Source organism: Ovis aries, chromosome 6 (genome assembly GCF_016772045.2).
Source record: "Ovis aries strain OAR_USU_Benz2616 breed Rambouillet chromosome 6, ARS-UI_Ramb_v3.0, whole genome shotgun sequence".
Classification (NCBI taxonomy): Eukaryota; Metazoa; Chordata; class Mammalia; order Artiodactyla; family Bovidae; genus Ovis; species Ovis aries.
Window position 1 is genome coordinate 4,327,183 of NC_056059.1, and position 72,089 is coordinate 4,399,271.

The 72,089-nt window shown below is 40.7% G+C and overlaps 1 protein-coding gene and 1 long non-coding RNA gene across 2 annotated transcripts; both read left to right on the plus strand.

Moving 5' to 3' along the window:
• The first annotated feature begins 1,117 nt into the window (after positions 1-1,117).
• On the plus strand, positions 1,118-57,013 carry QRFPR (pyroglutamylated RFamide peptide receptor). Its single transcript, XM_027970781.3, has 6 exons — positions 1,118-1,819; positions 40,607-40,765; positions 46,460-46,521; positions 51,756-51,991; positions 54,093-54,190; positions 54,934-57,013. Exons 1-6 carry the CDS (start codon positions 1,480-1,482, stop codon positions 55,332-55,334), a joined length of 1,296 nt encoding a protein of 431 aa, XP_027826582.2. The 5' UTR covers positions 1,118-1,479; the 3' UTR covers positions 55,335-57,013.
• LOC132659994 (uncharacterized) lies at positions 14,995-24,669 on the plus strand. Its single transcript, XR_009601121.1, has 2 exons — positions 14,995-15,131; positions 20,250-24,669. It is a non-coding gene; the product is annotated as an uncharacterized LOC132659994 (long non-coding RNA).
• Positions 57,014-72,089: the final 15,076 nt, after the last annotated feature.

Here is a 72,089-nt window from a genome sequence, read left to right on the forward strand (position 1 = left end):
CTGGAGAATAATTAGTGATCAGCAGGGGTTAGAGGGAGGGGGAGTACTGGGTGTGACTGTAAAGGGATAGCTTTATGGAAATCTTTGTGGTGAGAGAACAGTTTTCTATCTTGGTTTTGGTGGTGGTTACAGGCATCTACACTTGCTATAAAATGGCACAGACCTACACACACAATATATCACACACATATCAGATTCCTGGTTTTGTATTGTCCTATAGGAAGAAAAGTTATGAGCAACCTAGATAGCATATTCAAAAGCAGAGACTAAAGTCTGTCTAGTCAAGGCTATGGTTTTTCCAGTAGTCATGTATGGATGTGAGAGTTGGACTGCGAAGAAGGCTGAGCACGGAAGAATTGATGCTTTTGAACTGTGGTGTTGGAGAAGACTCTTGAGAGTCCCTTGGACTGCAAGGAGATCCAACCAGTCCATTCTGAAGGAGATCAGCCCTGGGATTTCTTTGGAAGTAATGATGCTAAAGCTGAAACTCCAGTACTTTGGCCACCTCATGCGAAGAGTTGACTCATTGGAAAAGACTTTGATGCTGGGAGGGATTGGGGGCAGGAGGAGAAGGGGACGACAGAGGATGAGATGGCTGGATGGCATCACTGACTTGATGGACGCGAGTCTGAGTGAACTCCGGGAGCTGGTGATGGACAGGGAGGCCTGGCCTGCTGCAATTCATGGGGTCGCAGAGTCGGACACGACTGAGCGACTGAACTGAACTGAACTGATAGTTAAACAAGATGTAATCAATTGGAGAAACCAGGTGCAGGATACAGGAGACCTCTCTGTACTATCTGTGTGATTTCCTAGGAGCTTGTAATTATTTTTTAACACAGGAGAATAATTAAAAATAAATCTCATTTTGCCTTGGCTGGCTATAGCCCTATTATAAGAGGAGAAACCGTGAGACTGTGGAAAACCACAGTACTCACTTTTTCCCAGACGCAGGACCTGGGGCACCAGACAGGATCTGCGTGCCAGAGACTGGAGAGCAGGGAGGAGTTTCCCACTCCCGCCTGGAGGGTGCGGAGGCGGGGTCCCCGAGCTGAAGCTGGGAGTAAGCGGCGCGCAGCCGAGCTCCCGCCCTGCCCTCCGCCGCTCCGGAGCCGGTGCAGAGTCCTCACCGCGTGGCCGGGGAGTGAAAGGCGCGGGGACTGCCTCTCCGGCATTCCGGACGGCCACAGCGCCTGGCCTCAGAGAAGAGCAGAATTTTGAACTAGGAACATTTTTGGTCAATGGGATAATCTCCCTCGCTTTGGCTCTCGATTATGAGTTAAAGCCCTGCACTGTTTTCCCTCCCCCGAACCTCTCGAGCTGCTGGCGGGAGCCCTCCCGCGCGCCGGAGCGCAGAGCAGAGGCTGCCGAGGCCTCCAGGGGCGGGAGGCGGCCGCCGGGCCGGTCCTCCAGGAGCCCGCGCCCCGCTGCGCGGAAGTCCGTGCCCCGGAGGTGGATGGCGCTAGGGGCGCACGCAGCATGCAATCGCTCAACATCACTCCGGAGCAGTTCTCCCGGCTGCTGCGGGACCACAACCTGACGCGGGAGCAGTTCATCTCGCTCTATGGGCTGAGGCCGCTCGTCTACACCCCAGAGCTGCCCGGGCGCGCCAAGCTGGCCTTCGTGCTCACCGGCGTGCTCATCTTCGCCCTGGCACTCTTTGGCAACGCGTTGGTGGTCTACGTGGTGACCCGCAGCAAGGCCATGCGCACTGTCACCAACATCTTCATCTGCTCCCTGGCGCTCAGCGACCTGCTCATCGCCTTCTTCTGCATCCCGGTCACTATGCTCCAGAACATCTCCGACAACTGGCTGGGGGGTGAGTTCTCTCCCTTTCCTTTTCCCCTAATCCCCAGCCTTCCAGGGAATTCCCACCACAACACACACTCTGTGCTTTTGACTTTCTTACTTTTTTTCCCCCCTCTACCAAATGAATCCAGCGCCCTTTCTCGGAACTTTCTTACCTTCTCTCACTTGGAGATAAGTTTTGGCTGCTTTTGTTTCCGTTCCACCGTTTTTCTTCCTGTTGCTTAGAAACTCAAGTTAGGAAGCACTTAGGAGAGGCTCAGGGCAGTGGGGTGGGAAGTCCCATCAGTTATTTCAGCTTCCTTTTCCTTAGTTCCCTGGGTGAGTAAGAGCCCCTGGAGAAGGGAATGGCAACCCACTTCAATATTCTTGCCTGGAGAATTCCATGGACAGAGGAGCCATGGGGTCTCAAAGAGTCGGACAGAACTGAGCAACAAACACACACTTTCCATAATTATCAGAACTTTTCCCTATTTTTTTTTAATAAAAGTGAGATACTTTCAAATAATAAAAGCCCCAACATCTCATTCCTCTATCTCCAGCCTCACTCCCCAGTTTGCCTATACAGGTATTTGTAGTGCCAGTATATTTATGGACTTAAAACTTTAAAACAAACCTAATGCATTAGCAAGAAAAAAAAATCTAGTCCTCTTAAAAAAAAAAAAAATAGACAGAGTCATACTTGGAGAAGGAATACAGAAAACACAGTCCCCCTGAAAGAGAAGAGATTAATTTCTCTTCCTTAGGAGAGCAGAAATGGAAGAGAACCATTTGGAACCATTGTTGAGAGTAGTATGTGGGGAAAAATAGACACCGAACTCCCCTCAAATGATCCAGTCTTTCCAAAGACACATAGCTAGAGCATGTGTTTTGTAATCCTAAATAGTAGTGGGTTGTATTTTCACCAATGCTTATGGAGTGCCCTGAGGAGGAAGCATTAGTTGTACCTGTATTTTCATGGGTGGCTGTACTCTTGTGACCACATCAAAATTCTAAAAAATGGTTGGAAATATAGGGAGAACAGGGAGAAGCTCTGCTGTTTCCACCCATTCCTGAGCTAATCCCTTTTATTCTTATGGCGGGTGTTTATTTCATCCTACTATTACCAACTTGAGATCCTCAATTTAAGTCTCTGGTATTGTTTTTTGTTTTTCATTAACTTGTACTGGATTTATTGTTAGTGGATCAGGATGCTAAAATCTTTGTTTCCCATCTCATCTATGATGTATTTCTCCAAACGCATCCAACATTAGAGTACACAGCATTGGCTTAAAAGTGACACATAGCGCAGTGTCATAAATTGATTTCTGGATTACTGACTTTCTTATGCACTCTGATTTAAATCATTATACTTGGGTATTTTAAAGTTGCCCACTGTAACTAACTCCAAAGCATTAATGGAAAAACTTTTAACTGTCACATATAGCTTTTTTTTTTTTTTTTTTTTTGAGAAAAAGGCGCAGGAGTTTTCATTTCTAAATGTTTGTGAAGACAGATTTGTGAAGCATGTTTGTATTGCTGGATGATGATAGCAGCATTTATAAAGTTGAATGTAATTAAGCAAAGTGGGTTCTTACACTGGGAATCAGAAGACTTGGATTACTACTTTGGCATTAATGCAGGTTAATGCAACATGTCTGGACCTCAGTTCAATTAAGTATTAGGGATTCTAGAAGCTTGAAAGTGGAATGGGGCAAATCTTTAGCCCCTATCATTGGAGAATGATGCCTAGGGAAGAGTACCTAACAGACCTTCCCTCCTGAGGATTTAGGTGGGCATTGCAGATTTTTTTGAACTTTCTGTTTTCCTAGTTCATGGTGAACATTTCACTTTAACTTCAAATGCTGAAAGAGTATACCACATTGCTTACATATATTTCAGAGTTAGTGTGAGGGTAAAGTGTATTATAAAAAGTGCTTTGAAAAAATTTACCATTCCATGAATATGTAAGGAATTAATTCTATGAAGAAGTGTTTAAAGATGATCTATGTTCATCTGGAACCAGATTTATAGAATAAATGTTCTTATAAATTGAATAAGCAACACCAAAATTAAAATAAAATAAAAAGCTTGTAGGCCAACTGGAGATAGTAGTACAAGGAGGATTAACTTGTACTTCACAGGATAGGATAATAATGGCAAAACTCCCCTGATGAAGTACAAAAAGAGAGTTAAAGGGAATGTAATCTAACAGTTGAAATCAGTTCACAGTTTTTTACTTTATAAAGCTATTGAGGATCTCCTTTGTTGGCAAAGCATTTTACTATGAGAATACAAAAATGAATAAAGCCCACATGTGGCTCTATGGGCCTCAGAGAATAGGAAATAACCTAAGCTGGGCAAAAGGTAGGTATGGTAAGAGAGAATTTATTTAGCCCTGCAGCATGGAAAAGTCAGGAAGGTTTCATCAAGGCAAAAATCTTGAAAGGTAATTCAGACTATTTCCAGAAAATAAAGAAGGATGGAATGCATTTTAGGAACAGGGCTTCAAAGTGCGGAGAAAAGAAAGGAAGTGATGTAGTCCAAGAATATTATTTAAGGAAGGCATTTCAGAGAATCCGGAAATACAGATTTTTATGCTGTTGGCATTAATTCAGATTTGAAAAATAAAATGTAGTTGGGTGAAAGCAAACCTCTCTGTGGGTTTGGCCACATATCACCTGATGTGAAGAGCCGACTCACTGGAAAAGCTCCTGATGCTGGGCAAGGTTGAGAGCAGGAGAAGGGGGTGATAGAGGATGAGATGGTTGGATGGCGTCATTGACTCAATGGACATGAGTTTGAACAAACTCCGGATGATAGTGAAGGACAGTGAAGCCTGGTATGATGAAGTCCACGGGATTGCAAAAAGTTGGACATGACCGAGGTACTGAGCAACAACAACATGGGCCTCCAGTTTGTGACTTCTCTACAAAGCCTCTCAGACATTTCTGAGAACAGACGGCTGGGGATGACTTGTGTTTCTTCTTTTAGTCTACTCTCTCCCTTGCTAGGGACCAGGAGCAACTTCTGAGTTAAAGCCTATGCTTTGATAAGATCCTCAAGTGATTCACGCACACATGAAAGTTTGAGAGATACCGCTTTAGGTAATGGTTCTCAGACCTGGCTGCACAGGGAATCTCCTGAAGGAGTGTGAAAGCTGAGCCGGGCCAGCCCCCGTCCAGACTGGTTGCATCTGACGCTCTGGAGTACTGCCTTAGAGCCACTGTGTGCGTCTCTACCCCCCTCCCTGCTGCAGGACATGATGTTGTTGCCTTGACACTGGTCATGGCAGGAGTATTTGAATCATGGAAATTGTTAGCTATATATTTGTCCTTTAAAAAAACCCAGACACTTGTTTTCCAGCATACCCCTGAGCAGAGGGATTGAGTTTCCTTTTGCCCAGTGATGGCACATCCATGACAGTAAGACAAAGTGTAGCCATAAACAGTTAGTTTATTTATGAGATACAACTGATCCTCAGCATCTAGGTGTTGCCCAGCATTGTGGCAAGCTGATGTACAATCCTGTTTATATCCTGTGTCTTACCATCCTGATATCAACTGTCTTTGACCTGTCGATTGACTTGTTCCCAGGCTACTCCCCAGAACTGCTTCCCACATGGAATGAGGATTCTCTTCCCCTCAAAATAATAAATAACATTTGCTCCTAACTTTTCTTTGATCACTAATACAAGGATGGGGTTGTGTTATTACCATAGCAATTAACAGTAGGACCTTGAAAGTTCTGTCTCTGATCTACTCTGATTTATTTGGTCAGACTCCAGCAGTGAGCTTGCCCACTGTATTCTTGGGGCCAGGGAATTTACCTGTCCTTATCTGTAGCCTACTATTCTTCATTTTGTCTCTTTCCATCTCCTCCTTTTATCTTTCTTTACAATATCTACATGTGCCTCCACATTCACTGACTGAGCCTGTTCAACTTTTTTTCCAGCTAAAATCAGTGTAATAAATCGGGCTTCTGAGTAATGCTCTGGGACACTTTGCTCTCTTCTCTAGCTTTCCCATAAACTTCCCTTTTCCTTCTGTCTTTGTTGCCTTTATGTGTCTGTCTATTTCTTTATGCTTTCCCTTTGAATGATTCTCACTTACCCTTATTTTTTTTTGCGTACATATCCACTGAAGCCTAGTATGCAGTCTTTTTTTCTCTCCTCATTCATTTCTGCATTGAGGCTACAGCCAGGACTCTTCCTTACTTTCCTGATGGTTCTGAAATTAATATCTAATCATTATCTTAGGCCATAGTTCCTCACTCAATTTGAAGGCAGTTCCACATGAATATTCTTTGAGCCCCTTTTTTGGGGAGAGGGGGCAAAAATACTGGAGTGGGTTGATATTCTCTTCACCAGGAGATCTTCACGACTCAGGGATTGAACCCGGGTCTCCCACATTGTAGGCAGATGCTTTACCATCTGAGCCACCAGGGAAGTCAAGTCATCTATTTCTGCTTTATTGACTATGCCAAAGCCTTTGACTGTGTAGATCACAATAAACTGTGGAAAATTCTGAAAGAGATGGGAATACCAGACCATCTGACCTACCTCTTGAGAAACCTATATGCAGGTCAGGAAGCAACAGTTAGAACTGGACATGGAACAACAGACTGGTTCCAAATAGGAAAAGGAGGACGTCAAGGCTGTATATTGTCATCCTGCTTATTTAACTTATATGCAGAGTACATTATGAGAAATGCTGGGCTGGAAGAAGCACAAGCTGGAATCAAGATTGCTGGGAGAAATATCAATAACTTCAGATATGCAGATGACACCATCCCTATGGCAGAAAGTGAAGAGGAACTAAAAGCCTCTTGATGAAAGTGAAAGAGGAGAGTGAAAAAGTTGGCTTAAAGCTCAACATTCAGAAAACTAAGATCATGGCATCTGGTCCCATCACTTCATGGCAAATAGATGGGGAAACAGTGGAAACAGTGTCAGACTTTATTTTTTAGGGCTCCAAAATCACTACAGATGGTGATTGCAGCTATGAAATTAAAAGACACTTATTCCTTGGAATGAAAGTTATGACCAACCTAGATAGCATATTAAAAAGCAGAGACATTCTTTTGCCAACAGAGGTCTGACTAGTCAAGGCTATGGTTTTTCCTGTGGTCATGTATGGATGTGAGAGTTGGACTGTGAAGAAACCTGAGCACCAAAGAATTGATGCTTTTGAACTGTGGTGCTGGACAAAACTCTTGAGCGTCCCTTGGACTGCAAGCAGATCCAACCAGTCCATTCTAAAGGAGATCAGTCCTGGGTGTTCACTGGAAGGACTGATGCTGAAGCTGAACCTCCAGTACTTTGGCCACCTCATGTGAAGAGTTGATTCATTGGAAAAGACTCTGATGCTGGGAGGGATTAGGGGCAGGAGGAGAAGGGGATGGTAGAGGATGAGATGGCTGGATGGCATTACCGACTCAATGGACGTGAGTTTGAGTGAACTCTGGGAGTTGGTGATGGACAGGAAAGCCTACTATTCATGGGGTCGCAAAGAGTCAGACACGACTGAGCAACTGAACTGAATTGGACTAACACATGACTATCTTATCAGCCTCCGACATTCTCTCACCCTACTTTGTCCCTCTGCCCAGGGTCTAAGTTATTATTAATAGTACTATGAGTCATTCTTGTATTCAGCATTTCCTAGGTATCTGCTCTGTTTATTAGGATGTTGTAGGTGTTGAGAAAGCTGTGCCCTGGTGGAATAGCCAGGTTTCAGTTAGAGTGAGAACGGGAAGGAAGCATTCAAAGAAAAGATGGAAAATGCAGAGAATTTTGTTGATGTCAGGGTTCCAGAGTGCATAGTGGAGAAAGCACAGTGCAACTGTTGGGCGGCAGGGGCTTGAGTCAAGTTGGGATGAACCTGGATTGGGACCAAGAGCGAGGGATGGTCAAAGAATGGGCTTCACAGTGACTGAGGTACATGTGAACTTGAGGCCCAAGCGATTATTTTATCTATTTCTTTGGCTTCACCATGCCTTAGTTGAGGCAGGCAAGATCTTTGGTCTTTACTGGAGGTAGAAAGTCAGTTCTAATTCTAAGCTTCTTTATGGCTCTCAACATTAATCAGGTGAGATGGGGAGTGTTTGGGGAGAGGGTGGAGTGGTCCCTTGTTGGCAGGGCTCTGTGCCCACTTTAATCCTGCTGTGCTTGTAGTCACAGCCAGGGGCAAGGATGGTCTAGTCACAGCCAGGGGCAAGGATGGTCTCCCTGGGTGTACAGAGAGCTCCGTGGCTCTCCCTGCAATCCTGCTTAGGGCAATGAAAAGAATTTTCTAATGGTTGTTAGAAAATTGAGTAAAAGCTCTTCAAAAAAAAGGAATTCCAAAAATATCCTAGGTGATGGCTGCATCAGTGAGGGAAGCGTATATCCTTGTCTACACTTGAGGACTTCCAGCTTGGGTGATAAAACGTAAAACATCAGAATTCCTCTTAGAGCAGTGGCTCTCAGTCTTGGAAAAACACACAAATCACCTGGGAAGTTTTGAAAACAATGCCTGATGCTTTTCCCCTAGAGATTCTTATTTAATTGATCCCTGAGTATCAGTGTGATCCCAGGGTATCCGATTCTCAAGTTTCCTGATGAAAAATATTGTAATTTATAACCAAGGTTGAGAACCACTGATGTAGGATAAATGCACCAACACTTGGACTGTGATAAAGGTTAAAAGAAAGAATGTACGTAAAGTGCTTAAATAGCATGATACCAGTCACATGTACCAGTGTGATATATTGTAGCTATTATATTTTTTTAAATAGTAGTTGGAGTCAGAATGCTCAGAAAATACAGAAGCAGGCTGCATAAAACTGAGTCCAACATGGAACTCTGAGGCAGTTATTTTATTGTACACAGCCAATTTCATCTATACTGATGCCCTTAACTTTATCTGGAGTCTTTCCCAGTGGATTTGAAAAGAAGTAAAAAATGATTTTAAAAAAAATGTTGGGATCTAAGCTATGCAAAGGTTAGAAGTTTTCTCTCATCTGGAGAATAGAACTCTAATACTAAACTAGCACATCCAAGCCATAGTGGCTGGTGGGGGTGGGTGACTTGTGACAGATGAGGTAAAGTTCTCAAGCTTCATCAGAACAACTCTCTTCTTTCTTTTTAATAGATAGGGGTTTGCATAAGATTTCATATGAGAAAGAACAGTTTTACTGAAAGGAGGACCGGAGGGAGGAAGGGAGAAAAAGAAAGAGCCCTCACTGAACACAGCATGACAAATTTAGGTGAATTTTTAGAGATTTTGAGCTGATGAATTGTGAAGTGGGTTATTAAAAAAAGTTGTGAAAATTTTATTTGATGATAAGATCTTAATTCTTTGGGCCAATTCAGAACAGAGAGATTAGATTGAACTTCTTCAGGTCTATATTATTGTTTTTTTTAATTGATTGATTAGTGGTTAGAAAATATCACTTGTGCTTATTATAATAATTTGTTCTAGAACAGCTCAGAAACTTCAGAGTCCCAAGGGAAATTTAAATATGGTGAAATTGATGTAAAATCAGCAGTATTATGGGCCTTTAAAAAATCTTTTCAGAGGAATGATGAAAGTTATTGATGAAGAATAGTCTCATTAAAGTATAAAAGAAATAAATCAAAGGGAGGCCCAACAGCAACAGCAGTTTGGAAATAAAATAAAAATTGTGCCATGGGGCTGGCTTCTGGGTGATCTTTCCTGGAATCAGTTATGCACACACTTTGAGAAGGAAAGATGCCAGGGGTCAGAAAATCACTAAATTTTCTCAGATGGTTAGATTGGCAGTAACAGCAATGGGATTTGTATAAAATATTATCTTTACTTAAGACAAAAACATTTTACAGTTAAAATAAGGAAAGGATTTAACAATCGGAAAGTTTGAAAAACCTTATTGTTGACATAGAATAAAAAGAATCTTAGAATCGAATCGCCAGTCTATGTCCGATGCAGGATACAGCATGCTTGGGGCTGGTGCATGGGGATGACCCAGAGAGATGTTATGGGGAGGGGAGGTGGGAGGGGGGTTCATATTTGGGAACGCATGTACACCTGTGGTGGATTCATGTCAATGTATGGCAAAACCAATACAGTATTGTAAAGTAAAATAAAGTAAAACTAAAAATTTAAAATAAAAAGAATCTTCTTATAGTTTGCTTTTCTGGAACATAGCTCAGCATGTTCTTTGACAAGTGGTTGGTTTATTAGGATTCTTGTTTGCAAGTAGCTATGGTTTTTCCAGTGGTCATGTATGGATGTGAGAGTTGGACTGTGAAGAAACTTCTGAGCACGGAAATATTGATGCTTTTGAACTGTGGTGTAGGAGAACACTCTTGAGAGTCCCTTGGATTGCAAGGAGATCCAACCAGTCCATTCTGAAGGAGATCAGCCCTGGGTGTTCTTTGGAAGGAATGATTCTGAAGCTGAAGCTCCAGTACTTTGGCCACCTCATGTGAAGAGTTGACTCATTGGAAAAGACTCTGATGCTGGGAGGGATTGGGGGCAGGAGGAGAAGGGGATGACAGAGGATGAGATGGCTGGATGGCATCACTGACTCGATGGACGTGAGTCTGAGTGAACTCCAGGAGATGGTGATGGACAGGGAGGCCTGGCGTGCTGCGATTCATGGGGTCGCAAAGAGTCGGACACGACTGAAGCGACTTAGCAGCAGCAACAGCACACTGTAGTGTGGGCGTCCCAGGTGGCACAGTGGTAAGGAGTCCACCTGCCAGTGCAGGAGGCGCAAGAGACACGGTTTCAATCCCTGGGACAGGAAGATCACCTGGAGAAGGAAGAGGCAACCCTCTCCAGTACTCTTGCCTGGAAAATTCCACAGACAGAGGAACCTGGCGGGCTACAGTCCATAGGGTCGCAAAGAGTCAGACATGACTGAGTGACTGAGCGCCACACCACACAGACATTATGGTGTATACAGAAGTCAAAATAGAGTGTACACTTGAATTTTATATAATGATATAAGCCAGTGTCTTCAATACATTCTTTAAAATGTTCGGTGCATTTGTGTGTGGAATGGTTTTATAATCAATAAGGATGATAGAATTAAAACACTGTAGGTACCATGTTACTAATATCTCAGATACATATGATAATGTATATATATAAAACAACTACAAATAATCTGGCCCATTGATATTTTTGTTATTAAAATCTTGAAGATATTCACTTCCACATGCAGACTATTATAAAAATTCAAACTAATCATTTGTATTCAGAAAATAAAAGAGTGCTTGATTTCTTTTGTCTCAGAAGCAATTATATTTAATATATCCCTAGAGGAGAATTAAGTGGTAAAAAATGTGTTGGGGCTGGTACAGATTTTTGTAATTCCTTGAGAGGCTCCTGTCTCTTTCCAGGCCACTCCAGGCTACAGGCCCAATGTTGCCATGCCCATGTCAGTGCCAAGCTGTCCCACTGAATCATGCCCTCTCTTATAATGCAGAGTCTTAAGGTCCCTCAACTCCTCTGTGCCACCCTCCCCATCCCACCCCAACTGTACCTCCCTTGATTATGAATCTGTGCTGCCGGTACCTTGTGAACATCCCTGCTGCCCAGCTGATGGCATGAAAAGGCCCATCAGGCACCTCAACTTGACAGGAACATGACCAGAGTCTTGGTTGTGGTGAAGCATTGACATCAGTTTCATGACTGCTGTCCTTTACTCTCTCTTGCTGGCATGTGAGATTTGCTGGGATCTGGGCAATTCTGGGGCTTCCCAGGTAACACTAGTGGTAAAGAACCCACCTGCCAATGCAGGAGATATTAGAGATGCAGGTTTAATCTCTGGGTCAGGAAAATCCCCTGAAGGAGGGCATGGCAACCCACTCTAGTATTCTCGCCTAGAGCATCCCATGGACAGAGAAGCGTGGCAGGCTACAGTCCCTAGGGTCGCAGAGTCGGACACGAGTGAAGCAACTTAACACGGGCATTTCTGGATGCTAGAATCTCATCGGCTCTGTAGAGAAGAGAGAATATTACTGAAATGAATACCAAACTCTTAATATAGAGCTTTGGCTTCCCTGGTGGCTCAACGGTAAAGCGTCTGCCTGCAATGCGGGAGACCTGGGTTCGATTCCTGGGTTGGGAAGATCCGTTGGAGAAGGAAATGGCAATCCACTCCAGCACTCTTGCCTGGAAAATCTCATGGATGGAGGAGCCTGATAGGCTACAGTTCATGGGGTCGCAAAGAGTCAGACACGACTGAGTGACTTCACTTCACTTCATGTGCAAGTCTATTATTATCCCCATTTTACATGAGAGAAAATGAAGGGTCAAAGAGGTGGTGCTATGTATCATTTATCTGTTCTGCATAACTACTCATACTGGTGGATTAACAAACACTCTGTTTATTTGCTCATGATTCAGTGGGTTGGTATTTTTAGCCTGGCTTGCTGGGCAATTTTTTGCTAGTCTCACCTGGGCTTTTCAGGTAGCACTAGTGGTAAATAATCCTCCTGCCAATGCAGGAAATGCAAGAGATGGGTTTGATCTCTGCGTGGGGAAGATCCCCTGGAGTAGGAAATGACAACCCACTCCATTATTTTGGCCTGGGAAATCCCATGGACAGAGGAGCTTGGCGGGCTACAGTCCATGGGGTCATAGTGTCAGATATGACTGAGTGACTGAGCACACACCTGGGGTCACTCATAAGACTCCAGTCCTCTAGTAGCCTAATGGAGGCTCACTGTTTAGATGGCCTCAGTAGAGACCGGTCATCTCTGGCCATGCAGTTGCCTTATCCAGTAGGATAACTCAGAACTCCTTGTGCAGAAGCATCACGTTTTAGGAGAGTGAGAGCAGAAGCTTGAAGACTCCTTGAGACCAGGACTGGAAGTTGTGCAGATGTCACTTCTATGATAAAGCAAGTCACAGCACCGCCTAGATTCAAAGAATGAAGAAATAGAGATCTCTCGACTTGATGAGGGAAGTGGCATAGTCACATTGCTAAGGGTGGGTGCAGGGAGTTGCAGAGAGTCATGGAAGAAATCTGTAGCTTTTTATTTTTGTTTTTTTACAATTAGTCATCATCACATTAAATAAATTGCCCAAACTCATATAGGTAGGAATTGATGGTTCCAGGATCTGAAGGTATCTGCTTCAGTGTTGAGGTTTTAACATAGTGGCTGTACTGGAAGAGGCAGTTTCTACAACGCGTTATTCTTCATCATCTGCTTGTGCACCATTTGCCTATGGTATTGGCCGGCACAGTTTGACCCCCTAGACATCAGATACTGTTTTGGGACCTGGAGGACACATTTCCTGAAATGAAACAATTGCCGTCATCTTTTATTTAACTTATATGCAGAGTACATCATGAGAAACGCTGGACTGGAAGAAACACAAGCTGGAATCAAAATTGCAGGGGGAAATATCAATAACCTCAGATATGCAGATGACACCACCCTTATGGCAGAAAGTGAAGAGGAACTAAAGAGCTTCTTGATGAAAGTGGAAAAGGAGAGTGAAAAAGTTGGCTTAAAGCTCAACATTCAGAAAACAAAGATCATGGCATCCGGTCCCATCACTTCATGGGAAATAGATGGGGAAGCAGTGTCAGACTTTATTTTTGGGGGCTCCAAAATCACTGCAGATGGTGACTGCAGCCATGAAATTAAAAGACGCTTACTCCTTGGAAGAAAAGTGTGACCAACCTAGATAGCATATTCAAAAGCAGAGACATTACTTTGCCAACTAAGGTCCGTCTAGTCAAGGCTATGATTTTTCCAGTGGTCATGTATGGATGTGAGAGTTGGACTGTGAAGAAGGCTGAGTGCCGAAGAGTTGATGCTTTTGAACTGCGGTGTTGGAGAAGACTTGAGAGTCACTTGGACTGCAAGGAGATCCAGCCAGTCCATTCTGAAGGAGATCAGCCCTGGGATTTCTTTGGAAGGAATGATGCTAACGCTGAAACTCCAGTACTTTGGCCACCTCATGTGAAGAGCTGACCCATTGGAAAAGACTCTGATGCTGGGAGGGATTGGGGGCAGGAGGAGAAGGGGACAACAGAGGATGAGATGGCTGGATGGCATCACTGACTTGATGGACATGAGTCTGAGTGAACTCTGGGAGTTGGTGATAGACAGGGAGGCCTGGCGTGCTGCAATTCATGGGGTCGCAAAGAGTCGGACACAACTGAGTGACTGAACTGAACTGAACTTTCCTCAGAAACCTTGATGAGAAGTTGTTGTTCAGTTGCTCAGTCATGTCCCACTCTTTGCCACCCCATGGATTGCAGTATACCAGGCTTCCCTGTCCCTTACCATCTCCTGGAGCTTGCTCAAACTCATGTTCATGAAAACTCATGCTTAAACTCCTGCAAAATGATGCTCAGTAGCTCTTCCCACCAGTCCACTAATAATTGGACTACTAATACACACACAGAGTCCATACTAATTGAGATACAGAAGGAATTGTCAGGTTAATCTACAGATGAAACCCCATGCTTGACTTTTTAAAACTTTCCTGCAATATCCACAGATAATAAAGGACTTCTTTTTATGAGGAGGAATTTTATTGAATCAAACTGTAGTGTTAGTATCAATATGAAACTGATCCAAGCAGGGATTGTCTTAAGTGGACTCTGAGAAAGAAATAGTAGTAAATTCATTTTAAGGGAACAGTTTTACTTTCTTTGCAAGAACAGTGATGGAGGCTTAGAAATTAGCACTGATCTAGTGCTAAGCAAAGTAAGTGAGACTTAATGAAATAAAATAACACTTTGAGTAAGATGTAGATCCTGTTGAAAATTTCAAATTACCTATAAATAGAATCATTAAGTTTAAAATGTAGATCTTCACACTGTGTCTGCAGGATGCTAAAAGAGCTGGTAAATTCAGCCAGCACATTATTCAAATTAGATTTGCAGTGTTGGAGAAATAACATATCTAAACTTTATGACTTTGAAGACACAATTTATTTGAGTATATATATATATATAGATATAAGCCCTGGTGGCTTAGACGGTAAAGCGTCTGGCTGCAATGCGGGAGACCCGGGTTCGATCCCTGGGTCAGGAAGATCTCCTGAAGAAGGAAATGGCAACCCACTCCAGTACTCTGGCCTGGAAAATTCCATGGACAGAGGAGCCTTGTAGGCTACAGTCCATGGGGTCGCAAAGAGTCGGACACGACTGAGCAACTTCACTTCTTCTGTATGAGATGTATATATATATATATATATATATGCTTCCAGGTGGCACTAGTGGTCAAGAACCCAGCTGCCAATGCAAGAGACATAAGAGACACATGTTTGATACCTGCATCAGGAAGATCCCCTGGAGGAGGGCATGGCAAACCTACTCTGCCTAAAGAATCCCATGGACAGAGGAGCCAGGTATGGGCTACAGTCCATAGGGTCGCAAGAGTCAGACATGACTGAAGCGACTTAGCAAGCAAGCATACGTGTGTGTGTGTGTGTGTGTGTGTGTGTGTGTGTGTGTGTGTGTGTGTGTGTATTTGGTGTCTTTCACTAGAATGGGCTCCCCTGGTGGTTCAGACAGTGAGGAATCCACCTACAATACAGGAGACCTGGATTCAATCCCTGGATCCAGAAGATCCCCTGGAGAAAGGCATGACAACCCACTCCAGTATTCTTTCCTAGAGAATTCTGTGCACAGTGGAACCTGGCTACAGTCCATGGGGTCGCAAAGAATCAGACACTACTGAGCGACTAATGCTTTCACTAGAATGTAAGTTACATAAGGTCAAAATTTTCATCTGTCTTGTTTATCCATCACTTAGTTTGTTGCCCAGCAATAAAAGGTTCTTGATATCATGTAAGAGGTTATCAATAAATATTTTTAATGAATTTATATAATCTTATCTATCATTGCACTGATGTTTGAGGCTTTTAAGGAATAAGTTGTATTTATTTTTGTGATGTGCAGAAGAATGAGATTGCATTGACTTTTGGTTTTTCGGTCGCAATGAGCAAAGATTCAGTTTACCTCAAATAATTGGAGTTTTGGTGAGGCTGTTTTTCAGCAATAAAGGAAAAGGGCTTCTGTGTTGAATTTAAGGATGGTGACAGGTAGATCTCATGGAAACTGAAGTTGGACCCAAAGAGGCAGCTGTATGGAACACCCCATGAGAAGTCATGAATCTCCAGAGCTTAGCCGCAAATGTGACTTTGCTTCCCTTCAGCAATTGAAAGGCCTGCTGTTTAAATCTGATTACTTTTTACTACCACAGTGTTTAATCTTTGGTTTATTAAGTCTTTCTACTGTCTCATATCTTCTGCCTTCTGCTTTACTCTTAGTAGCCTGAATAAATCTAGTGTTCTAGGTAGCCCAGGCTAGGTACTGCATCACATTCTAAGAAACAGTCCAGTAACCAACACTCACGTAAAATAATTTAAAATTTTACTTGTATACTTCAAAATATTTTAAGGTTTTAGCTCACTTTTCACAAGGTTATTTCTTAAAACCCCTTTCTTCTCTTCCACTCAGGTGTTTTCTGTCACAATTTGTCATGTCCCACAAGACTCTTCTCAACCTGCAAGTCTCAGGTGTCTTTTCAGGCCGTCTGTACTTCAGACACAATGTTGCCATGTTGTATTAATGCAAAACCCTCCCACTGACTCTTGCCCTCCTCCTTGGTAATCCTGGACCTCTAGACTCCTCAACTCCTTTGTGCTACACTCCCCATCCTTCCTCAAGAGAAGCTCCCTTGATTACATTCCAGTTGAGTATATTCCAGTTATCTTGAGTATGTTCCACCTATACTGTGGACATTCTTGCTCTTTAGGTCCTTTCCTTTCTCCAGCCTGGTCAGTCTTTTCTCTTCTCTTCTTTCTTCGCTGTGCTCTTATTCCTGTTCTTTTTTTTTTCTTCTCTCTCTCCACCTCTTCCTTTTCCTCTGTCCCTTTCCTTCTCCCATTTCCTCTCTCTACCCTTTAAATCTCAGTCTTATTCACGCAAATACCCCATCCTAATATCTACCCTCCCCCCACCCATTTATTAACACAATCTGGTTAATAAAATGGCCTCTAGAGGGAAATATCTAGCAAATATTTTCCTTAGTTAAGGAGTGAAGTGTTGAAGAGAGAACAAAGCTAGGAAAACTCATCCTATTCTATTTATTCATCTTTAGGTTTTCTATTTCTTCAAAATCCTGTGGTCTCCACTCTTGCTTATGTCTTTTCTGTGTATCTTCTGTCTTCATTTGACACTGTATCTTTATTTAATTTACTACATCTTAGCCCAAAGAGAAGCTTTGATTTGGAGCACAATATGCTTTGACATTGGGCCCAATATCCAGTCAGCAAAGGGCTGTGGGAGAAGGGGCAAGGTTATGAGACCCACACAGGGCATCTCCTTCGGCAGACTTGGAGAGAAAGGGTAGTGCCGTGCTGTGGCAAGATTGACACCTGAAGCAGGATGTAGTTTGGGCTCCTTCCTTGGGAAATTCCTGGAGGCTGCAGAGTACACTAGGCTTGTGTGGACTTCAAAGAGGTTAATTGACTAATTTCTTTCCTTTAAATTTGTCTATGACATTCTCAAGTCTTTGGAAGAACTGTTCTCTGTGATGATTTGCAGAGTTATTTCAATAATTATGATGGGAATTTCATGGGATAAGTATAAACCTTGGTGAGTTATCTAAATTGGATTTGCTTTTTATCCTTGACAGACTTCTCTTTAAATAGTCTTTATTGTAGTAGACATTCCAGAGAAAGATTTTCTCTTTAGTTAAAGCATCTCTATATATGTTCCCCATTTTTTCTCTCCTTGGAAAAAGGTATATAGTAAAAACAAAACAAAACAAAAAATCTTTAATCAAGGAAAGGAACTGGGGGAAAACTACACCTGCATTTTTCTATTATTGTCAAAAACTCTCGACTTATAGATGTTACTGACACATGGGAGGCTGACTCTATGAAACTGGGATTTGGTTATCTTCCATTAAAAACTTGAAGAAAATCTAACAGGAAAAAAAAAAATTTAAGTTAGAGGAATATGAGCCAAAATAGTATAGTGAGCTGTTTGGGTTCCATGTGACTTTTACGTATCTTTTCAAGATGTTTCAGTTCTATGTAGTAGCAATGTAGAGAATTGACAACAACTGAAGTTTCTGATGTCAATGAAACATGGCTGCTTCATTGATAACTGGAAGATATCTTATTCTGGGAAGAATAGTACTGGTTCCTTTTAATTTGAAATTCTGTGGAGGGAGGAAGGGCTGCTCTTTGGCTGAAACAGTTCCTCCAGCACAAGTCATTAGGTCAAGTGGTCATAGGACCTGCTTGTGGCCCAGTTACCTTGGTAACACAAATATTTGAAATGGAAAGTAATGCTGCCTAGGATCAAAAGGGAACTTCTTCAATAAACTGTGTACTTTTCATGAATGCTTCACACGCAATGATCCCATAGTCTTACAAAAACTGTTGCATTAGAAACGCTAGTATTCCAGGTCAGTATGCCAATGCGAGGCTTTTGTAGTTGTAATTTTGTTTCTCAAACTGGCCACTTTTAAAATGTAGACATTAAACATAGATGTCTGCAAAAAATAATAAAATAAAAATTATGTGCTTTTCTTATTATTTGGGCTTAAATAATGCTTTCCTTGCTTGTTGGGCTTAAAGCTCAACATTCAGAAAACTAAGATCATGGCATCTGGTCCCATCACTTCATGGCAAATAAATGGGGAAACAGTGGAAACAGTGATAGACTTTGTTTTGGGGGGCTCCAAAACCACTGCAGATGTTGACTGCAGCCATGAAATTAAGACTGTTACTCCTTGGAAGAAAAGTTATGACCAACCTTGACAGCATACTAAAAAGCAGAGACATTACTTTGCCAACAAAGGTCCATCTAGTCAAGGCTGTGCTTTGTCCAGTGGTCATATATGGATATGAGAGTTGGACCATAAGGAAAGCTAAGCGCCGAAGGACTGATGCTTTTGAACTGTGGTGTTGGAGGACTCTTGAGAGTCCCTTGGACTGCAAGGAGATCCAGCCAGTCCATCCTAAAGGAAATCAGTCCTGAATATTCATTGGAAGGACTCATGGTGAAGCTGAAGCTCCAATACTTTGGCCACCTGATGTGAAGACCTGACTCATTTGAAAAGACCCTGATGCTGGGAAAGATTGAGGGCAGGAGAAGGGGATGACAGAGGATGAGATGGTTGGATGGCATCACCAACTCAGTGAACATGAGTTTGGGTAAACTCCAGGAGTTGGTGATGGACAGGGAGGCCTGGTGTGCTGCAATCCATGGGGTCACAAAGAGTAGGACATGACTGAGTGACTGAACTGAACTGAACTTTCTATTTAGAGTCTAGGCAATAGACCTGTAGCATTGTATCACCTGAAATCTTCTGAGAAATGCAGTCTAGATTCTGTTCCAGACCTAATGAATCAGAATGTGCATTTTAACAAGATCCAAATTCACAAGGAAGTTTGAGACCCATAGGTTTCAAATACACTATTGATCTCTAATGCACCATTCCTCCGTTTTACTTTGGGACAGATTATTTTCCCTGATGGTAATAGGCCACCACTAAGCATTTTTCATTAGCAAACAGACAGGCTAAATATTTCTCTTTGATTGTCTATTATACCACGGAAGCAGTTACTATAGTAACCAGGACTTATGCTATTACAGCTCATTTTTCCAAGTCATCATTATACCAAGGTTGTGTGGAATTTAATACACAGTCAATTTTATTTGTCTGTCTGATTTGTTGATGGCCAAAATCCACCTGAAGCAAATTAAATGGGGGAAAATTTCCTCAAAGTAAATAAGCTTTTATGAAACTGTTCACTCTAGTTTCCAGCAATTATAATTTTCCTTAGTAAATCTCTAGGTTATTGAGTGCTTTTTCGCCTTTCTGTAGCCTAAACCTGCATTTGCAGAGTAAAATCTGTGGAATGTCATTGTCAAAGTACATTATTTGAATAGATTTTTATATAATTTTTCCTTGGTTCATTTATTCATTCACTTACTGATTCACCTAATATTTTTTGAATCCCTAGTTTATGCTAGTCATTATACTGAACTCAAATACAAGGGTGAACAGTATACAATTTATGTTGTGTAAGATTTTGAGGAAAGAGCAATTTTCCTGAAAAATGTGAGTAGTCTGTATTCTTGAAGTTTAGCATGCAAAGAGAAAGTGGTGAGAGATGAAGCTGGAGAGGAAAAGAAAATCATGAAGAGCTATACGAAGTAGTTTGAACTTTATTCTGAAGCAGAGACATCTCTTCTGGAGCAGTGACATCTCTTCTGGAGCAGTGAATTTCAAACTCGAAGTTGAAACCTGTTAATTAGTCATTTGTGCATCAGGATTAGCAATTTTTGAAAAAAGCTGAAATAGAATAGAGAATTTCAAAGAGCATTTACATAGTAAAATTTCGGTTGTTTGTGTATGTATAAGTATAATCATATATGTATACACACATGTAGTAAGAAATTTCACGTCTGTGTGACTAACGTAAAGATATTTCCTATTGTAGGTCATGGTCAAAACTGCTACTGTAAAGGAGATCAAGTTAGAGCAAGTACAGTTTCCCACAAGCAAACCAAACCCATCAGCACTCAGCAGCATCATGGTTATGTTCCATCGCTACACGTGGCAATACTCTGTCAGCCAACTCTCAGAATTGAAGTATTAAACTGGAGGAATTGAAACCTCTATGAAACACAGTTAATTTTTAAAAATTGGTTGATTTGGGTTGCTAATAAAGTAGAAGTTTGTATTCATCTTGGAACGTGTGAGTGTGGAATTGTTGTTCAGTTGCTCAGTCGTGCCCAACTCTTGGCAACCCCATGGACTGCAGCACACCAGGCTTCCCTGTCCTTCACCATCTCATGGAGCTTGCTCAAACTCATGTCCATCAAGTCACTGATGCCATCCAACCATCTCATCCTCTGTTGTCCCCTTCTCCTCTGGCCTTCAATCTTTCCCAGCATCAGGGTCTTTTTCCAATGACTCAGTTCTTCGCATCAGGTGGCCAAAATATTGGAGCTTCAGCTTCACCATCAGTTCTTCCAATGAATATTCAGGACTGATTTCCTTTAGGATTGGCTGGTTTTATCTCCTTGCGGTCCAAGGAGATAAAGACTCTCAAGAATCTCCTCCAACAGCACAGTTCAAAAGTGTCAATTCTTCGGTGCTCAGCCTCCTTTATGGTCCAACTCTCACATCCATACATGACTACTGGAAAAAACAGAGCTTAGACTATACAGACCTTTGCTGGCAAAGTGATGTCTCTGCTTTTTAGTACATTGTCTAGGTTTGTCCTAGCTTTTCTTCTAAAGAGCAAACAAGCGTGGAATAGACCGTGACAAAGGCAAAGAGATGAGATGAGATTGAGATGAGATTATGCCAAAAGATACAAGTGGTGGCTGCATGGAAAAATGGCTATCTTACATGGTCTTTGGCCTCAGGCCACCTAGCTCTCTGACTATTTTTATTACTGCAGTAAAATCAGAGCTGTTCCTAGAAAAACAAAAATACGGTGTGTGTGTGTACGTGTGTGTTTGTGTGTGCTCAGTCGCTCAGTTTTGTCCATCTGTTTGTGACCCCATGGACTGTAGCCTGCCAGGCTCCTCTGTCCATGGAATTTACCAGGCAAGATTACTGTAGTGGGTTGCCATGCCCTCCTCCAGGGGATCATCTTGACCCAGGGATCAAACCTGTGTCTCCTGCACTGGCAGGCGTGTTCTTACCACTAGCATCACCTAGGAAACCCAGAAGGCATTAAACAGGGGCAAAGAAAAGAGAGAGCAGAGGCGAGCAGAGATAGACTTTCATGATGTCGCAGACCTGCAGAAGTCAATGAGAGCAGGGTAGGGAAAGAGTTGAAAGACAAGCACGTTAGCCAGGGTTCTGCTGGGAAATGGAACCAATAGTACATGTGTGTATGTATGATCTATTGTGTAGAATTGACACACAGTTATGCAGGCTGAGAAGTCCAACAGTCTGTTGTCTGTAAGTCAGAGACCAAGAAAGCACGTGGTGCTGGTAGTTTAAAAGCCAGAGGGCCACAGAAGCAACATTGCAGATTTCAGTCTGAATCTGAAGGCCTGAGAACCAGGGGTCTTGAGGACAGAAGAGCAGTTTCTCAGCTCAAGCAGTCAGGCAGAAAAAAAATTCATCCTTCCTCCAGCCTTTTGTCTATTTAGGCCCTCAAAAGACAGATATGCCCAACCACACTGGAAAGGGCCATTTGCTTTACTCAGTTCATCAATTCAAATAATAATCACCTCTGGAAACACCCTCAAGTAATGTTTAACACACCCAGACACACCCAAAAGTAATGTTTAACCAGACATCTGGGCACCCCATGGTCATTCAAGTTGACACATAAAGTATCACAGAGTACTGACTAGACTTCCATGTGCTATACAGCAGGTCCTTGTGAGGTGATAGATGTTAACTGTATTGATTGCGGTAATCATTTTGTAATATATACTTGTTTCAAGTCATGTTTTACACCTTAAACTAATGCAAGGTTATATGCCAATTTTATCTCAGTGAAACTGGGGGAAAAAAGAAAAATTATAAGTCCACTTCCCATTTTCTTTTCTTTCTATTTTGAACATTGCTTAGTGTCTAAGCCCACACCAGTGCTACAGTGTTTATTGAAAAGACTTTTTAGGATATCTAAATATTGTATTTGGAAAGCCCCTCATTTCTTTGACCTTCTCTTTCAGAGCTGATTTAGCTGTGTAAGAGCCTTTATTTTTCCATAAGCATTTAAAAATAAGTTTGTGTGTACTAAGTTGCTTCAGTTGTGTCCAACTCTTTGCGACCCTGTAGATCATAGCTCACCAGGCTCCTCTGTCCATAGGATTCTCCAGGCAAGAATACTGGAATGGGTTGCTGTGCCCTCCTCCAAGGGATCTTCCTGACCCAGAGATCGAACCTGTATCTCTTATGTCTTCTGCCTTAGTAGGCAGATTCTTTACCACTAGTGCTACCTGGGAAGCCCCGCAAAAATGTTTGTTCCCCTGGAATTTTGATTGGTATTGTATTCAATTTATGTGTCATTTTGGAGATAATTGGCATTTTTATGATAAGTCACTGTGCAATATTAAGTCGTGTTAATTCTATGTGATGAAACAGAATAGTGGTCCTTCAAAGATGTCTATGTCCTAATCCTTACAGACTGTGATTATGTTACTTTACTTGGCAAAAGGGATTTTGCTGATGTGACCAAGTTGAGGATCCGGAGCTGGGGAGATCATCCTGTATTATCTGGCTGGACTTTCTTAATCACAAGGGTATGTATAGTCAGGAGTGTCAGAAGCAGAGAAGGAGATGGGGCAACTGTGTCACAGGCCAGAATAATGCAGAACTTTGAGTCAAGGAATGGAGGCAATCTCTAGACACTGGAAAAGGTGAGGAAACAAATTCTTTTCTAGAGCCTTCAGAAGGAATGCAACCCTGCAGACCCATTTAAACACCTGACTTCCAGAACTGTAAGGTATAAATGTGTGTTCTTTTAAACCACTAAGATTGTGGTAATTTGTTGTACCAGCAGTAGAGAACTAATAATATCACCCTTTGCATATAGGATAATTCTATTTATTTAGGTATTATTGAGTGTTATTCCTTCCAAGCAGAAACCTGGTATGTTAGGTATTGGATGGACATGGGACAGGGATGTTTAGGATCCTTCTCAGCTCTAGGATTGGATTTCATTAATTTAGGTCACTATTTTAAATTTCATTCTCCTTGTCCATGATGAGTTATAAAATGGGCATACAACCCATTTTGGCCATCGGGGGCTGGGGGGTAGTCTAAGATTTTCCTCACTTTCATAAAGAGTTTGAGAAAAGTATATATTTTCCTTTCCTCTCTTGGCTTTTGAATATTGTTTGAGTTGCAGTGCTTGGAGATAGTGTAGTCATCTTATTTGCACAAAGGTAGCATGCTAAGAACAAAAGCAGAGCCATGCTAAGGAGGATGAAGTAATCCAAAGGAGAGAATGCCAGTCCATGGTGAGATCATTCAGCTGTAGAATTTACTGCCCCATTATTGCTCTACCTTTGGAATCGCTTTCATGTGAAGTAGTACATCTCCCTTATTGTTTCAGCCAGTTGAGATGAATTTTCTTTTATTTGCAGTCCAAAACATCCTAATTAACATACAGAACAAACAAATAATGCATGCAGAAATATAAAGAAAATAAAATTTATGTATTTCAAATCCAGAGGTAATTATAACGAGAATTTTAGTGTGTTACACTTTAGTTTTCCCCTGAATATACTTTTAGCAAAACAGAAACTCCAGTGTTTGAGAGTATGTGTGTGTATGTGTATCTCTAAATGTATATATCACTTGCTTACTGCTTGATTTCAGTTAGTTTTCATTTTAAATCATCCATTGAAAGATGGCTTAATAATTTACATTATATTGACACAAAAATTATTTACTCATACAGCTGTTTTTTGCGTTACGTTAAATTAATTTGACATTGTTTTATGTTTGGTGATCAACTGAGTACATAAATTACATGAATGTTTAATATTTTTATTAAGCTTTTCTTGGATGAACACTTTATAATGCACTTTTTTTGCATGATAACCTTTACATTCAAGAATTTTTTCCCTAATACCTAACCTGGGTTTCTGTATTTCTTTCCTTATATACAAAAAAAAAAGGAAAGGAAAGAAAGAAAAATCCCTCCTTCATTGTTTGATAGTAAGTTATTTTAACATTTTAGCGTAATGAAGCCACATTGTTTCTGCTTTCTGTTTTACTACCCTGATGTTTAACCTGGGCTTATTTTATTCTATTATTTGAAAATCTGACTATTGCCGTTAATGGAAAGTAAAAAGCCAATTCAGTTACTTTTTAAAAATAGTATTTGTACCTATTAGAGTAATGCAAATAAAAATGAAACTACCAGAAGAGATATAATTTTACTTCGGTCTACTTGTTTTTTCTAGCACAAATATACATGCAGAAGTTTCTTCTTCTAGAATAATTGAAGGAAGCACTCTGAGCAGGACTGCAGAACTAGTACCAACTTGGCTCCACAGGGAAAAACCTCAGAGTCCTGCAATTTGTGTGACCTCTAGAGGAAGCCCACTCATCCTAAATCAAAGTCTTTCTGAGGACAACTCCAGCTCATGCACACAGAGAAGCCAGAAGTCTTTCATGTTGCTCCATTCTTAAATGTGTAAAGGCAACCAAGGATTGTTAGGCAGTTGAAGAAAGTTTGCAGAATAAAAGGGAATAAGACAAGGCAATGGCACCCACTCCAGTACTCTTGCCTGGAAAATCCCATGGACTGAGGAACTTGGTGGGCTGCAGTCCATGGAATCACTAAGAGTCGGACACAACTGAGTGACTTCACTTTCACTTTTCACTTTCATGCATTGGAGAAGGAAATGGCAGCCCACTCCAGTGTTCTTGTCTGGAGAATCCCAGGGATGGGGCAGCCTGGTGGACTGCCATCTATGGGGTCGCACAGAGTTGGACATGACTGATGCAACTTAGCAGCAGCAGCAGCAGAACATCAAAATCGCAGATATTTTGAACAGCATGCCTAGTGTCCACAAAGGGATGTGTGTACAGACTGTTGCTGACATTAATAAAAGAAACCACACCATTTCACACATTCTCATGACTTCCTAGGTAGTTCAGCTGGTAAAGAACCCCAGTTCAATTCCTGGAGTGGTAAGTTCCCCTAGAGAAGGGATAGGCTACCCATTTCAGTACTCTTGGGCTTCCCTGGTGGCTCAGCTGGTAAAGGATCTGCCTGCAGTACAGGAGACTGGGTTCAATCTCTGGGTTGGGAAGATTCCCTGAAGGAGGGCATGGCAACCCACTCCAATATTCTTGTCTAGAGAATCCCCTTGGACAGAGAAGCCTGGCAGGCTAGTCCATGGGGTCACAAAGAGTCAGACACGATCTAGCAACGAAGCACATCACACATTCTTTGCAACTGAGCCGTTCTTTGCAATCATTAGTTTTGAAAAGGAGACTCACTTTGCAAAGAGGTCACTGGAAAAGAGATTGAATTCTTTAATTGCATGACGAGAAATTAACAAGTACTGAAGTTGTTCAGAATATTAGTCTGAAAAGTTTAATCACAGTTGTAACCAGAAGGTATTCAATTAAACCACTAGATACTGCTTGCTAAAAATTATTTGTGGATTCTGCAAATACACTGATAATCATTATCTTTGAACTTGGCTGCCAGATATTTCTTATAGCATCATGCAATAAGACTAGAGGAGAGTAAGTAAAGCTTTATTCTGAAATTTTTCATCCTAAAATATCACCTATCTCCCCTTGAAGATTCATTCAGGAGTCTTCACCTGAGCACAGAGGTGATATTTAAAAAAAAAAAAAAAACTGACAGCTTCTGAATTTTATAGTTTGCTTGAAATTGCACCTTTGCACCCCAACTTACCCATGATATCATTCTCCACAACCAATGACAATGATTACACAGCAACCCTCCTCGCCTGTCAACTTTCGTCAAATTTCCAGTCTGTTCCTTTCTTCATGGGTAACAGGTCATCCCATTGTCCTGTTTTGTTGCAAATTATACCTGAATTTTTCTCACATATTCATTAATTTCTGTGTGCTGGTTGCTATAACTTGTTGGAAAAAAATACTCATGATGTACCATGAAAATGCTGCACACAGAACAACATGCACACAAAGAATTAGATAAGAACATTCTAATTGCTTTTGCAGTTGGAAGCAATATTTTCAGCACTTTTGCATGCTTTAGTTACACTTAAGGAATTCTGCTGGAAGTTTAATTTGGAATTCTAAATAATAGGGAGTAGGCTCCGAGTGCACATTTTCACACAGAATGTACCATTTTCATGAATGAGTTACTGATGATAAGTGGGAGGTGTCTTGATTTAAGAAGATATTGACTTCATAATTCAAGAACAAGCATTTCTGAAAAGAAACAATTTGAGAATAAGAAAAGCTCTTAAAAGTGAAAATATGATTATTGAATTTATATATAAGAATTGGAAGATAAAGACAAGAAAATTTTTATAATGCGGACCAAAAGGACAAAGAGAATTTATAAGGTAAAAAATATGTATAAACAAAAGATATTCAACATGGGGGATATACCTAGGAATTCTAAAATCTGATTAATAAGAGTTTCAACCCCCCCCCAATGAACAAAACAGAGATAAAACACAGAGATAATGGAGTCAAAAGTCTCCAAATTCAAAAAAGCACACAAAGAGCAGAAGAATAAATGGGCCATGCTTCAACACATATCCCCATAACATTTCAGAATCCAATTACAAAGAGATCAATAAAAGCTTCCAAATAGTAACCAGGGTACTCATAAGGGAGAAAAAGTCAGTCTGATGGTATAAATATGTTAACACCAAAAGTGGATGTTAGAGATCAATAAAGCAAGATTTTCAAGATTCCAAAGGAAGATGATATTGAACTTAAGTCAGATTATAGCCACTTTCTGATAAGCAAGAACTTACTTTAAACTCATTATTTTGAAGAAGTTATGTGAAAAAAATTCATGCAAAATGAAGATGATATGCAAGAATTAAGTAGCAATGAAATAAAAGGAACAGTGGAGAAGGTATCCATTCTAAATGAATTTCAAAATTATGGCTGTAGAACAATCTTAAATAAATAAAGAGCTGCAGTCATCAAAATTGGAAATAGTGTTCTAGGGGAAAGTTTTAAAAGAAAAAATGTTAGAAAAATAGATAACAAATAAGGACCTACTATATAGCAGAGAGAATTCTACTCACTACTCTAATATCCTATATGGAAGAGAATCTTACCTGAAACTAACATAACATTGTAAATCAACTGTGTGCCAATAACATCTTTATAAAAAGAAAGAAAAAGAAAAAAAAATGCTAGAATTGATTCCAGGTAGTGAATATACTATGTGAAAAGTTGAGGTGTAATAGTAAAAATGATGATGATGATGATGATGACAACAATCAATGTAGCTAACACTCATGAATGCTATTCCACTGGTGCTAGAGATTATTTTAAACACACTGTATATATGATTTCACTTAATCCTCTAAGAGTCCTCTGAAACAAGTAGTGTTTCATCATTTGCATTTTATAGATAAGAAAATCCAAGACACAATGAAGAAAGGTCATGTCTTTGGGGTTTCCCTGGTGGCTCAAATGGTAAAGAATCTGCCTGCCATGCAGGAGCTTGGGTTCGATCCCTGGGTTGGAAAGATCCCCTAGAGAAGGGAATGGCAACCCTCTAAAGTATTCTTGCCTGGAGAATCCCATGAACATAGGAGCCTGGTAGGCTACAGTCCATGGAGTCTCAAAGATTTGGACACACAATTAAAGTGAAAGTGAAAGAAAGTGAAAGTGAAAGTAAGTGAAGTCGCTCAGTCGGGTCCAACTCTTTGCGACCCTGTGGACTATAGCCCACCAGGCTCCTCTGTCCATGGGATTCTCCAGGCAAGAATACTGGAGCGGGTTGCCATTTCCTTCTCCAGGGGAATCTTCCCAACTCAGGGCTTGAACCTGGGTCTTCCACATTATAGGCAGATTCTTTACTGTCTGAACCACCAGGGAAGTGACGGACACACAGTTAACTACTGATTAACTTAAGATTCAATGCCAGGCAGTCTAATTCCAGAAGGTGAAGTGAAAATGAAAGAGTGAAAAGTGAGAGTCATGTCCGACTCTTTGCAACCCCATGGAATGTACAGTCCATGAAATTCTCCAGGCCAGAATACTGGAGGGGGTAGCCTTTCTCTTCTCCGGTGGATCTTCCCAACCCAGGGATTAAACCCAGAAGGAAATGGCAACCCACTCCAGTACTCTTGCCTGGAAAATTCCATGGATAGAGGAGCCTGGTGGGCTACAGTCCATGGGGTTGCAGAGTCAAACACGACTGAGTGACTTGACTTCTTCTTCTCCCACATTGCAGGCAGATTCTTCACCAGCTCAGCCACAAGAGAAACCCCTAATTCCAGAGCTCATACTCTAAACTACTGTACCGTGCTGAAGAAGGTGCATGTTTCTTCTTCAAACTAGAAAAAAAAAGAAAAAAAGAAATGCAGGGAAAAAAAGAAAACTCTAGGAAAAATGAAATAAATGAAAATGCTCTACAAAAGAGCACAGCCTTGATCAAAAACACATTAAATTATGGCATACTTTAGGGCAGTAAGTAAATTCACAAGGATCATGACTATAGAATCAGAGAAAGAGAAATGTATGTAGAGCATACCTACTGGCTTTGTACTTAAAATATTTAAATAGTCATACTGATGAAAATGCTGTTTATAGTTTTAATCTTTCATAATTAAAAAGTGGGCCAAGTGCAGAAGATTTAACATGGCTATCAAACAGAATGAAAAGCTATTAGTCTCGATAAAGTACACGTAAAGGTATGGCTGATAGAAGTTATAGGGAGGAAGAGAGGAAGAAAAGGAGGAAGGAGGTGATGCGAGGAGGTGAGGTATTATCATCTTACAAAGTGAGGGGCAAGATAAACTGTTGGAAGCTGAGAAACCAAGGAATAGCATGTTACGTATATTACTTCATGAGTCAAAGATAGGGGAAAACACATACTTGAATTTAGGAAGCACACTTCTCAAAATCTTTTCAAAGAAATTATTGAAGAAAGTGTTTTAACTATAAGAAAACTAAAAGGAGAAGCAGACCTAGGAGGTGATTAAAGTGAACTAACAGCCCATCTTTCCTAGAAGAAAGTCAATACAGACCATCTAAAATCAGTAAATCAAAAACCAAAAGCAGTTAGATTAGAGATGTCAAGGCGCCTGACAGAAGAGTGCAGCGCAAGCAGATGTTGGAAGTAAGACATCAGGTGAGTGAGGGTGGGAGAGATCCATTCTTTTTTATTGTAGCCCTTTTGATTTAGAAACATTTGCTCATAATTCTTTGACTAAAAAAGATATTCTTAAAAGGAAGAGACACAGTTAGTTTGCACCCACACAGCTGCCCTTACCCCCAAAAAAAATCTCCCGGCCCAGATGGTTTCACTGGAGAATTCTGCCAAATATACAAAGAAGAATTACTACTTTTACACAAACTCTTCCTGAAAATAGAATAAGAAAGAACATTTCCTAAACCATTTTCTGAGGCATTTTTTCCTCTGGTAAATAAACTAGACAAAGACAGTACAATAAAAAGAGAACTGTAAACCAGTGTCTCTCACAAACTTAAACATAAAAATGCTCAGTATATCAGCAGACAGAATCCAACAGTGTATAGTAAAGATTATACACATGATCAAGTGGGGTTTATCCCAGGTCTGAAGTGTGACTCAGCATTCAAAAATCAATGCAATCCGCCATATCAACAAACTAAAGAAGAAAAGTTGTAGAAGCATAGCAAATGACACACCAAAAACATTTGACAAAATCCAACATACATTTAGATAAAAGTTTTCAGCAGGTTAATAACAGAAAGACTCTCAGCTTTATAAAGAACATCTATGAAAACCTACAGCTAACACCACATGTCATAATGAAAGACAGGTTTTTTTTCTTAGACTTAGAACAGAGAAAGGATGTCTATACTCACCACTCTTTTTTTTTAATTTATTTATTTTAATTGGAGGCTAATTACTTTATAGTATTGTAGTGGTTTTTGCCATACGTTGACATGAACCAGCCATGGGTGTACATGTGTTCCCCATCCCGAACACCCTTCCCACCTCCCTCCCCGTACCATCCCTCAGGGTCATCCCAGTGCACCAGCCCTGAGCACCCTGTCTCATGCATTGAACCTGGACTCGCGATTCTTTTCACATATGATAATATACATGTTTCAATGCCATTCTCCCAAATCATCCCATCCTCGCCCTCTCCCACAGAGTCTAAAAGACTGTTCTATACATCTGTGTCTCTTCTGCTGTTTCTGATACAAGGTTATCATTACCATCTTTCTAAATTCCATATATATGCGTTAGTATACTGTATTGGTGTTTTTCTTTCTGGCTTACTTCACTCTGTATAATAGGCTCCAGTTTCATCCACCTCATTAGAACTGATTCAAATGTATTCTTTTGAATGGCTGAGTAATACTCCATTGTGTATATGTACCACAGCTTTCTTATCCATTCATCTGCTGATGGACGTCTAGGTTGTTTCCATGTCCTGGCTATTATAAACAGTGCTGCGATGAACATCGGGGTACACATGTCTCTTTCAATTCTGGTTTCTTTGGTGTGTATGCCCAGAAGTGGGATTGCTGGGTCATAAGGCAGTTCTATTTGCAGTTTTTAAGGAATCTCCACACTGTTCTCCATAGTGGCTGTACTAGTTTGCATTCCCACCAACAGTGTAAGAGGGTTCCCTTTTCTCCACACCCTCTCCAGCATTTATTGCTTGTAGACTTTTACTCACCACTCTTATGTAATATAGTGCTTGAAGTTCAAACCACTGCAGGGAGGCAAAAACCAAAAAAAAAAAGAAATGAAAGACATTTTTTAAGTTTGGAAATGAAATATAAAACTGCCTGTATTTGCAGATGAGATTATTTTTGGCATAGAAAATCCCAGGGAATGTACAAAAATCTCTGAGAATTAAGGGAATTCAGCAATGTCAAAGTATACAAGATTAACACACAAAACTCAATGGTATTTCTATATTAACAAGTAAAATGCAGGAAATGAAATGAAAAATACCACACTGCTTCCAACTACTTCAAGAAAATGAAATACTTAGGTATACAGTAAACACAGCACAGTTTTCCATTCTATGTACCTGAAAATGACAAAATGCAGGTGAAGAAAATCAAAGAATACATAAATAAATGGGAGACATGCTGTGTTAATGGTTTAGAATACTCAACATATTAATGATGTCAGTTTTCCCAAAAGTGATCATAGGTTTAAAGTAATTCCTATCAAAATCTTAGCAAGGATTTTTTTAAAAACCTAGATGAGTTTGTTCAGAAATTTATAATAGGCACAGAGACTAGAAGAGCTAAAATAATCTTGACAAAGAAGAATGAAGTGAGAGGAATTCCTCTGCCTGTTGTCAAACTTTTTATGTAGATAAAAAGTAATCAAAACAGTGTGGTATTGGCAGAGGGGTAAACACACTTGAATGGAGCAGAATGGAGAACTTAGAAATAGACCTGCACAAATATGCTCAACTGATTTTTAACAAAGGTGTGACTCAATGGAGGAAGGAATGCCTGTTTCACAAACAGTGCTGGAGCAGTTGACATTTGTAGGCAAAAATAAACCAACGAAACAAACAAAAACTACTCATCTTAAATCTGACCCTTTATACAAAAGCCTACTCAAAATGTGTGGTAGACCTAAACGTAAATGTAAGGTTATGGAACTTTGGGGAAAACCACAGAAAATGATCACGGGTGAGCACGGAATTCTTGGGATTCTTAACCCGACACCAAAAGCTCAGTGCGTAAAAGGAAAAACTGATAATTTGGACCTCATCAAAATTAAATACTTCTTCTGTTAAAGTCCATGTGGGAAGATGAAAGGACAAGCTACAGATGGAGAAAGAATATGTACAAGATGTATATCTTACAAAATACTCGTATCTAGAATATATAAAGAACTCTCAAAATTCAGCAGTGGAAAGACAGTGTAAGCAGAAAATGGGCAAAACACATGAAGAGAAATTTCATCAGAGAGGATATACAGATGGCAAATGAATACATGAAAAGATGTTCAGTCTTATAAAAATCAGGGAATTGAAAATTGAAATAATATCAATACACATAAATCAGAATGGCTAAAATAAAAAATAGTAACAACGTTGACTGTTGGCAAGGATATGGAGAAACTGAATCACTTATACATTGCCAGCAGGAATGTCAAATGACAGCCATTCTGGAAAATAATTTTGCAATTTATTATAAAATTAAATATGCAATTACCATGCCATCAGAGAATTAAACTCTTGGGTATTTATCCCAGAAAAATGAAAAGTTTTGTTCATACCAAAACTTTTGCATGAATATTCATAACTGCTTTTTTGTAATAGTCAAAAAGGGGAATACCCCAGATGATCCTCAGTGGATGAATTAAGCAAACTGTAGCACAAACATTCTGTGGAGGATTAGCATACAGAGGAACCAACTGTTGATAAATGCAACAACTTGGATGTGTGTTCAGGGGTTTGTGCTAAAAGAAAAAACCCAATCCCAAAATGTTATTTACTATATTGCTATATTTATATAATATTTTTGAAATGAAAAGTTTTAGGAATGGAAAACAGACTAATAGTTGCCAGTGGTTAGGGACAGGGAGGGGCAGAGACAGGAGGAACATGGGTGTGATTATAAAAGGGCAACGTGAGGAACTATTCAGTATCTTAACGGTGGTGGCAGATACATGAACCTATTAATAAAAATCCATAGACCACAAATGAGTACAGACAAAATCTGAATAAGATCAGTGGATTATATCAATGTCAATGTCTTGGTTGTAATATTTGTGTAGTTTTGCAACATGTTACCATTGGGGAAAACTGGGCAAAGTGTACAAGGGGTCTCTCTTACTTCTTACAACTGCATGTGACTCTGCAATTATCTCATGACATTTTCAATTAATAAAAAGAAAGAAGAAATAAGAGGTCAGAAGAGCAGAGCCCTCATGAATAGGATTTGTGCTCTTGTAAGAGAGATCCCATGGAGCTCTCTGGCCCTTTCTGCCCGGTGAGGACACTGTGTGAGGTCTGCAACCCTGAAGGGTCCTCCCTGAACCATGCTTGTTCACTTTGACCTCAGGCTTCCAACCTCCACAGCTGTGGGAAGTAAATCTCTGTCTTTATAAGTCATCCCATCCATGGGATGTTCTTATAGCATCCCAAATGGACATGCTTCCTCTCAGAGCCAGCTGGGGGCCTTCTGTCTCCTTCCCTAGGTATAACAAGAATTCTGGGGGAAAAAAAAAAAAAAGTGGCTTATCTCCCTTGCTGTCAGTTTCCTCCTACTGTCTCTCAATAGAGACTCTCTCTTCTTGGCACCTGGGAACTGTAAGACTTTTCTCCTTGCCCCTCTACTCTGCAGGAATCAAGGTGCCTTCTGCCTCCTCTGAGCCTTCCCCTTCGCTGGGAGCCAGGCTTCCCTTTCCCTCAGCTCAGTTCCTCCCTCTTTTCTGCTGCACAGATGCAGCATTATCGGAAAGTTTGTAAATCAGAGGATAATTACTAGATTGCCTTGTAAAGGTCTTACGCTAATTAGGGATACAGTTGACCCTTGAACAACACAGATTTGAACTTCAAGGGTCCACTTATATGCAAAAATTTCAATAGTAAACACAGCAGTATTGCACAATCCAAGGTTGATTGAATCCTTGGATATGGAAGGCTGACTGTGAAGTTACTGTCTGATAATCAGCTGTGCCCTAGTCAATACCCTAACCCCCATGTTGTTCAAGCATCAACTGTAATTATCAGGAGGGCTGAAGTTCTAGGAGAGATTTGCCACATATCTGTTTTAAATTTTAGTCTGTTATGGTTTAAATTGGCAGAATCTCCCAGTCCACTTTGGAGTTCTTTTTTTTTTTTTCTTCCAGAAAAACATTTACTTCTGCTTTATTGATTAGGCCAATGTCTTTGACTGTATTCAGTTCAATTGCTCAGTCATGTTCAACTCTTTTTCATCCCCTGGACTGCAACACACCAGGGTCAGTGCAAACTGTGGAAAATTCTTCAAGAGATCTAATGCCTGATGATCTGAGATGGAGCTGATGTCATAATAATAGAAATAATACTGCACAGTAAATGTAATGCATTTAAATCATCTTCCCCATGAAACCATGCCTGGCACCACAAAGGTTGGTGACTATTGCGCTAAACATTTTCTTGGGGTGGAATGTTTTTCCCTGTTTTTAAGTACTCTTACACCTTCACGGCTGTGGAGACTTATGGTGAATGAATCGCTTTACTGCCCACTGGGTGTGAGTGTATTTTTTCTGCCAGAATTAAGGTTCTATAACTTCTTTGAAATTGCCGGTGACTTATGTGCTGGAACCATGTTAAGTTAAACTGGATTCAGGTGGACTGATCCAGCTGCAGCAGGAATGGCGCTCAGAGCCTCCTCTCCTTTCTTGGCAGTTCCTAGAGCCTGCCTGCAGGAGTGCAGGGCTCCATGGAACACTGATGGAAACCCTCAGCCTGGATCCTTGCTGGGAGGGCCTTCCTGCCAAGGAATTCCACAGTTCTGTTCCATTGTGGTTCTCAGCCACAGGTTGTATAGCAATTCTGACTCTGCCTGTATTTAGTTTGTTCCCAACCACTGGATGTGGTTGAGGGAAATGCTGTTAGGATTCAGGATTTGGTAAATTTATTAGCAGCTAGCTGCTTAAGAGGAGAAAGCAATGGCAACCCACTCCAGTACTCTTGCCTAGAAAATCCCATGGACGGAGGAGCCTGGTAGGCTTCAGTCCATGGGGTCGCGAAGAGTTAGACACGACTGAGCGACTTCACTTTTACTTTTCACTTTCATGCACTGGAGAAGGAAATGGCAACCCACTCCAGTGCTCTTGCCTGGAGAATCCCAGGGACAGCAGAACCTGTTGGGCTGCCGTCTCTGGGGTCGCACAGAGTCGGACACGACTGAAGCAACTTAGCAGCAGCAGCGGCAGCTGCTTAAGAAACGCTGTAGAAAAAAAAACTAGAAACTAACAGCCATAATGGGACAGGATGCATCAATTGTTTGAATATGGCTTAATTTTTTTGTACAGGAAATTAAATCCAGATTGTTTTGTAGTTTGTTAGACTATTGTTTCAAATAGTGGTTCTATAAAGTAATCTTTCCTTTAAAACTGCAAATATCTATTCATTTTGGTTATTACCAACCTTGGAACAAATTATTCATAGACATCATCATAGTTATCATCATTTCTTGCAATCATAGCTCATTCTACCATTTTCTGAATTAATAAAGGAATGTTTTTAATCTTTTCTAAGTATGAAAACTCTGGTTGTTTTTCACTCTGTCCTTTCCACTTGGATCCTTTTTAAAGTCACTAATACTGGCCAAGTTGTTTTCAATTTCCAAGTATCATTTTTAGAAATAATGAGATCTTGTTTCAATTTGAATCACTGAGACCTACACTGCATACGATAGGAGGTGAGGACCAGTGTGGGTAGGTAGAAGAGTGGATATCATTCATATGCAGAGCAAAGAGTTCACTTTCTGGAAAATTAAGTTGTATAAAAAGGTGGTAAAAAGAAAGTTTTCTGTGCTTAGTCGCTCAGTCATGTCCAGCTCTTTGTGGCCCCATGGACTCTAGCCCACCAGGCTCCTCTGTCCATGGGGATTCTCCAGGCAAGAACATGGGAGTGAGCTGCCATGCCCTCCTCCAGGGGATCTTTTCAACCCAGGGACTGAACCCAGGACTCCCGCATTGCAGGTGGGATCCACCAGGAAAAAGGCAATAAATAAAGAAGGAAATAAATATTTAATCAAAGCTTTTGTTCCTAATCTAGTAGGCAAAGGAGAATTATTGTAAATTCTTGGGAAAGAATTTGATGTAGTAGAAATAGAACAACAATGGAAGCAAACTATAATAGTAGGATTTGAACTGTTATATAAGCCTTAGCAATGCACAGAGGAGGAGTGCTAACTGGAATATTCTACATTTTAGGAAATCTACCTTCCAGAGAAAAAGTGATGAAAGAGAAGTAGCCAAAAAAAGTTTACTTGGTCTGCAGTTGATAGCTAAGTAGCTTAAGAGAAGGGGATATACCAGAAAGATGTTGGAGGCTCACAAGATCATGAATCTGTAGGAAGGACCTGCAACAGGCAGGGACCAAGGGTGCACAGAGGTGAGCAGCCACAACTAAACAGTGTTCTGTTCATGCTTATGATCTGGTGAGTGCAGGGCCCACCACTTCAAATCTTCCTTTCATCTTCACTGCACTCTCTCAGCAAGTTAAAAAAACTGAGATAAATTTGGCACATTTGGAGCCGATAGATTCTTTGAGAGACTCCATCCTGTGTTTGCCTTGTCTTCTCTAGTAAGGCCTCTTCCCTAACCCTCCTGCATAGAGGAGAGTTCATGCACCAGAGGAAATTGTGCTTCTATCAGAAAGTGAAGGTAGATGGTAAACAATCAAAATGTGAAAAATAGAGAATTTCTTGGCAGTCTAGAGGTTTGCACTTAGAACTTTCACTGTCAGGACCCAGGTTTTGATCCCTGGTCTGAACTGACCCACAAGCCACAGTTCAGTTCAGTCACTCAGTCGTGTCCAACTCTTTGCAACCCCATGAACTGCAGCACGCCAGGCCTCTGTCCATCACCAGCTCCTGGAGTCCACTCAAACGCGTGTCCATTGAGTCGGTGATGCCATCCAACCATCTCATCCTCTGTCATCCCCTTCTCCTCCTGTCCTCAATCTTTCCCAGCATCAGGGTCTTTGCAAATGAGTCAGCTCTTCACACGAGGTGGCCAAAATATTGCAATTTCAGCCTCAGCATCAGTCCTTCCAATGAACACCCAGGACTGATCTCCTTTAGGATGGACTGGTTGGATCTCCTTGCAGTCCAAGGGATTCTCAAGAGTCTTCTCCAACACCACAGTTCAAAAGCATCTACCTATTTTTAAAGCAACTCATATCTTCCATGCAGATAAATTATATGCCACAACACTGAAGACAGTTGAAGGTGTGATCAAAAAAACTTCTCAGTAATTTCTTAGAAAGTTGATTGGAGAAATATCAGAAGTAATGAGTTGGGCAAATGCTGTCTAGATTCATAAAACCATTACAATGACAGATTACAGAACTCCTCTTGGTACAAAATTTTCAAGTGGATCATTAAACAGATGAATTTTGAGCATGTAGACAAGAAAACAGCCATATAACATGGATGTGTTCAGATAAGTGAAGACGACATAGTGGAAAGAGCTGGAGACAGACGACCTGGATTCATGCCTTCATTTTGTCAATAAACAGCTCTCTGGACATGAGCAAATCACAACTCCTTTGAGCTGCAATATATTTATCTGCAAAGTAGACTATTGAAGTATATGTTCTTTAATGGGACATTTAGCCACAAAGAATCTATCAGTTCCACGTGTACTGAATTTACAAGTATTCTTTTAATCGGGCTGCCATTTATTCTTTTATTGGATATTTATGTCATTTTATGAAGTAGAAACATTGGTCCTGTAACAGATAGGTATTATTAATTCTTTTTTACAAAAGGGATGATATGGAAGTTTAGAGCAGCCGACTGAGCGACAGAACTGAACTGAACTAATAGGTTAGATGAATCAAGATCAGAGTGTATCCTAGTATCAGGCAATCAGCTGACCAATTTTCCATACCATTGTGATGGACGTGTTGAGTAGATTTAGGATGGAAGCATTACAATGAGATAACACTACAACAATCATTTTTGTTTGGGTAGTTATTCCTAAAATGTATTGATAATGGATCCATGTCCATTTCATGGGAAGTCTCTTCTGGTATTTCTTTAGCTTTAGTATGTCCAACTTTTGTTCTGAAAGAATCAATTTGACTGAAAGAATCAAGGAAATTCTGATCAAATTTTCAAAAAAAAAAAAAAACCAGGAGAAATACCCAGATGAATAATTTGATCATATATCCATTTTTTCAAATGTCACATCCCAAACAGGATTTGAGGTAACCTATTTCATTCACAATATGGTCAGTGTTCAAGTAGTGAAATATATGGGTACTGAAAGTATTGATAAATTACTGCATTTAGCTCAAAACTATCTTGCTGGAAAGGAAGGGCCTTAACTTTGAACAGGGTTGGAATTTGAGGATCTGGAACAGAGATTGGGAGTATGTGGGACAGGCTCTTAGGTTGCCATGTGGAGCTTCCAAGAAAGATTAGAATGGAAGTATCTCTAGCGATATTAGGTCTTTTTTTTTTTTTTTTAACTAAATCACAGGATGGAAATTAAGGAAATCTTGAGTTAACAGAAATTTTCTGTTAAATGGACCCAATTAATTTCAAATTGACTTCAAGTTCAACAGACACCAACCATTTGAAAATTCTAGCTGATGTGTATTTCAGTTACATGCACAGAAGATGTTCAGACCCAGGGAAGCAGGACAGCCCTACAGTTTCTGCCTTGTCCAGACCACATCCTGAGCATGGCGGGTTCCCTTTTGGGCCGCATAGTCACAAACTGAGAAAGTTCAATGGAAGGTGTCCAGGGAGTTGAAAGATCTGAAGAGCATGTCATGAGGAGTAGCTGGGGCAACTGGAAAAGATGTAAGCATGACATAAAAGTATCTTTTAAATATATGAAGAGTTGCTCTTTGGGAAAGATTAATTCTAAAACTCTCAGAAAGAAAAATTAAAGAAGTGGATGAAATTATTGAAAGATCCTTTTCCCAGCGAGAGCCTCTCCAAAGTTGAATGATGTCAGTTTAACAAGGTAAGAGCTTGCTAGTCTCTCATCCTCTTCAGCTCAGTGAATGCCAGTTGAGAGCCTTCTGTGTACCATTCTCAGTGCTTAGAACATGTCAGTGCAAAAAGAGACAAAAACCCTTACTCTCAGAGTGTTTACATCCTAGTACAGGTGGGGAAGGTTCTCCCAGGTGCCGCTAGTAGTAAAGAACCCACTTGCCAATGCAGGAGCCACAGGAGGAGGAGACACAGGGTCAGGAAGGTCCCCTGGAGGAGGGCACGGCAACCCACTTCAGTACTCTTGCCTGGAGAATCCCATGGACAGAGGAGCCTGGTGGGTTAAGGTCCATAGGGTCACAAAGAGTCGGACATGAACTGAAGCAACTAAGCATGCATGCACAGGGCTGGGGAAACTTTCAATAAACAATAAAGCAAGTCAGTAAATTACATAGCACGTTGGAATTGGAAGAGTTATGGGGAAAGTGTAGAATGAGAGGAGGTGGCAAGGGACATGCTGTAGTGACAACAGGTTTATTCAAGTAGGTCAGCCTCATTGAGAGGGTGACATCTGAGCAAAGACTTCGGTGAAAGGTGTGAGGAATAGTCTCCCGGGGAAGAACATTCCAAGCAGAAGGAAAAGATATGTGAAGACCTGAAGTGAGGATGTGCCAGCAAGGAGGGCTTCCGTAGGTCTCTAAGCAGAGCCAGGCAGAGCATTTGGGAGAGGAGGTGAAAAGAAGAACTCTGGTTTGAGCAAGTGGACTGAAGTCTCTTCCAACTTTTTATACTCCCTGAGCTTATGCCTTTCAGATAGTTCAAAGTAATTAATTTGGTATTGATGAGCAGGGTGGATTCAAGAGCAGAAATGTCAGACCGTATCTTACAAATACCAGTGGTGAGGGGGCTGGACACACAGTGTAAGAAATTTATAAATGCGGGCAATGCATCCAGATATTTTTATTTAAAATATTATGTATATCAAATGAAGTATGCTCGCAGACTTGTAGACCTTTGCATTAGAGAATGTGAAATCAGTTAAGAGCATAATGGTATAATCTGCATATTAAGTCTTGGACAGGAAAGACAAAGGACAGTAAAAGATAAAAGAAGAAATCAGAGAGACTTTGGTGAAAATTATCCCTTTGTTACGATTTGACAGGAAACCAATAAGGAAGAAAGAATCAAGAACCACTTTGTGGTTTAGACCCCAAGAAACCAGTTAATACCAACTTTGCTTTTTCTCAAGGAAGGGTCACACTGATTTTCTTCTGCTTATTGTCAATGGCTGGATACTTACTTGTCCTTTCATCATCCCACTATACATAATTACACATCATTTAGTAACTTGAAATCCACTTAAGGAAAGAAAATATCATCCAGTACAAACTTTCTCAATTATTTTGTATCTACTGTGTAATTATAGTCATAAAACTTTTAAACAGAGGCTCAGAACGAATTCACTGTGATAATGACAAAGAGAGATAACACTTCTATTCCTGTTGCCACTTAACTTCTCCTGGTTCCTTGCTGCAGGTGCCTTCATTTGCAAGATGGTGCCATTTGTCCAGTCCACCGCTGTCGTGACAGAAATCCTCACGATGACCTGCATTGCTGTGGAGAGACACCAGGGGCTGGTGCATCCTTTTAAAATGAAGTGGCAGTACACCAACCGAAGGGCTTTCACGATGCTGGGTGAGGACATGCCCCTGGCAGCATTAAAGCTGTGCTTCATTACAGAACAAAGAGAATTTCTGTAACGTGAACCATGTTTATGAACTAGAGGAGGAAACTCCTGTCTGTCTTGTAGGCATTGGGGTGTCATTTCACGGTTTCAGTCATCTCCGAACTTACTGCTCCCCTCCCCTCTCTTCTTGAGGCCTAGCTCAGCACTGAAAATCTCTCCTCTCAGATTTCCCTGAGTTGCTGTTCCTAACTTTTTAAGGTGGTGCTAGTACTCTTGCCTGGAGAATTCATGGACGGAGGAGCCTGGTAGGCTGCAGTCCATGGGGTCGCTAAGAGCTGGACACGAATGAGTGACTTCACTTTCATTTTTTACTTTCATGCATTGGAGAAGGAAATGGCAACCCACTCCAGTGTTCTTGCCCGGAGAATCCCAGGGACGGGGGGAGCCTGGTGGGCTGCCGTCTGTGGGGTCGCGCAGAGTCAGACACTACTGAAGCAACTTAGCAGCAGCAGCAGCAGTGGTAAAGAACCCAGCTACTAGTGCAGGTAGGCATAAGAGATGCGGGTTCAATCCCTGGGTCAGGAAAATACCCTGGAGGAGGGCACATCAACCCACTCCAGTGTTCTTGCCTGGAGAATCCCATGGACAGAGGAGCCTGGTGGGCGACCATCCATAGCGTTGCAAAGAGTGGGATATGACTGAAACAACTTAATGCACACAGGCACACAGCTGATCTAAAATCGGTCAGTGTCATCTCCATATTAATATTCATTAGATTAGTCAGCTGTCATCCTGAGGTAAGAAGCAAGTAGATTTCAACAGGTAGTTTTTGCTTTTGTTTTTGTTTTCTTCTCATTCGCTTCCACTTTATTTTTTTTTTAATTTTAAAATCTTTAATTCTTACATGTGTTCCCAAACATGAACCCCCCTCCCACCTCCCTCCCCATAACATCTCTCTGGGTCATCCCCATGCACCAGCCCCAAGCATGCTGTATCCTGCGTCAGACATAGACTGGCGATTCGATTCTTACATGATAGTATACATGTTTCAATGCCATTCTCCCAAATCATCCCACCCTCTCCCTCTCTCTCTGAGTCCAAAAGTCCATCATACACATCTGTGTCTTTTTTGCTGTCTTGCATACAGGGTCGTCATTGCCATCTTTCTAAATTCCATATATATATGTTAGTGTACTGTATTGGTGTTTTTCTTTCTGGCTTACTTCACTCTGTATAATCAGCTCCAGTTTCATCCATCTCATCAGAACTGATTCAAATGAATTCTTTTTAATGGCTGAGCAATACTCCATTGTGTATATGTACCACAGCTTTCTTATCCATTCATCTGCTGATGGACATCTAGGTTGTTTCCATGTCCTGGCTATTATAAACAGTGCTGCAATGAACATTGGGGTACATGTGTCTCTTTCAGTTCTGGTTTCTTTGGTGTGTATGCCCAGCAGTGGGATTGCTGGGTCATAAGGCAGTTCTATTTGCAGTTTTTTAAGGAATCTCCACACTGTTCTCCATAGTGGCTGTACTAGTTTGCATTCCCACCAACAGTGTAGGAGGGTTCCCTTTCTCCACACCCTCTCCAGCATTTATTGCTTGCAGATTTTTGGATCACAGACATTCTGACTGGTGTGAAGTGGTACCTCATTGTGGTTTTGATTTGCATTTCTCTAATAATGAGTGATGTTGAGCATCTTCTCATGTGTTTGTTAGCCATCCGTATGTCTTCTTTGGAGAAATGTCTGTTTAGGTCTTTGGCCCATTTTTTGATTGGGTCGTTTATTTTTCTGGAATTGAGCTGCATAAGTTGCTTGTATATTTTTGAGATTAGTTGTTTGTCAGTTGCTTCATTTGCTATTATTTTCTCCCATTCAGAAGGCTGTCTTTTCACCTTGCTTATATTTTCCTTTGTTGTGCAGAAGCTTTTAATTTTAATTAGATCCCATTTGTTTATTGTTGCTTTTATTTCCAGTATTCTGGGAGGTGGATCATAGAGGATCCTGCTGTGATTTATGTCGGAGAGTGTTTTGCCTACGTTCTCCTCTAGGAGTTTTATAGTTTCTGGTCTTACGTTTAGATCTTTAATCCATTTTGAGTTTATTTTTGTGTATGGTGTTAGAAAGTGATCTAGTTTCATTCTTTTACAAGTGGTTAACCAGTTTTCCCAGCACCACTTGTTAAAGAGATTGTCTTTATTCCATTGTATATTCTTGCCTCCTTTGTCAAAGATAAGGTGTCCATATGTGTGTGGATTTATCTCTGGGCTTTCTATTTTATTCCATTGATCTATATGTCTGTCTTTGTGCCAGTACCATACTGTTTTGATGACTGTGGCTTTGTAGTAGAGCCTGAAGTCAGGCAAGTTGATTCCTCCAGTTCCATTCTTATTTCTCAAGATTTCTTTGGCAGTTTGAGGTTTTTTGTATTTACATACAAATCTTGAAATTATTTGTTCTAGTTCTGTGAAGAATATGGCTGGTAGCTTGATAGGATTGCATTGAATTTGTAAATTGCTTTGGGTAGTATACTCATTTTCACTATATTGATTCTTCCGATCCATGAACATGGTATATTTCTCCATCTATTAGTGTCCTCTTTGATTTCTTTCATCAGTGTTTTATAGTTTTCTATATATAGGTCTTTAGTTTCTTTAGGTAGATATATTCCTAAGTATTTTATTCTTTTCGTTGCAATGGTGAATGGAATTGTTTCCTTAATTTCTTTTCTACTTTCTCATTATTCGTGTATAGGAATGCAAGGGATTTCTGTGTGTTGATTTTATATCCTGCAACTTTACTATATTCATTGATTAGCTCTAGTAATTTTCTGGTGGAGTCTTTAGGGTTTTCTATGTAGAGGATCATGTCATCTGCAAACAGTGAGAGTTTTACTTCTTCTTTTCCAATTTGGATTCCTTTTATTTCTTTTTCTGCTCTGATTGCTGTGGCCAAAACTTCCAGAACTATGTTGAATAGTAGCGGTGAAAGTGGGCACCCTTGTCTTGTTCCTGACTTTAGGGGAAATGCTTTCAATTTTCACCACTGAGGATAATGTTTTCTGTGGGTTTGTCATATATAGCTTTTATTATGTTGAGGTATGTTCCTTCTATTCCTGCTTTCTGGAGAGTTTTTATCATAAATGGATGTTGAATTTTGTCAAAGGCCTTCTCTGCATCTATTGAGATAATCATATGCTTTTTATTTTTCAATTTGTTAATGTGGTGAATTACATTAATTGATTTGCGAATATTGGAGAATCATTGCATCCCTGGGATAAAGCCCACTTGGTCATGGTGTATGATCTTTTTAATGTGTTAACAGGTAGTTTTTGACAGAGGCCAGGAAGGTGTGTTTAGAAGAGTAGGGAACACAGGTGCTGCCTAGATGGGTCTCAGAGTGGAGTACACAGCAGCAGAAGGCGGCAGGACCTGTGAGGACACTGGGTCCCGAGTGCTGGAGAAGACTGACAAAGATGGATTTCATTCACATCCTAATTGTGCTTCAGGCACTCCTGAATCCCCAGCTTGCTGTAACTGTTTCTGAATCACCGTGTATCCTGTGATGTGTGTAAACTGAAAGCAATGTCCTAAAGCATAGCACAGTGAAACAGAAAAATTTCTTTATTTGGTAATTATAATTGAGCCATTTAAAACTTCAATGTGGTTCTCAGTGATTTGAATGCACTATCGCTGAATAACCAGAGGTTTCAGAACAACTAAAATGATAATCAAAGGCAGCAATTTTTACTAATATCTCACTTGAGAGGAATGAGTAAACATTTATTTCTGCTGTAAGAATTTAGCCAGCATGGGATAGTAGAGTTACAGAAAGAACTCCTGAAGGTTTTGCTACACTAAACTCTTTGAAATAGTTTGAACTGAATAGATAAGCCCATAGAGGGAAAAATTGTTAGTTATTTTCAAATTTATGTCACATTCTCCCTGAAAAAGAATTCAAAGACCTCTTGGCTTTTAATAATTGACATGTTTCCACCATCAGAACATCTGAAAACAGCATGTGGGTGTGGAAAGAGGGTTAGGAAAGAAATACATAGAGGGCGGAAGTTATTTTTAAAAAGACAGAGAAGGAAAGAGAGTTTTGACATTTGTAGGCAAAGTTGATAATAGGCAGCCAAGTCAGTTCCTACTCAAAAAAGTCATAGGAGACAGAAAACGTTTAAATCAAGAAGATTCATCTCCCCAGGAGGCTTTCCTGCAGCGCTGACTGACGTCTTCCTCTGTCTCTGTCACTCGGGAAACCAGCCTTGTCCTCTCACTGGGTCCGCCCCCTCACTGGGTCCGCCCTCTAGATGAATCCCCCACCCCCATTCCTCAGCCAGCAGAACCTGCTAGGCTTACTTGCCTAGATTATACCAGTTATTGCCCTTCTATCCCTGAATAGACAGTGGAGTCAAGAGAACTGGTAATGAGCTAAGCCAGGTAGGCTCAAGGCCTCCAGAATTTCTACTAAAGACTGGAAAAATGATTGGATACGAGCTAACATAATAAAATAAAGATTGGACTAAGACAGAATGGTGCTGTGTTGCAATGAAGAGAGAGTGGGGGACAGAAATAGAGACAATGATTTGTGAGCCTGAGGGCAACCTGGAATCACTGATTCTTGATAACTTTCTATAGGTGGTGTCAGTCCCTGTGTATCTTTATAATAAATTCCAATCACAGTTTAAGTGGGTCTCAGTTCCTTGAGATCTACAGCAATGCAGTGTTTTTTTTAAATGCTCCCACTCAATACAGAAAGAGCAAGCAGAGTTTGAGCTGGGAAACTTTCTTCAAAAACAGTGCTCTTGGTTCTGGCCTTGCCCTGGTACATTAAGATTCTCTTTTGTTCTTTGCTAAGGAAGGCATCATTGAAGTAATCCCCTCAACAAACTCATGGAAAATGGGAAATTTGGAAGAAGTACTCTGGTTTTTTGTTATACATGTTTGTTTTGTAAACAAGAAAATAATGCTCATATAATTATGCCTAAAATAAATATAATTTCAGCTTTAAGAAGCTCTAGAGGATTCGCTCTATCATGTTTATGTTATTCATCCATTCAACAAACAAACAAACAGTAGGTGCCCAATCTGTTCCTGCCAAGGGAAATGGGAGCTGAGACCAATTCTGTTAATTCTCGCGAGAGGACTCGGGCGTGAAGAACGTGAACAGAAATGTCCCAGGACACAGAGAGGCAGGCAACATTGTAGAGAACCTCCGGGACCCTTTTAAGGAATTTGAGCTTTATCCAGCAACAGCTTTTTATTCTTTAAATTAGTTACGTAATTACTTTTAATTGGAGGATAATTTATATTGTGATGGTTTTTGCCGCACATCAGCATGGATCGGCCATAGGCATACATGTGTCGCCTCCCTCCTGAACCCCCCTTTCACCTCCCACCCCGCTCCTTCCCTCCAGGTTGGGTTCCCTGTGTCATGCATATATCAAACTCCCACTGGCTATTCTCGCAAATCATCCCTCCATCTCCTTCTCCCAATGTGTCCAAAAGTCTGTTCTTTATGCTCCAGTGAGGATTTGGAGAGTAGAGTGGAAAATGTGAGGAGAACACTGCCCTGCGCCAGGGAAAAAATTATGCTGTCCCTTGAACATAAGGAGTCTTTATGGTTAGAGAATTAAGTGCAGGTGGATTTTGCTTCGCTGAGTTGCATTCTAATGATCTTAACGTTTTGCAGGGCTGGTCTGGCTGGTGGCCGTCATCGTGGGAGCGCCCATGTGGCATGTGCAACGACTTGAGGTAGACTGGGGGCTGGGATTGGTACTCACACTGTTGAAATGTTTTTCCACCCCTCTTACTTGCAATCATTCTCCTCCCTGCAAGCACATTACAGCGAATTTGTGTGATCTCAATTTTTTCACTGGAGGTTTTTCAAGTGGAATAAAATAATTTGCTTCAAGATAGTTTTCTCTGCTTTTTTCAGCTCTTCCTTGAACTTATATTGTTAAGACTTTAATGCTTAAAATAAAATGTTCCAGGGTCACTTTCTACATTTGCCTGTCAGCAGAAACATGCCTTTCCTGGTGGTGTTCAGTGCCTTGTTTCATCGTAAGAGCTTGATGCTCGCTCTAGATTTTTCTTTTTTTTTTTTTTAAGTTCTTTTTTTATAAAAAATATAAATTTATTTATTTTAATTGGAGGTTAATTACTTTACAATATTGTATTGGTTTTGCCATACATCAGTGTGAATCTGCCACAGGTATACATATGTTCCCCATCGTGAACCCCCCTCCCTCTTCCTTCCCCGTACCATCCCTCTGGATCGTCCCACTGCACCAGCCCCAAGCATCCAGTATCATTCATCGAACCTGGACTGGCGATTCATTTCATATATGATATTATATATGTTTCAATGCCATTCTCCCAAATCATTCCACCCTCGCCCTCTCCCACAGAGTCCAAAAGACTGTTCTATACATCTGTGTCTCTTTTGCTGTCTCACATACAGGGTTATCATTACCATCTTTCTAAATTCCGTATATATGCCTTAGTATACTGTATTGGTGTTTTTCTTTCTGGCTTACTTCACTCTGTATAATAGGCTCCAGTTTCATCCACCTCATTAGAACTGATTCAAATGTATTCTTTTTAATGGCTGAGTAATACTCCATTGTGTATATGTACCACAGCTTTCTTATCCATTCATCTGCTGATGGACATCTGGGTTGCTTCCATTTCCTGGCTATTATAAACAGTGCTGCAATGAACATTGGGGTACACGTGTCTCTTTCAATTCTGGTTTCTTTGGTGTGTATGCCCAGCAGTGGGATTGCTGGGTCATAAGGCAGTTCTATTTGCAGTTTTTTAAGGAATCTCCACACTGTTCTCCATAGTGGCTGTATTAGTTTGCATTCCCACCAACAGTGTAGGAGGGTTCCCTTTTCTCCACACCCTCTCCAGCATTTATTGCTTGTAGACTTTTGGATCACAGCCATTCTGACTGGTGTGAAGTGGTACCTCATTGTAGTCTTGAATTGCATTTCTAATGTTAACCATTTATCTACTTATTGGTTGATTCTCCTTCATAAGCACTTCCACTGCCTCTTAGTCACTGACAAATATTTGAACTGGAACACGTAAGCCATTAATTTGTGACTTGAGAATGATCTTAAATCCTTGATTCTTAATAACTTTCTATAGGTGGTGTCAGTCTGTGTGTGTCTTTATAATAAAGATAAACCTTTCTGTTCCCCTCACACCTCTGTCAGCTGGGCCCAGCCTGCAGTGGTGATTCACAGTGAAGAAAACACTGCACCATTTTTGGTGACCTGGTCTCTTTACTGGGGCCTAGTTGGATGTGTTCTCCCTGGGAGGGCTAGTGTAGACAGTGGTCTTCAAAGACACTAGGGGGGTTGCTCACATGGCCTCTAAGATAATTTTTAAAATTACTTATATTTTGTACCTGTTTAAATTAGTGTAGGTAAACAGAAACTGCTGGATACTCAGTGTTCCCCTGGCAAGGATAGCAAATGAGCCCTCAGGCAAGAGTGCATTGTAACAAGTGACTTAGGGCTTCCCTCGTGGCTCAGGTGGTAAAGAATCTGCCTGCAGTGCAGGAGACTCAAGTTTGATCCCTGTATTGGGAAGATCCCATGGAGAAGGGAATGGCTACCCACTCCAGTATTCTTGCCTGGAGAATTCCATGAACAGAGGAGACTGGCAGGCTGCAGTCCATGGGATCGCATAGAGTCGGATACGACTGAGCGACTGACACTTTCACTTTTCACTCTGATGTTCGATGCAACCTGTATATAAATGAGCTTGACTGCACAGGTAACAACAGAAGGCAGTTTTATTCTGTCTCTTACCACCTCTAAAAATGTGATGGATGAAGCCTTGAATGGGTCCTGTAACTCTTGTGGTCATTGAGAGAATAAAATACCTCTGGTCACTTTCAGTCACAAGAACAGTAACTGGGCACTGAATATTGTTAGTTCTCTTATCAAAATATCCAGTCCAGTGCCACAATCCCTCAAGTCCATACTTTCAAATAAATTTGAGATGTCTCCCTTTCCCCAGTTTGAGCCATTTTAGGCCTAGAATCCTAGGGTATGGAGAGGAGCTTTGATCCCTTTATTCTGCATATTACTGTTTCTCATGACTGATTCTTGATTTCATGGGTTCCTCGCAAATAATATCCCTGGGGCTTCCAGTGGCTACTGCCTTCTTTAAGCTTCCACACACAGTTGGACATGGCCAACTCCTTTCTCTGAGGCTGCCCTTATCTCCAGCAGGAAGCCCATACCTTTAAAAATAACCCAACCCAGTTCCCATAGGGAGTCTAATTCTGGCTCATAGAACACAAGGAGATGTGTCCATTTTTAAAAGTAAAATTATTTTATCATATGCTCTAAATATATTTTAAAATATAACTCACTTAATTTGTAGAAAATTAATTACATCTAATTGGCAAAACCAGTTCTCTCTGTCAGATGGATCAGCCAAATCAGATTTGCTTTCTGTCAAGTATGATTTCATTTTTCAAGTCAAGTAAATGCATTAATATGCTCTCCCACGGCCACCTTCTCACTCCTAAATTTATTAGCAAGCCTGCAAGCATGCAAGATGGTTTAACTGCTCCACCAGCTGAAATGAAGCACCAGTGATGTCGCCATTTGCACCGATGTTTTCTTTGCTTTGCTCCTACTGTGCTCTCTCCCAGGAGTGATGTATCTGACAGCTTTCAGGGGCTGGAAGCAACAGGGTGGTCAAGTTAAAGTTATCATCACTTCTCCCCTTTACTATGCGGGTAATGGGAATTCACAACATCTCATCACCTGTCAAAACACCTTTTTTTTTTTTCTTTCTAATGTCGTTTCCCCTGAATAGAAATCCATTTAATACAGGGAAAGGCACAAAACCCTGTCCTGGATTTATGGTGCCTTGCTCAAGGGGGCTTCACTGACATCCATAGTTTGGACCACCTCTTATTTTGGTGGTCCATAGTGAGATTGCAGTTGGGTGAGAGATAGGACTTGTGAAGACTGAAAGAAGGAGGATTATGAAAAAGGAACTGGAATGCTTGACACTTCAACCCCACCCCACACATTCTCTTAGGCAGTGAGATTTTTGGAGAATTGTGAGTTTGGACATAGAAGGTCTGAAATTGGTTCCCATGAAACCATCTGAGCACACCCTCAGAAGGTCTCTGCTTGTCCCCAGGGGAACGTGCAGAGTTCAGAGGCTGGCAGCCTCTCCTTGTGCTTCAGAATGCATCAGCGTGTGACCCGCACTGTGGTCTATGCTTTCATGAGTCAGAATAAGTTTCACCTTCATATCCTCTTCCCAGGGAGTACAGACCTTGCAGTTATTGTTTAATTCTTTCATTCCTCATTGCATTTGAAAACTAATATCTAGATCAAAACTTGAATTGTCATACTTTTGATAACAATACCAGAAAGCTTCCCACCTCCCCCCACCCTGCCCCCACCACCATTCAGTTGACTTTGAAGACTGGTGATAATACTCTGGGAATGGAGGCAGAAATATGTGTTAAGACTTAAGTATTCCTCATCTGTAAAGCTCCAGAGTGACTCAGATGATAAGAATTTTGATCAATTCTCTAACTTTAATTCCTATTATCCAGATATATGACTTTTGAATGTACTTTAAATGTTTAGTTTTTCTCATATTAGCATTTTCTACGGTTTCCCTGGTGGCTTGGTTGTAAGCAATCCACTTGCCAATGCAGGAGACACGAGTTTGATCCCTGGATCAGGAAAATCCCCTGGAGAAGGAAATGGCAACCCACTCCAGTACAGTATTCTTGCCTGGGAAATCCCATGGACAGAGGAGCCTGGCAGGCCATAGTACATGGGGTTGCAAAAGAGTTGGATGTGACTGAGCGACTAAACAACAGCAACGAATTCTAATTGTTTTTATTAATTTTTGAACTCATAAGTCAGTCTCTTAGAAATAGTATTTATAAATAGAAATTGCCTTTCTGTATAATATATACCTCAAAGGCTTATAATTGGGTCTGAATATTAGTACACTGGCAATAGTTCGAATCCTAATTTCTCATTCATCTCAAAATCTAAAAGCTACAAGTTTCCTCTCTAAAATCTTTGCGAACAGCACGATCACTACAATCTGAAACAGCAGTAGCAAAATACAGATTTTCAGTTCAGAAACAAAATGCAGACTGTCGGTACTTATTCAGCTGGAAGAAGTCTGATGCCTTGTCAAAACTGATCTCCTCAACAATTGAGGAAGTAAAATCATGTAACAGCAAACTAGCTGGTTGCTTTCCCATGTGGCTCAGTGGTAAAGTACCTGCCTGCCAGTGCAGGAGATGCAAGAGACAGGGTTTGATCCCCGGGTTGGAAAGATCCCCTAGAGAAGGAAATGGCAACCCACTCCAAGATTCTTGCCTGAGAAATCCCATAAACACAGGATCCTGGTGGGCTACAGTCCACCAGGGGGGTCGCAAAGAGTCGGCTGGGACTAAATGATGGAGCACGCATGCAGCATAACTAGCTGGCATGCTAAAATAAACTATTTTTTTCATACATACTTTGGTCATTCTAGTGTGCTTTCTTTCACTCAACTGAAAATTTAATGCTGCTGCTGCTGCTAAGTCGTGTCAGTCATGTCCGACTCTGTGTGACCCCATAGACAGCAGCCTACCAGGCTCCTCCGTCCCTGGGATTCTCCAGGCAAGAACACTGGAGTGGGTTGCCATTTCCTTGACTATCATGTAAAAAGGTGGAAAAGATTTTTTTTTTTAAGTGAACAGACTATGGACCTCGATTCCATTTAAAATAGAAAAGAAAATATCAAACTGTCAAGAATCTAAGCAGTGAAGGAGAGAAAACACACTTCACAACAAAAGAAGAAGCAAAATTGTATCTCATTTGAAATATCTACCCACAGTAAACATTGTCAGAAGCCTGCCTAGCAATAGTCTTGGTTGCTTTGTGTGCTTTGATGTTGCCTCTGGCTCTTCTAACTGAATTACATTTGTTTTAAAGATTAAGTATGACTTCTTATATGAGAAAGAACATGTGTGCTGCTTGGAAGAGTGGAGCAGCCCTGTGCACCAGAAAATCTATACCACCTTCATCCTTGTCATCCTCTTCCTCCTGCCTCTCATGGTGATGCTTATCCTGTACAGTAAGATTGGCTATGAACTTTGGATAAAGAAAAGAGTTGGAGATGGCTCTGTGCTTCGAACTATTCATGGAAAAGAAATGTCAAAAATAGCCAGGTGTGTTGCATGGAACATTCACCTGTTTAAAACATTCACCTGTTTTAGAGACAGTAGCCAGAGATTTCAGATGCCTGGGCAATGTAATCAAAGTGTCATTGGTAATTTATGTTGAGCACATGCGCTGACTTTGAACTTTTGATTTTACATATGACAGAAAGAAACAGCAAGATCGCCAGCTCCCAAGTCAGAGGGGAAGGTCACTGTTACAGATAGTTGCCTGAAAGTTTTTTAATTGTTATAGTTTCATCTGCATGTTGATACAAATTGCTGTGACTGTCTCCTCTTTCTGCTACTTCCCAGCCACCTGATGTGGATAAATCTCCTTACTCCCAAGCCTCCGACTTTCCTCATATGTACTGCTGCTGCTGCTGCTGCTGCTGCTGCTGCTGCTAAGTCGCTTCAGTCGTGTCTGACTCTGTGCGACCCCATAGATGGTAGCCCACCAGGCTCCTCCACCCATGAGAGTTTCCAGGCAAGAGTACTGGAGTGGGTTGCCATTTCCTTCTCCAACCAGAAAGCATCAAAATATCCATCCATACTTCCTCCTACACAAGGAATGATGCTAAAAAATGTGAGATGATATGTATAAAAATACTCTGGAAACCAGAGTGTGTTATTTATTTTAAATTGTTATCTTATATTTTATTTTGGGGCTTCCCTGATGGCTGGCTCAGTTGGTAAAGAATCTGCCTGCAATGCGAGAGACTTGGGTTCAATCCCTGGGTTGGGAAGATCCCTAGGGAAGGGAATGGCAACCCACTCCAGTATTCTTGCCTGGAGAAACTCATGGACAGAAGAGCCTGGCGGGCTACAGTCCATGGGGTCGCAAAGAGTCGACGTGATTGAGCAACTAACACACACATACACACCCAAAGAATGATGCTAAAAAGACTGAAATGATACGTATAAAAGTCCTTTGGACATGAGAGTATGGTATTTATTTTTAACTATTATTTTATATTTTATTTTTACCTAAGGGCTTTACTTTCTGATCATATGGACTAACAGAAATTTTAAAACACAGTTACTGCTATGGTACTTGTGGGCCATTTGGTTTATTTTATAACCTACACTGCGTGACACCAGCTTAAAAGTCTAGCGGTGGACGAAGTTTATCATTTCTTCAAGTGTGCAGCGACCTCTAGTGTCTGATTTGTATAAAGACGTACTCCGGCTCCATGAACAGGGTGCTAGACCGTTCAGCATCTTGGGACTTATTGCTGATTTAGCTCTCTTTTCCTCCGAAGAAGAGGCTAACACGTTGAGATAATGATGAATGCGACTCGTTAAAATTTGAAAATGTGCAGATCTTTTGCAGACGTTAGTCTCCTTTACGTGACTAATAGAGAAAACTGAATCCCTGGTTAATCGTATTGCTTAATTATATAATGGAAGATTACATTTTAATTCTGTCCTGAGGACTTCCCATATTTTTCTATCACAGGCATAAGTGTTCTTCGATATAAAATGAGTAAGAGTGTTGGCACTGAAGTTAGACTGCCTATGTTTAAATCCAAACTAAACTTTAAATTCTCAACTTTCTGATCTGCAAAGCCATCTGACTTTGCAAGTTACTTAGCCTTCTCTGTGCCTCAGTTCCTGCATCTGTCCGATGGCTTGTCAGGAAGATTAATCTGTGCCAAGCATGTAGCATGCTGCTAGGCTCATAACGAGCACGTACCTTAAGGATATTTGTAATATGAGAAATATAGGGATGAGGGTAATAACAATGGGGAAAGATGATAAACAGTTCACAGCTAGCCTGTCATGAGCTTCATTAGAGGCTTCCCTCATGGCTCAGTGGTAGAGAATTCACCTGCGATGCGGGAGATACAAGAGAGAGAGGTTTGATCCCTAGGTCGGGAAGATGCCCTGAAGAAGGGCATGATAACCCACTCCAGCATTCTTGCCTGCAGAATCCCATGGACAGAGGAGCCTGGCGGGCTACAGTCCTTAGGGTCACAGAGAGTCAGACACAACTGAAGAGACTGAGCATGCACGAGCTTCATTTATATGTGAAAATTATCACTGAGAGGTCTAGACTTGACGCATCTGCCAAGGGAAAGTTAACTGATACAGTGTATCCTTGCGGACCCAGGAAGAAGAAGCGAGCTGTTGTTATGATGGTGACAGTGGTGTCTCTCTTTGCTGTGTGCTGGGCACCTTTCCACATTGTTCACATGATGATCGAATACAGTGAGTGACTGTCCTTCTCATTTGACGGAAGTTCTGGTTCATTCCCTGCTACAATGGACAGTGAATCATTGAAATGTTTAGCCATTCACTTGGGTAATCAAATCTCAAACATTTACTAGGTTTCTTTCAAGTTTTCAAGATAACCAGATCATTATGTGATGGGTAATTATATATGAGTATTATCAAAGCTTTAGTAATTATAGAAGATAAAGAAAAATGTTTGAGATGCATCTCCCATGCTATGCCGTCTGGTCTCCCTAAGCCATTTAAACCCTGGGAGAGGTGTGACATCCTGTGAGCGTTCCCTATTTGGAACCCTCACTTGAGCCACATGAATTTAATAACACCTAGGATTTCAGCTAGACCCTTAATATATCATCTCTGATAATCTGAACCTTAACATGGTTCTCAGATGTTCGTGTTTCTGTAAGACAAGTGGACATTTGAAGGGTGACTGAATCTTCCAGTTTATGTGGAGCTTGAAATCATGTTGAAATGCAATAAGCCCTTTAACATGTGCTGGGCTGGTAAGCCTAGATTCTCTAGCAAGGAGGACACATCACAAAAGTGGGTCTCCTTCAGACATCAGATGGCTCTCCCCAAAGTCTTAGAGAATTTTTCACAGAGAATTTTACATAGTTGTACAAGTGTAACTGTTTCATAAAGATGGAAGATAAACAAAAATGTTGTCTTATGTTCATTCAAACAAATATCCATTCTAAAGCATTACTTTTTTATTTCAGGCAACTTTGAGAAGGAATATGATGATGTTACAATCAAGATGATTTTTGCTATAGTGCAAATAATTGGATTCTCCAATTCCATCTGTAATCCAATAGTTTATGCATTTATGAATGAAAACTTCAAAAAGAATTTTTTATCTGCAGTTTGTTATTGCATTGTAAAAGAAACCTTATCCCCAGCACGAAGGCATGGAAATTCAGGGATTACAATGATGCAGAAGAAAGCAATGTTTTCCCGGAAAGAGAACCCAGTTGAGGAGACCAAAGGAGAAGCCTTCAGTGATGGCAACATTGAAGTCAAGTTGTGTGAACAACCTGAAGAGAAGAAACATCTCAAACGACACCTTACCCTCTTCAATTCTGAACTTTCTGAGAATTCTGGTTTAGGCAGTGGGCATTAATTATAACTGTCTTCATAATTCATGCTATTCATAGCTGAATCTGAAAATTATTTTGAGCAAAAGTTAAAGACTTGCTTTTTACACATTCAGTGAATGTGGCTTTCCATCTATTGCTAAGTTGGATGAGATAGCTTAACCCTTGTATTTTTTTTTCTTAAGTTTAATCATTGAACACTATAATGTAATTTTTAGTGCATGATTGAAGGTTGGTGATAGTCTCTTGCAAATGAAGTCTGTCCAATAATCGTCAAGCCAAAGACAGTGAAGACACAGCAGAGTGACAGCTTAGGTTTCGAGGCAGATGCCTGGGTTTCAGCTTCTCACCCATCACCGTGGTTGTAATGACTGACCAGCCACTCAACCTCTTGAAGTCTCCTTTCCTTCTTGTGTAAACTGGGGTGGTTCCTCCAACTCCAGGAAGTTGCTACCAGAACAAAATGAGATCGCAGTGGGAATGCACTTTGCCTTCTGAAGCACCCAAGTTCTGAAGCATTATTGTAGTTCTTCATGTCTCGGTACCGCCCCGCCCCATATCTGTTCTCTTTCCCTTTCTGAGACTTGACCTCAACCCTATTCAACTTTTCACATGTCCCTGTTTTGTAGCTAGTTTCTTTCATCAAAAGAAAAAAAATTCCTGGGATCCTCATTCATAAGTTGACTATAATATATTTTGAGAAGGAAAAGGCAAGCCACTCCAGTATTCTTGCCAGGAAAATCCCATGGGCAGAGAAGCCTAGTGGACTCCAGCTCATGGGGTCACAAAGAACTGGACACAACTGAGTGACTAAGCACATAATATATTTAGGCCAATCTGGCTATATCAAATATTTATATTTTTAAAACTTTTATTTTCACTAGTGGGATGAAAGACTTTTTGTCATGTTTAAGGGCTTTTAGGTGTAGTTGGTGAGAATCAGCTGCAAGTCCATGACATTTTATCATGCCCCAAAGTGACCCCCAAGAGAGCTGGGTCAGGAAGAACAACAGAGTCCCTCACCTATATTCCTGACCTAATTCTCCCTTGAACGCAACCCCTCTCCTTTTTGTCTTTTCCTCTTGCTCCCCAATGCCATGGTTCCAGTGGTCACCCTCCCCATACTCTGTTGCTTCCCCTTCATTATCTGAGCTTCCCAAAGCCCATTAGTCACAACCTCGTGGCCAAAGTGTTTCTTCTGCCTCCAACACTTCTTCTTCCAGCCAGGTATTAGAAAGGAAGGGAAGCTCAAAATTCTTAAGGTATTTCACTTGTAGAGCTTTCAGGTTTGGGAACCAATGAATGCAGGCCACTGATATCTTTCAAGATACAGACATTTAATTTTATATGTATGTTAATGTGAGTATGGTTAAAAAAAAAAAAAGATGAAACAGTGTGTGATACCGAGGGAAATGTTAATATGACAGAAGAAAATTAATAGTCAAGAGGGAAAACTGATGGTTTGGTTGTGTTAAAATGGCCTCACCATGGGTTATTTATGTACGCTGTTCTCCTGTTTTCCCGAGTTACCCTGTAGCAAAACAGTGATTATCATTATGCTATCAGAAATAAATCATATTCACTGACTTTTGGTTATAGCTGTTTGGCCAATATCCATATGGCTTTTCCTAAATGTGATGTTACACATGCTCCTAATATGTCAATGAAGAACAAATAATACTATTCCTGACCGTTTAATTATCAAGACTGTTGTTATTTAATTACTAAGTCATATCAACTCCTTTGGACCCCAATGACTGAGGCCTGCCAGGCTCCTCTGTCTGTGGGATTTCCTAGGCAAGAATACTGGACTGGGTTGCCATTCCCATCTCCAGGGGAATCTTCTTGACCCAGGGATTGAACCTGTGTCTCCTGTATTGGCAAGTAGATTCTTTACCATCTGGGCCAGCAGGGAAGCCCAATTCCCAAAGGTTGATTATTAATCACCATGATGAAGAGAAAGAGCTGGTAAGTAAGAGAGAAATGGCAGCCACACAAAGTCTGGTTGCTCAGTGATTCTTTACCACTGAGCCACTTGGGAAGCCCATGGTTAAGGAGGGGTAAAGAAAACTATTCTTCCGTTTACTAGTCTTTGGGTAAAATGTCTATGAAATCAGTGAAAAGATCTGTACCCCTGTTCAGATGCTTAAGTCTTTTGTTTCACTCTGGAACACTGTGCCGAAAAGAGCTCTGTAAAAAGGGAGAGGACAATCTTTCAAACAAATGCTTCCAAACCAACTGAATACCCAAGTACCAAAAATAGGACCTTGATCTTTATATCACACATAAAAATTAAATCATAATGCATGATATACTTAAATATAGAAGCTAAGTCTATAATACTAGAATAAAATATAAAAGATAATCTTTACAACCTAGATTAGGGAAAGTCAGAATTTCATAAATAGAGCACTAAAAGGAGAAAGGCTAAAAGAAAGAACTGATAAAATGAACTCCATCAAAAACAAAATTCTGGGAGCTGGTCCTAAGATGGCAGAAGAATAGGATGGGGAGACCACTTTCTCCCCCACAAATTCATCAAAAGATCATGTGAATGATGAGAAACCTCTACAAAACAACTTCTGAACTCTGGCGGAGGACATCAGGCACACGGAAAGGCAGCCCATTCTCTTTAAAAGGAGGTAGGACGAAATATAAATGACAAAAAGAGAGACAAAAGAGTTAGGGAAGGAGGCCCGTCCTGGGGAGGGAGTCGTGATGGAGGAGAAGTTTCCGAACAGCAGGAAACCCTCTCACTGGCAGGCCTGTGGGGAGTTTTGGAATCTCAGAAGGCAACACAACTGGGAGGGGGGGGAAAAAAAAGAAAGAAAGAAACCCACAGAATATGCGCCTAACCACAACTCCCAGTGGAGAAGTAGCCCAGACACTCTCATCCACCACCAGAGAGTGGGGGCTGGACAGGGAGGCACAGGCTGCATTGCTTAGGGTAAGGACCGGGCCTGAATGCCCTGAGGACAATCTGAGGGAGCTAACGTGAGACAGAAACCCAAACTGTGGGATAGCCAGAGAGAGAGAGAAAAAAAAGAGAGAGAGAGAGAGAGAGAGGACTTTCCCACAAAAAGCTCTAACCTAAGGCGCAGACTGGTCCACTCACAAAAACAAAGGATTGCAGAAACACCAAAGGAGCGCTAGCCGGCTGCAGACCAGCCCATCCCCCCACCGCGGGCATAGATGCAGGCGAGCAACAGCCAGAGCTGGAAAGCAAGGGGCAATTTAGACCCCAGAGACTGGCATCCTCCACCAAACTGTGAGCAGGCTCCCAGTTGCTAACCATGTCTTCCTGGAATCCTAGACAGTTGACATCTGCCAGGAGGGTTGCAGCCTTAGATCAGCTCCCCAGAGGAGACACATGGCACCTGAGACGGCACTCTCACGGTGCACCCAGGAAACCAAGTGGCCAGGATGGGGTGGTGATTAAGACTCACAGCCCAGCTGGGAAGTTGCACTTGCCAAACACCTGGTTGCCTGAGCTGCTCCGAACTGGGTAGGGCACAAAACACAGGCCCAGCCATGTCTGTGCCTTTGTGGAGTACCTGAGAAGCTGAACCTGAGCAGCTTAGACCTGGGAAGTGCATGAAACGCAGGGCCTGATTTGGACAGCACCCCTGCAGAGCAGGCTTCAGCAACCTGGAGCTTGAGCAGTGTAGACAGGGAAAGTACACGCTGCCATGAACTGGGGCAAGCCCAGTGTGGTCCATATACACTGCAAGCACTCTCTGCACACACCAGTGATATGTGTTTGCAGTGTTCCTCCCTCCTCACAACAGAACTGAACGAGTGAGCCTAAATAAGTGACCACCTTTGCCCCCTTGTGTCAGCGTGGAAATTAGACACTGAAGAGACTTGCAAACAGTAGAAGCCAAAATAAACAAAAAAGAGGGAACTGCTCTGGAAGTGACAGGTGCAACAGATTAAAAACCTGTGGTTAACATTCACTAAGCATTGGAAAGGGCCTATAGAGCTTGAGAAAAAGTAACAGTTCAGTTCAGTCACCCAGTCGTGTCCGACTCTTTGTGACCCCATGAATCACAGCACTCCAGGCCTCCCTGTCCATCACCATCTCCCGGAGTTCACTCAGACTCATGTCCATCGAGTCAGTAATGCCATCCAGCCATCTCATCCTTAGTCGTCCCCATCTCCTCCTGCCCCCAATCCCTCCCAGCATCAGAGTCTTTGCCAACGAGTCAACTCTTCGCATGAGGTGGCCAAAGTACTGGAGTTTCAGCTTTAGCATCATTCCTTCCAAAGAAATCCCAGGGCTGATCTCCTTCAGAATGGACTGGTTGGATCTCCTTGCAGTCCAAGGGACTCTCAAGAGTCTTCTCCAACACCACAGTTCAAAACCATCAATTCTTCGATGCTCAGCCTTCTTCACAGTCCTACTCTCATATCCATACATGACCACTGGAAAAGCCATAGCCTTGACTAGACGGACCTTAGTCGGCAAAGTAATGTCTCTGCTTTTGAATATGCTATCTAGGTTGGTCATAATTTTTCTTCCAAGGAGTTAGCATCTCAATTTCATGGCTGCAGTCACCATCTGCAGTGATTTTGGAGTCCCAAAAAATAAAGTCTGACACTGTTTCCACTGTTTCCCCATCTATTTCCCATGAAGTGATGGGACCGGATGCCATGATCTTCGTTTTCTGAATGTTGAGCTTTAAGCCAACTTTTTCACTCTCCTCTTTCACTTTCATCAAGAGGCTTTTTAGTTCCTATTCACTTTCTGCCATAAGGGTGGTGTCATCTGCACATCTGAGGTTATTGATATTTCTCCCGGCAATCTTGATTCCAGCTTGTGCTTCTTCCAGTCCAGCGTTTCTCATTATGTACTCTGCATATAAGTTAAATAAGCAGGGTGACAATATACAGCCTTGACGTACTCCTTTTCCTATTTGGAACCAGTCTGTTGTTCCATGTCCAGTACTAACTGCTGCTTCCTGACCTGCATACAGATTTCTCAAGAGGCAGGTCAGGTGGTCTGGTATTCCCATCTCTCTCAGAATTTTCCGCAGTTTATTGTGATCCACGCAGTCAAAGGTGTTGACATAATCAATAAAGCAGAAATATATGTTTTTCTGGAACTCTCTTGCTTTTTCGATGATCCAGCGGATGTTGACAATTTGATCTCTGGTTCCTCTGCCTTTTCTAAAACCAACTTGTACATCAGGAAGTTCATGGTTCATGTATTGCTGAAGCCTGGCTTGGAGAAATTTGAGCATTCCTTTACTAGCATGTGAGATGAGTGCAATTGTGTGGTAGTTTGAGCATTCTTTGGCATTGCCTTTCTTTGAGACTGGAATGAAAACTGACCTTTTCCAATCCTGTGGCCACTGCTGAGGTTTCCAAATTTGCTGGCATATTGAGTGCAGCACTTTCACAGCATCATCTTTCAGGATTTGAAATAGCTCAACTGGAATGCCATCACTTCCACTAGCTTTGTTCGTAGTGATGCTTTCTAAGGCCCACTTTACTTCGCATTCCAGGATGTCTGTCTCTAGATGAGTGATCACAACATCATGATTATCCGAGTCGTGAAGATCTTTTTTGTACAGTTCTTCTGTGTATTCTTGCCACTCTTGCCACCTCCTCTTAATATCTTCTGCTTCTGTTAGGTCCATACCATTTCTGTCCTTTATCGAGCCCATCTTTGCATGAAAAGTTCCCTTGGTATCTCTAAGTTTTTTTGAAGAGATCTCTAGTCTTTCCCATTCTGTTGTTTTCCTCTATTCCTTTGTATTGATTGCTGAAGAAGGCTTTCCTGTCTCTTCTTGCTATTCTTTGGAATTCTGCATTCAGCTGCTTATATCTTTCCTTTTCTCCTTTGCTTTTTGCCTCTCTTCTTTTCACAGCTATTTGTAAGGCCTCTCCAGACAGCCATTTTGCTTTTTGCATTTCTTTTTGATGGGGATGGTCTTGATCCCTGTCTCCTGTACAATGTCATGAACCTCATTCCATAGTTCATCAGGCACTCTATCTATCAGATCTAGGCCCTTAAATCTACCCCAAAACTCACTACTGGACATTTCATTGCACTCCAGAGAGGAGAGATCCAGCTCCACCCACCAGAACACAGATGGACGCTTCCCTAACCAGAAAATCTTGAGAAGTCATTAATCCAACCCCACCCACAGGAAGCAACCTCCACAAAAAAGAGGAACCACAAACTTTCAGCCTACAGAAAGGCACCTCAAATGCAGCAATCTAAACAAAATGAAAAGGCAGAGAAATAGTCAGCAGGAAAAGGAACATGATATATGCCCACCAAACCAAACAAAAGAGGAGAAAACAGGGAGTCTACCTGAAAAAAAAATTTAGAAGGATGATAGTCAAGATGATCCAAAATTTTGAAAACAAATGGAGTTACAGGTAAGTAGACTAGAGACAAGGATTGAGAAGATGCAAGAAATGTTTAACAAGGACATAGAAGAAATAAGAGAGTCAATCAATAATGAATAATGCAATATCTGAGATCAAAAGCACTCTGGAGGGAACCAACAGTAAAATAACTGAGGCGGAAGATAAGTGATGTGGAAAATAGAATGGCAGAAATAAATGAAGCAGAGAGGAAAAAATAATTAGAAGAAATGAAGACAATCTCAGAGACCTCTGGGACAATGTTAAATGCCCCAACATTCGAATCATAGGAGTCCCAGAAGAAGAAGACAAAAACAAAAGGCTTGAGAAAATATTTGAGGAGATGATAATTGAAAACTTCCCTAAAATGGGGAAGGAAATAGCCACACAAGTCCAAGAAAACCAGAGTCCCAAACAGGATAAACCAAGGCGAAACACCCCAAGACATATATTAATCAAATTGACAAAGATCAAACACAAAGAACAAATATTAAAAGCAGCAAGGGAAAAACACACAAGGGGATTCCCATAAGGATAACAGCTGATCTTTCAAAAGAAACTCTTCAGGCCAGGAGGGAATGGCAGGACATACTTAAAGTGATGAAAGAAAATAACCTACAGCACAGATTACTGTACCCAGCAAGGATCTCATTCAAATATGAAAGAGAAATAAAAAGCTTTACAGACAAGCAAAAGCTGAGAGAATTCAGCATCGCCAAACAAGCTCTCCAACAAATGCTAAAGGATATTCTCTAGATAGGAAACACAGAAAGGGTGTATAAACTAGAACCCAAAACAATAAAGTAAATGGCAACAGGATCATACTTATCAATAATTACCTTAAATGTAAATGGGCTGAATGCCCCAGCCAAAAGACAAAGACTGGCTGAATGCGTACAAAGCAAGACCTCTATATATGCTGTCTACAAGAGACCCACCTCAAAACAAGGGACATATACAGACTGAAAGTGAAAGACTGGAAAAGGATATTTCATGCAAATGGAGACCAAAAGAAAGCAGGAATAGCAATACTCATCAGATAAAATAGACTTTCAAATAAAGGCCTTGGAAAGAGACAAAGAAGGACACTACATAATGATCAAAGGAGCAATCCAAGAAGAAGATATAACAATTATAAATATATATGCATCCAGCATAGGAGCACCACAATATGTAAGGCAAATACTAACAAGTATGAAAGGAGAAATTAACAGTAACATAATAATAGTGGGAGACTTTAACACCCCAACTCACACTTTTATGGATAGATCAACCAAGCAGAAAATTAGCAAGAAAACACAATGGACCAGTTAGACCTAATTGATATCTATAGCACATTTCACCCCAAAACAATGAATTTCCTCTTTTTCTCAAGTGCACACAGAACATTCTCCATGGTAGATCACATCCTGGGCCATAAATCTAGCCTTGGTAAATTAAAAAAAATTGAAGTAATTTCAAGTGTCTTTTCTGATCACAATGTGGTAAGATTAGATGTCAACTACAGGGGGAAAAAAACTATTAAAAATATAAACTTATGGAGGCTAAACGACATGCTTCTGAATAACCAACAAATCACAGGAGAAATAAAAAAAAAAAAGAAAATATGCATAGAAACGAATGAAAATGAAAACACAACAACCCAAAACCTATGGGATTCAGTAAAAGCAATGCTAAGGGGACAGCTCATAGCCATACAAGCTTACCTCAAGAAACAAGAGAAAAATCAAATAAAGAACCTAACTTTACACCTACAGCAACTATAAAAAGAAGAAATGAAGAACTCCAGGGTTAGTAGAAGGAAAGAAATCATAAAAATTAGGGCAAAAATAGATGAAAAAGAAACAAAGGAGACTATAGCAAAAATCAACAAAAGTAAAAGCTGGTTGTTTGAGAAGATAAATTTATTTTAGACAAACCATTAGCCAGACTCATCAAGGGAAAAAGTGAGAAGAATCAAATCAAAAAAATTAGAAATGAAAATGAAGAAAACACAACAGACAATACAGAAATTCAAAGGATCATAAGAGACTACTATAACCAACCACTGTTGATGCTGCTAAGTCACTTCAGTTGTGTCCGACTCTGTGCAACCCCATAGACGGCAGCCCACCAGGCTCTGCCGTCCTTGGGATTCTCCAGGCAAGAACACTGGAGTAGGTTGACATTTCCTTCTCCAATGGGTGAAAGTAAAAAGTGAAAGTGAAGTCTCTCAGTCGTGTCCAACTCTTCGCGACCCCATGGACTGCAGTCTATCAGGCTCCTCCGTCCATGGGATTTTCCAGGCAAGAGTACCAGAGAGGGTTACCATTTCTTTCTCCCTATAAGCAACTATATGACGATAAAATAGACAACTTGGAAGAAATTGACGAATTCTTAGAAAGTATAACCTTCCAAATCTGAACCAGGAAGAAATAGAAAATCTTAACAGACCCATCACAAGCATGGAAATCAAAGTTGTAATAAAAAATCTTCGAACAAACAAAAGCCCAGGACCAGATGGCTTCACAGATGAATTCTACTAAAAATTTAGAGAAGAGCTCTCATACTATCCTTCCTATCCTACTCAAAGTCTTCCAGAAAATTGTAGAGGAAGGTAAAACTGTCAAACTCATTCTCTGAGGCCACCATCATCCTAACACCAAAACCAGACAAAGATGCCACAAAAAAGAAAACTACAGGCCAATATCACTGATGAGCATAGATGAAAAAATCCTCAACAAAATTCTAGCAAACACAATCCAACAACATGTTTAAAAGATCATACATCATGACCATGTGGGCTTTATCCCAGGGATGCAAGGATTCTTCAATATTTGCAAATCAATCAATATGATACACCAAATTAACAAATGGAAAGATAAAAACCATATGATTATCTCAATAGATGCAGAGAAAGCCTTTGAAAAAAGTCAACATTCATTTATGATTTAAAAAAAAAAAAAAAAACCTCCATAAAGCAGGCATAGAAGGAACATACCTCAACATAATAAAAGACATATATGATAAAGCCACAGCAAACAATAGTCAATGGTGAAAAATTGAAAGCATTTCCCTAAAGTCAGGAACAAGATAAGGGTTCCCACTGTCACCACTACTATTCAACATAGTTTTGGAAGTTTTAGCCACAGCAGTCAGAGCAGAAAAAGAAATAAAAGGAATCCAAATTGGAAAAGAAGTAAAACTCTCACTGTTTGCAGATGACATGATCCTCTCTCTACATAGAAAACCCTAAAGACACCACCAGAAAATTACTAGAGCTAATTAATGAATATAGTAAAAGTTGCAGGATATAAAATTAACACAGAGAAATCCCTTGCATTCCTATACACTAGCAGTGAGAAAACAGAAATAGAAATTAAGGAAACAATTCCATTCACCATTGCAATGAAAAGAATAAAATACTTGGGAATAAATCTACCTAAAGAAACAAAAGACCTATATATAGAAAGCTATAAATCACTGATGAAAGAAATCAAAGATGACACAAATAGATGGAGAAATATACCATGTTCATGGTTTGGAAGAATCAATATAGTTAAAATGAGTATACTACCCACAGCAATCTATAGATTCAATGCAATCCCTATCAAGCTACTAACGGTATTTTTCACAGAGCTAGAAAAAATAAATTCACAATTTGTATGGAAATACAAAAAAAAAAAAAAAAACTCAAATGGCCAAATAAATCTTGAGAAAGAAGAATGGAACTGAAGGAATCAACTGCCTGACTTCAGTCTATACTATAGTCATCAAGACAGTATGGTACTGGCACAAAGACAGAAATATAGATCTGTGGAATAAAATAGGAAGCCCAGAGGTAAATCTACACACCTATGGACACCTTATCTTGACAAAGGAGTCAAGAATATACAATGGAAAAAAGACAATCTCTTTAACAAGTGGTGCTGGGAAAACTGGTCAACCACTTGTAAAAGAATGAAACTAGAACACTTTCTAACACTATCAGTTCCGTACAGTTCAGTCGCTCAGTTGTGTCCAACTCTTTGCTACCCCATGAATCGCAGCATGCCAGGCCTCCCTGTCCATCACCAACTCCCGGAGTTCACTCAGACTCACGTCCATCGAGTCAGTGATGCCATCCATCCATCTCATCCTCTGTCATCCCCTTCACCTCCTGCCCCCAATCCCTCCCAGCATCAGAGTCTTTTCCAATGAGTCAACTCTTCACATGAGGTGGCCAAAGTACTGGAATTTCCGCTTTAGCAACATTCCTTCCAAAGAAATTCCAGGGCTGATCTCCTTCAGAATGGACTGGTTGGATCTCCTTGCAGTCCAAGGGACTCTTAAGAGTCTTCTCCAACACCACAGCTCAAAAGCATCATTCTTCAGTGCTCATACAAAAAAATAAACTCAAAATAGATTAAAGATCTAAATGTAAGACAAGAAACTATAAAAGTCCTAGAGGAAAACATAGGCAAAACACTCTCTGACATAATTCACAGAAGGATCCTCTATGACTCACTTCCCAGAGTAATGGAAATAAAAGCAAAAATAAAGAGTCAGTTCAGTTCAGCCACTCAGTCGTGTCCAACTCTTTGCGACCCCGTGAATTGCAGCACTCCAGGCCTCCCTGTCCATCACCAACTCCCGGAGTTCCCCCAAACCCATGTCCATTGAGTTGGTGATGCCTTCCACCCATCTTATCCTCTGTCAACCCCTTCTCCTCCTGCCCTCAATCTTTCCCAAAATTGGGGTCTTTTCAAATGAGTCAGCTCTTTGCATCAGGTGGCCAAATTATTGGAGTTTTAGCTTCAACATCAGTCCTTCCAATGAACACCCAGGACTGTGTGGACTGGTTGGATCTACTTGCAGTCCAAGGGACTCTCAAGAGTCTTCTCCAACACCACAGTTCAAAAATATCAATTCTTTGGCACTCAGAGTTCTTTATAGTCCAATTCTCACATCCATACATGACCACTGGAAAAGACATAGCCTTGACTAGAAGGACCTTTGTTTACAAAGTAATGTCTCTGTTTTTTAATATGCTATCTAGGTTGGTCATAACTTTCCTTCCAAGGAGTAAGCGTCTTTTAATTTCATGGCTGCAATTACCATCTGCAGTGATTTTGGAGCCCAGAAAAATAAAATCAGCCACTGTTTCCCTATCTAATAAACAAATGGGACCTAATTAAACTTAAAAAATTTTGTACAAAAAGAAAACTATAAGCAAGGTGAAAAGACAGCTGTCAGAATGGGAGAAAATAATAACAAAAAAAAGCAACTGACAAAGAATTGATGTCAAAAATATACAAGCAACTTCTGCAGCTCAATACCAGAAAAATAAACGACCCAATCAAAACAATGGGCCAATGAATTAAACAGAGATTTCTCCAAAGAAGACATACAGATGGCTAACAAACACATGAAAACATGCTCAACATCACTCATTATCGGAGAAATGCAAATAAAAACCACAGTGAGGTACCATCTCACACCAGTCCGAATGGCTGCTATCAAAAAGTCTACAAACAATAAATACTGGAGAAGGTGCGAAGAAAAGGGAACCCTCTTACACTGTTGATGGGAATGTAAACTAGTACAGCCACTATGGAGAACAGTGTGGAGATTTTTTAAAAAAACTGGAAATAGAACTGCCTTATGACCCAGCAATCCCACTGCTGGGCATACACATCGAGGAAACCAGAATTGAAAGAGACACGTTTACCCCAGTGTTCATCGCAGCACTGTTTACAATAGCTAGGACATGGAAGCAACCTAGATGTCCATTGGCAGACGAATGGGTAAGAAAGCTGTGGTACATATACACAATGGAATATTACTCAGCTATTAAAAATAATGCATTTGAATCAGTTCTAATGAAGTGGATGAAAATGGAGCCTATTCTACAGAGTGAATTAAGTCAGAAAGAAAAACATCAATATAGTATATTAACACATATATATGGAATTTAGAAAGATGGTAATGATGACCCTATATGCAAGACAGCAAAAGAGACTTTTGGACTATAAAGAACAGACTTTTGGACTCTATAGGAGAAGGTGAGGGTGAGATGATTTGAGAGAATATCATTGAAACACGTATATTACCATATGTGAAATAGATAACCAGTCCAAGTTCAATGCATGAAACAGAGCACTCAAAGCCAGTGCACTCAGACAACCCTGAGGGATGGGATGGGGAGGGATATGAAAGGGACTTTCAGAATGGGGGGCTCATGTACACCCATTGCTGATTCATGTCAATGTATGGCAAAACCACTACAATATTGTAAAGTAATAAGCCTCCAATTAAAATAAATAAATTAAATTTTGAAAAAATCTGTGCAGGAGTGTTCATAGGAACTTAATTCAAAATAATCAAAACCTGGAAACAACCCCAATATTTGTCAACTCGTGAATGAATAAACAAATTTTGGTAATGTTATCCCAATGAATATAGCTCAGCAATAAAAAGGGTTAACTATTAATACATGTCACAACAAGAATCAATTTCAAAAGTATTTTGCTAAATGAAAAAGGTGATGCAGCAAGGAATATATACTCTATGATTCCATTTATGTAAGATTCCAGAAAAGGCAAGTAGGTAGGGATAGAAAACAAGCAAGTGGTTGCTAGGGGATATTTGCATGTGTGCTAAGTTGCTTCAGTCATATCCGACTCTTTCCGACCCTGTGGACTGTATGCAGCCCGCCAGGCTCCTCTATCCATGGAGATTCTCCAGGCAAGAATACTGGCATGGGTTGCCATGCCCTTCTCTAGGGGATCTTCCCAACCCAAGGATGGAATACACATCTTTTACGTCTCCTGCATTGGTAGGCAGGTTCCTTACCACTAATGCCACCTGGGAAGCCCCAGGGGATAGCTAAATCTAGACAACTGAATAAGAAGGCCATGAGGGGTGTTTTTGAATGATAGAAATGTTCCATATCCTGATTCTGATCATGGTTAGTTGACTTTATACATTTGTCAAATTTTTTTGAATTGTATACTTTAAAAGAATGAATTTATTGTATGAAAATTATACCTCAATTTTTTAAAATACATAAGGGAATTTCATTTTGCAATGCAAAAATGTCAGATCCTTATATTGGTTCCTTGACTGGTAGCACAAGATTTGCCATAGTAGGAAAGTTTTTGAAACTGCCTTTCCCCACTTCCAGCAACCAAGAGAGTAAACCAAAAACAATATTGCTTCCCAGGATGAACAAAGATTAGTGCCACTCTCAAAGTTCAAATGATGCACGTAAGTACCCATCATATCCCCATTTAACTCACCAATCAGACCCCTGAAAAAGCTGGTCTTTAAAACTAATTAGTTTAATTTTTTTTAACTAATTTATTTAATTATTTTTGGCTGCACTGGGTCTTCCTTGCTGCCCACGGGCTTTCTATAGGTGCGGAGAGCAGGGGCTAATCTCTTACTGTGGTGCTCGTGTTTCTCATTGCATGGCCTCTGGTTGGGGAGCACAGGCTCTAGGGCACACTATCTCCAGTAGTTGTGGCACGTGGGCCCAGTTGCTCTGTGGCACATGGAATCTTCCCGAACCAGGGACTGAACCCATGTCCCCTGCACTGGCAGGCAGATTCTTAACCACTGGACTACCAGGAAAACCCCCCAAAGCTGGTCAGATCTTAATGAATGACAGTGGGTTAACACAAATTTAGGTCATAATCGAAAGTGCTGCTGCTGTGCTGGGTGAAGTATCTTTCATAGAGCAGATTATCACATCCTCTGGTCCATTTCCATTGTTTTCAGTGCCCACTTATAAGGAGAATCAGCGGTTTACATTCATGTGAGATAGACAATAATGTACATTCCACTGCATTAACCAAGATTATGTTACTTTTCCTGCTTCTTCACAATATAATCCAAAAGGAAATGAACAGTCTGGATATTCCTCAGAAGATCATTTTGATCCATTATATTTATCACATTACTTAGATCTGATATGGAAAAAATTGGCAAGGACTCTGCTTTCATAATCACATGTGCTCCAGAGAGAAGAAAATAATAGTGGTAAAACTTTAAAACATTTAGAGGCTGCCACCTTGGTGAAGTTTTTAGGGTGTCTTATGTTCTGGGGAGTTTTAGGATATAGCTTTCAAAGTAATTTATAGGTTTTTGTACCTTGAACATCCTACCACTAATAAAGTACAGTACTTAAGAGGCCTTTCCTAAGTTTCAGAGGCATTATATTCTCCTCTAGTTTTGACCCATTTATTGGTAATATGGTAAATTGCTAATTTTGAGTGGGTCTCAGAGCCAGAAGGGGCTCTGTAACTTATCTAGGTTACATCCAAGCTGACCTGTCACTTGGACCAGATGACCTAGAAGATCCAATAGCCTAGGTTGCAGTATGAGAAATGTGGTCACCTGGATCATATCCCCCACAAAATCCCATAGAAAAGTATCTTTATGAGATACAGGTGTCATGTAGAGCTTCTAGCAAACTGCAGTTAAAGAGTTGCTGCATACCCTTGAATTTCTGGAGCAAAGCTCTGTCATCTATTCACCGTCAAAATGTCACTCCAGACCAAGTGTCATATCATCCAGTCACCACGTGACCATGAGTGGGGCAGTCTCATCTACTAAGTCATAGATTGGGCAGTCCCATAAACAATGCATGATAAAAGGAAAGTAGTACATCCAAGATCATTGATCATTGGATCCAATGATCAATGAATCATTGGGTTCATTTTTTGTGCCCAGAGGGCACAAAGAGGTGGCACACCTTCCATATCCCTCAACAGTCCTGCACCCAGGTCTCTTCCTTAGCTCACATGGGTGTTCCCCTGTTTGTCACAGTATCAGTTACTGAGCGAGATGTCTCAAATTCTACCACTCCAGTGTTATATTTATCTATTTCCTCTTTTACATTAGCCAGCTTTTGCTAATCGGTTTAGGTTATGTTGTCAAGTACACGGACATTTAGGATTCATATGTCATTATGATTGGCTATTTAATCATTATGAAATGTTCCTTTCTATCTCCAGTAGCAGCAAGAAGTTTTCAAAGAGAAACAAAAAAATTTTTTTTTAATTTCATTTTCATTAAAAAAAAATTTTATAGCTGCTTTACAATGTTGTGTTAGTTCCTACTGAACAGCAAAGTGAATCAGTTATATGTATGCATGTTTCCCCTCTTATTTTGATTTCCTTCCCATTTAGGTCACCACAGAGCACTGAGTAGAGCTCCCTGAGCTGTACAGTAAGTTCTCATTGCTTATCTGTTTTATACACAGTAGCGTATAGATGCCACCCCCAATTGCTCAGTTCACCCCACCCCTCTTTCCCCTCTTGGTGTCCATATGTTTGTTCTCTCTGTGGGTCTCCATTTCTGCTTTGCAAATAGGTTCATTTGTACCATTTTTCTAGATTCCACATATATATATTAATATGTATTTGTTTTTCTCTTTCTGACTTACTTCACTCTGTATGACAGTCTCTAGGTCCACCTTTAAATATATTTAATAAAATGACATGTACTGGTGTTTATCAATAGGAACAATTCAGAGACAGGAAAAAGCCTTAGTGCCTAACAATACGGGAATGGCCAGATAAATTGAAACATCCACAAACCTATATTTTCAAAGAATGTTTATTGTCCTGTGTGGCAGGTGAAGTAATGCTAAAAAAAAAGTGCACATTCAGGAATTTCCTCCTAATACTCAATCTGGCCCTCTCTACTCCCCATGCAGTCTGTAAGACTAAAATTCCTTTCTTTGTCATTCCATAAAGAGTTCTTTTTACATTCCCAGCTCATTGAGTAGCCTTAATGGGTTTTTCTGCTTTACTGCTCTAAAATTCAACCTGGAGTCATTTCATTTAATTATCTGTAAGGCTAGTGGGCAATTTAAATACAATATTGAGAGGTTATTACTATGAGTAGAGGTAAACAAGAAGTTTAGCTACCTTTCAAATGTAGTATTTATAGGTTTTATTGGGAATACAGGAGTCCTTGTGAGAGAGTCGGTTCCTAGGCAGGTTGATGAGAAGTCTGGGGTCCCCAAGGAGGAGAAAGGGGTCTGGGGCCCTCAAAGCGGAGATAAAGGTCTGGAATTCTCAAGGAGGAGGAAAGGACAAGCGTCTTTTTTTTCTCTACATTCCTTAGTCTTGATCACATAAAACTTTTTTTTTTTTTTCTTTAAGCCCAGAATTGATGATTACACAACAAACAACTCAGTTTAAACTCTACTAAGGATTATGCAACAAGACGTACCCTGCTTGAAGACAGTTTCTCCTTCCTAAAAACCTTCTGGCTAATTCTGTTATCTTAAAATGTAAATTATGGGAGTGGGTGTAGTAAGGTCTTCACAACCTTGAGACATTCTTTTGATTGATTGTAATAACTAATGAAAAAAGTATAAAACTCCCTTGCTAACACTACAGAGGGGGGCACTCTCCATCCCCCTTCTGATG

Coding starts and splice junctions, on each gene's coding strand:
- QRFPR (XM_027970781.3), top strand. CDS start 1,480: ATGCAATCGCTCAACATCACTCCGGAGCAGTTCTCCCGGCTGCTGCGG. Junction 40,766..46,459: donor AAGGGCTTTCACGATGCTGG/GTGAGGACATGC, acceptor AACGTTTTGCAG/GGCTGGTCTGGCTGGTGGCC. Junction 51,992..54,092: donor GAAATGTCAAAAATAGCCAG/GTGTGTTGCATG, acceptor TTGCGGACCCAG/GAAGAAGAAGCGAGCTGTTG.